Below are 72,089 nucleotides of genomic sequence, written 5' to 3'. Positions count from 1 at the left end.
TTGCCATGAGCAGGGACATTTTCTGCTATCCCAGGGTGCTCCAAGCCCTGTCCAGCCTGGCCTTGGACACTCCAGGGATCCAGGGGCAGTCACAGCTTCCCTAGGCACCCTGTGCCAGGGCCTGCCCATCCTCACAGGGAGGAATTTCATCCTAATATCTGATCTAACCCTACTAATTTTCAGTTGAAAGCATGTTCTCTCTCTTCATGCCCTCATCCAAAGTCCTTTCCCCCTTCTCTTGGAGCACCTTTAGGTACTGGAAGGTTCTTTAAAGTCTCCCCAGAGCCTTCTCTTCTCCAGGATGAATCTCCCCACCTCTCTCACCTTACAGGAGAGGTGCTCCAGCCCATGGACCATCTCCATGGCTTCCTCTGGACTTTCTTCAACACCCTGCTGACATCCAGGGCTCCAGACAGCCTGGAACTCTGCTGCCTGCAACACAGGGAGGTGCAAATCCCTGGTGCAGATATCCCCCACGGGGCTCCTTTCTTGTAAAGCCATTCCTTATGTAAGGGCTGTGATGATTAACATCAAGAGAACATTGAACATCAAAGAAAACACACAATACATTGAGCAGGCTATCACTCACCTTCAGGTAAATCCATAATACAGAACATTAAACAATATTGGCATCATCAGAGGCGAGGCTCAGCTCATCCTGTAATTTCAGCAATAAAAGGGAATGAGCCTATTGGCACCTGGGTTCTCCAGGGGCTGCTCTGCACATCCAAAAGTGTCTGTAAGTGCCTGGAGATTGTTCTCAAACAGAGAATTTTCCATGATTTGAAAGTCAACCTACAGAACCCGAGAATGGGAGTTGAATTTGTGACCCCTACATAGGAGGCTGGTCCTTTTGGATGCAACCATCTGCCTCTTTCTGTCAAAACCATCACATCTGCTCTTCATTCCAGCTCAGCTGTGTCAGCATTTTGTCTACCCAGTTTTTCTAAGGAAGGTGGAAGAAGCTCTATAAACAAGCAGTGATGGAGAAATCTATGATTTGCCAGATTTGGGGACAGGATTACTGCTTTAGAATGAGTTTTGGCATGGAAGGGCATGTCCTGATGAACAGTGCTACTGAACAAGGAGTTCTGCATTAAAGCTAATGATTTGCTGTGGTTTTGGAAGAAGAAAGGCTTTCTTCTCATTAATTACCTTTGGCACATGGACTGGCCTACCCATGGAGGTTACTGAAACAGGGAAGGACAGGGATATGTGTGGGAAGAGCAGCTCTTGGGGCAAAACCCCTGTCCCCAGGCTGCTTGTCCCAAGCAGATATTGAGGATTTGGGACCACTGGTGACTTTGAGACTTTTCATCAGCTTTGCTGAGCATTTCCTCAACTTACTGAATCAGCACAGTGTGTTTACCCCCTGTCACTTTTGGGTTGTGCAGAGAATGATCCCAGGCAAGTACCAAGATTGCAATTAATTATTTGTGTAGTGCACTAATGGATAGTTGGTCTAGGAACTAAACTTCCTGAAGTATTTAATAATAACTACTTTTTTTTAGTGCATCCTCTGTAGAACTAGTCTGAGCCCATCTCCTGTCTGGCATTTCACGTGTAGTTAGTTCCTCAGTGCTGCCTTTGACCTGACACCTGGAGAGGGTCCAGGGGGAGATTTGACCATGAAGGGGAGTATGACATGGAGCCTTCCTGATTCTGATTGAAACCCCTATGCCAGCCATCCCATGAATATGCCCCACTGGCTGTGATTTATTGCTGTGTTATCATGCCTGTCTGCCTCATTGCAGACTTTGAATTTTATCAGGCAGCTTGTCCTCCAGTGTCTGGTAACCAATTACTGTGGTCTGCAAAGAAGCCTGAGGTACTTTGCCAAACACTACTAATAAACTGGGAAAGAGCCTGAGCACAGCTTCAGGTTGCCTTAAGGAAATTCCAGGGAGCACTTTCCACTTTATTGTCTAGTTCACAGTATGAACTGGGAATTATCTTGAGGAGTCATTCTTCACACAGAACTAAACTCCCCTTTAAAGGTTGTGCCACACTGGATTACTGCACGTGGACTTGCCTGCATCTAAAGGCTGCTGAACTCAGTAGGAGTCTTTCAAATGACAACAGTGAGAGCAGGACTCAGCTCACAGTCTGAAACCAGATACTGCAGAAGAAAATGAAAAAAAAAAAAAATCCTTTATTTTTTTTTTCTGATTCTGTAGCACTACAAGGGCAACATGAACCTGTTGCTCCACACTTGTGAAAAAAAAAAAATTAAAAAAATTAAATCTTATGGGTAAAATAATCAATAGTGCTTTTTGCAAGTCCTCTGCAACAAAGTGAATGCCATATGAAACTGTAGCATGTGCTTCGTTTTAAATACATATAGATTTTTTTTTTTTTAACTTTTAATTCAAGGCTGGATTGCCCTAATGATCCAATATGGAATGAGCTGACATCCATCCTGCAGAAGTGACCACCAGCCACTCTTCCATGGACAGGAAAATCCTCTTAGTCCTGCTTATTTCTCCAGCACTCCAAAGGGCTTCACCTGTTTTCTGGCAGCTTCAGATGGCTTGGTGCAAAAGGTGAGCAGACTGGGAGCCCTGCTCTCTGAGAAGGGCTGGGAACTGCAGGGCTGCCCTGCTCACATCCCCATGGACACACACACACACACACACACAGAGCTTCTCTCTCTCATTTTTACTGCAGGGCAGTTTTCTAAAAAGTTTTTTTCCAGGTTGTAAAAGACCAATTCCATAAAGGAATGGCTTAGTGCTACAATGACATGATTTGTGGCTTCCAGGCTACAAAGCTGTAATTTATTCAGACAATTAGCAGCAGCCCTGTATTCTTGACAAATTCTTCACTTGTGTGCAGCTACTACACAACAAGGTGCTTTTAAGAACTGTGCCTTATGGATTAAAAGACTCCCCCCTCCTTTTTCCTCCTTATTTGACGAGTTCTTTTCACAGTCAATGGAAATTAATACAGCAGGTTAGAGAGGTGATATGCAATAATCCAGCCAGCCAAGAAAGCATTGTCTGAAAAGAGCAAGTCGAGAGCCTACAGGAATGTTCAATACACAAAAGGGAGCACTCCAGCATTTGCCTTTTGGTGAAGTTATTTCACTCTTTGCCTCACAAAATCCTCCAGAGTTACTGTACCAGATGTCACCGTGCTGCTGTTAATAAGTGCAAATGGCATTTAAGTGTGGGTTAGCTGTCCAAAAATGCACATCTGAACGCCTGCCCCAGCACTCAGGTGGCTTTGGCTGGCCCATAAAGCAGCCAGAGCATCAGCTGGCTGAGCACAAGGTGCCTGTGCAGAGCCCCCCACACCGTGCTGCCTACACTCACAGAGGAATAACAGAAATCCATCCAGAGCCCTCCCCAAACACAAGCCTGCAGGCAGAGCAGAGTTAGAAAATCCAGCCCTGCTCTAAATCCTGCCCTCCTCCAGCACTGCTGAAGGCCAGCCTGGCTGGATGCAGGGGTTGGGTCAAGGTCCAAATCCTCTTCTAGCTGGGACCTTCCTCTTTCAAGAGCCAAAATCCTGCTGGAATGAGGGCTCTGCTGCCAGGCACAATGTGCATCTTTTCTTTTTTTTTAGGATCTGTTAAAGCTACCACATTCCTGGCAGGATGAGCAGCCTCTCAGAGTCATTTACAGAATCACGAGGCTGGAAGAGACCTCTAAGATCATCGAGTCCAACCTATGCCCTAACACTTCAACCAGACCATAGCACCAAGTGCCATGGCCAGTCTGTTTTAAACACATCCAGAGATGGTGATTTTTCCACCTCCCCATATCATTCTTTCAGTAAAAATTTTTTTCCTGATATGCTCCAGCTCATTCTGACACCAAACTTGTTCAGCAAACTGAGGACAAAATCGAGGTGGACTTGGGCAGAAACTCTTTCTCTTCATTGCAAAAATCCTGAGATGATACTCAGACTGGTTTTGGGGTGATTTTCTCTCGCTCATCTCACTCCAAAAAAGTCAGAGATGCAGTGAGACCTCTGCAGAGGGCTCTTCCCAGCCTCCCTTGTGCTGTGGCACAGATGGGAAATGACATTAATGATCTACACTACCAATTTCACATTATGCTATATAAATGCCAACGACTTAGGAAAAAAATGGGGGTTTGGCCAGACTGAAATTTGTTAGCATGAAATTTTGAGCAAAGTGCAAGACGATAACAGATTTTTTTTCACTGACTGTGGGCAGAGAAAAGGAGGTTTAACAGGCCAAGTATTCATAATAACTGATTCATCTGGAGCTCAGTTGCTGGTGTGAATGGGTATCTTAGAAATACTTGGAAGGTTACAGAGATGTCCATAAAATCTGCAGGACTTGGCCCACTCTTAATTTTGCTGTGAGTTACAGAGCATTCAGTTCAGTAACAGCAGAGCTACAGTCCACAGCACAGGAAAATTCAAAGTATTTGGCCTCATGAGGCAAAACAAAGTGTTTGTTCAGTGGAACTAACCTAAGCAAATTCCTCTTAATTAATAAACAGATGTATTTTCTTTCAACAAAAGCAAGATCGCCATTGAAATATAATGAAGATCTTTTTAAAGATCTTGTCTCGTTTAGGAATAGATTTTTTTTCACTACACTAAAAGGGAAAAAAGATACAATAGAAGAATGATTGAGTCAATAGATCTGTTAATTGTGAATAATTTGGAACAGTGAATAAAAACACATTTTGGAAAATTGCATCAGTAGGTTAAAAGCATGAATAAGGTAAAAAGAGAGAGCTGTGGGAAGAAAAGCACATTGATGCAGTGGGCTCTGGTGCTTGCTCTGGCTTTAATTCCTCCTAGGGCTGTGCCTGCTGCTCCTGGGCCTGGACCTTGTGTAAGTGGGTGTAGTTACACTGATTTTAGGGGAGTTGTGCTGACTGATACCTGCTGGTGATACAACACCTTGGTGTTTAACCCTCAGGTGCAAACAAGGCTCACAAAGGACAAACAAGCCATTTTCCTTACCAAGTTAATTTGTAAAGCCACCAGGATACAGGATTTCAAAGTGTTTGTATTTATTTAGGAACCCACTTGAACCAGCTTCCTTTTTCTTTTCTCTTTTACTTTCTGAAAGAACAAGTTTCCTCTCTCCTGTTTCATTGTCTCCTTTCTCAGCTACCACCTTGTTTTGGGTAAATTTCCCTAAACAGAGACATAAATCCCATATCAGATGTTCTGTTTCTTGGCTGTGAGTCAGGCCTGCTGTGCTGTGAGTGCTTGCTGGAGCTGCAGAACCTGTCTCTGCATCAGCAGCTGCACTTTGCATTTGGAAAAGGAGGCAGGAAAGAAATAATTTTAAAAAATCTTTTACTCCCTCCAACCCTTCATTATTCTTATAACTTAACCAGGAGAAAAAAAAAATTAAAACAAATCAAAAAACCAAACCAAAGGGAAGGGACGGATGGGATGAGCACGTCTCATTTCTTCTAGCATGCAACAGATCTTTATTCTCTCCAGTGAAAAAGCCACCAAAGAGCAGGAATTTATGTTAGAGGGAAAAATCTTAAAAGACAGTTGTGAGAAAAGTCTTCAGAAGATTTATCTACTATCAGTGCAGCTTTTTGGTGGGACTACCAAGGAGTGGAGTACAGGTTTTTGGTTTTTTGCTTTTCAGGCACTGGCAGGACCCTCTGGGCAGCATTTGCCAGGAAATAGGGAAAGGGGATCTCATTCAGGAGTATTTTTGGCATGCATTATTAAAGCAGAGAACATTTCATCCTCTGCTTACCCCTGCTCAGAGCCCCCCAAAAGGCAGTAGAGCTCCTACAGTGAGGACTGTTTATTTTCTGCTCAGTTGGAAAGCAAAGGTCCTATTACAGTTCCAGGGAGTTACAAGTATTCATCAAAGAAAGAAATGACCCATAAAGGCACTTAAGTTAGTTTTATTCCTGCTGCATAAGTCAACTTCTTTTCTATATATAAAATGATGGGGTTAGAAAAGGATATTCATCAGGCAGTTCACTGATTTGATTGGCTGCACTTCCCCAAGTACTTTATAATTTGCAGTTATAAATAAAGATGTTTTTAATAATCAATTGGTATTTAAATAACATACAATAAATGTCTTATTAAATCCCACTTTTTAGAATGAATAAGGAGTTAGACATTAAAGACATGGGTACCAAACAGCCACAGGATTCCAGACCATTTTCTTTTTTACAAACAAACCATAAATATCACCATGGAATTAGCTGGTTAGCCAAGGCCCTGGATGAAGCCAGCAGAAGACCCCACTCTCTGATGTTGCCTTTAAGTGATCATATACTTTTCTGGTAGGATGACTTTTTAAACAAGAACCACATGGTATTTTCTTTGGCCACCTCTTACAGGTCAAAAGGGGCAGCCTGAGACTCCAGAGTTGAAGTAAAGCAACGTGTCCTCAAACCAGAGCCCCAAAAGCAAGAGCATCTAATAGCAGGTTTGGCATGTTTGGGCTCAGCTGGGTCTGCAGCATTTCCAGCAGTCCAGTTCAGGCACTGCCTCAGGAAGGGGGAAAAATTTCCTATTAATTAAAAGGAGTCCTATATACACAAAAGTGTTTTGTCTTTCTTTGAAGAGGACACACATAAATGCAAACATTTAGATTTTAGAAGGAACAACTGTGTGCTGATCTGCATCCAGTCCTGCTGCTCTATCAAGGATTTGTTGAAATGGGGATGCTTTATCCCTGAAATACCCTGGTTTTCCCTGGATGCCTGCTGGAGACAGAACTCATCCTGCACAGTGGTGGGCTGTGGGAATGACATTGGGATCAGCTGCCAGAATCATGCTGGTGGAGCAATCTCTGCGTTCCAGGTTGTCTCAGCCACCCCAGCTCCCAAACATCATCCACCTCCAGCTCCTCACATCCCTTCATGTGCCACAGGAACAGGCTGAGGTGGGGCATGGCCATGGGCTCTGCAGGTGCAAGCTGGGGGGAAATGCAGCATGTCTGAGAAGGAGCAGTTTGTAGCTGGAGCTCTTCTTGGTTAGAGAAAAGCACAGAGTCAGTGCTGGGAATGGGAACAGCTTCCTGCTCCCCTTCCCAAACTGCATTCCCTCTCCCTGCAGTCAGCAGAGCATGGTGCAGGACTTTCAGGGCAAGCTGATGGTAGCACCTAAAAACTTCAGTTTCAAGCTGGACCTGCAGCTGGTTGGGAAGAGAGGAATTTTCTGGTGGTTGTGAAGGGGCAGGTGTGGGTGTGCTGGCTGTGGGTCCTGGGGGGAAATGTCCACCCAGGATGAGCCATCCCAGGAGTGTCCCTGCCTTCCTGCCCCTAACCTGCAGCCAGCCCCTCACACCTCCTGCCTCCAGCAGCTCACCTGGCCATAGCCCTTTTCTTCTTTCCTTTTTTGTTTAGTTTAGTTTTGTTTTTGTTTTGGGTTTTTTTGGGGTTTTATCTTTTCTTTTTAAGCCCCTGCCTGAGCTGAGATTAACTCCTTGGCCCAGAGCCCCTCTAGAATTCATCACCACTTCACTGTACCCAAGGCTCTGGGGCTGTCCCACTGGTGCTCCGTGCTGCACCATGCTCTGCCAGCTCTCATGTCACCTGTGTCCCCAACAGCCCTGCCCAGCAACCCTGCTCAGCCCCCAGCCACCACACCCTCCCTCTGGAGGACACCACCAGACCACAGATAAAGTTTACCTCCATTCTTGCTCCAATAACTTTTCCCATCACACTTTTTTTCCCCAGTTATTATTTTTTCAGCCCCCTCCCATCCCCTCCCCCCCTCCTTATTTTATTTTAGGCGCCTCTGAGAGTTCAACTGTCGCCTGAGGCTTCAAACTAATTTTCTCTTCAGAAATGATTGCAGAAAGCCGCATGCATAATAAATCCCGTTATTGCTCTTGTTATTAAAATAGGTTGTTAGGGATGTGGACTTGGAGGCCTTTTTGTCTGATGACAGCAGTTCTTCTTAGCTTGGTGCTTATGGCTTATTGACTAAGGCTGCCAGGTTCAAAAAAAAAAAAAAAAAAAAGAATAAGAAATGAAAATCAAAAAGAGAAGGAGCTGTAGGTGCTGTTTAATAGTGAGAAAGTTGGGAGGATTTGAGGCAGTTCTTTTAATCGTGTCCATGGGCCCTGTGTGAAAGACTGTGAATTTCCAGCAGCTCCAAGGCTGTACTGTGGGCCCACAGAGAGTGTCTGTGGTGAGCTCTTTTCTGGAGCGATGATTAATTAATATTTCTTTGGCATGATTTATTTGAATGATTAATTAATACCCTGTGACAGCCAGGACTGCAAACCCTTGCCATGCTGGGCAACCAGCAAGTCCCAGTGATGAAGAATCTGGAGGGATGAACAGGCTGAGGGACTGCAAGGGAAAATGAGCAAGGCTGTTCTTCTTTTTCAGGTGAGGAGCAAAGTACATGACCAAGGGCACCCAAAATCTCAGTGTCAGGGCTACTAGTTGAAGAAGAACCTAGAAGTTCCTGTAAGGACAATAATAATATACGTTTTTTAAAAAAACAATGGTTCTCCTGCCAAAAGGAGCAGCATGGAGATATAGAACTGTCCATGGAGCTTCAAACCTCCAAGAAAAAATGACAACAGCTGGCACTGAAGCTGCCCAAGCTTATCCTGTGGTACACCTTCCTACTCAGCAGAAAATGGTATATTGACAATCAGATGGTGTTTCCTCACCTTGCTCCAACAAACCACACATTTAACCAGAAACCTGGGAGCTTTGGCAAACCAGAGCAGAGCCCCTTCAAAAAGAAATCTGGTTAAAGAAGCAAAACTCCTGCGAAAATAGATTCTTAAAACAATAAAAGGTTTTCAAGCAGGTTTCATAAAGGGAACTACACTGCCCAATCATTAAATGGAAACCTTTTCTGGTCACCACATGAAAATATGCTTCATAAATCCCTGTTGCCCTGTGAAACAAAAATCTAATCATAGATGGGGCTGTGTTCATAGCAAGTTCCTTATGCATGGCAGCTATGAAGGAGACCAAAGATGCCACATCCACAGGGGAGCCTGTGCCAGGACTGGCAGAAATCTCACAGGGAAACCTTGCTGGTGGCACAGGGGGATGCACACACTGCCCAGGAGCACAGCATTTCCCAGGCCTGGAAAGCACAGAGCCTTGCTCTGAGACCTGAAATTCAGTGCACTGCCTGGGCTGTGGGCTCTGCAGCAGCTGCTGGCAGGGGGTGAACAGAGGGGACAAATCCAACAGCCTCCCTGACAGCTTGGTGCCATTTCTGACTCTGACATCTCCCTTTCATGGATATATAGATGATGTTATGCAGTGTTTGAAAATTAATTATTATTTTATTGTCAGGGGTATGGGGGTGATTTAATTTTTTTTTTCATGCCCAGGGTCAGGATAGCTTTTATAGCACCCCCAAGGAGAAACCCCTGGAGGTTTTGCTGTCAAAACTGGGATAGCAGGGTACTCCAGGCCTTGCTCCCAGTTTCAGGCACTGGGAGATTTCCATTCAACCAGTGAGCTCAACCTCTGCAGCAGAAAATTCCCCAGCCAGCACAGAGAGCAAGCTCAGGCACAGGACAGGTACCAGCTCACGTGTCAAATTTATCCTTGGAACAACCAGATCAGGTCCTTTGGCTCTGAGATGTGGAACCACTGCAGGCTCAAGGGAATGAGGATGTACCATCTCATTTCTGGTGCCAATGGGCAAAGATTTTACTGAGGACAGCTTCAGTGGAGCTGGGACTTGGCCTGTGCTTTTCATGAACCCTGTCACTGTTTAGGTTCTGCTAAAAATAGGGGCTATAAACTAATTATACAATTGAATGTAACAACACAGAAGAAGGAAAAAAGCTAAATCTAGGAAACTCTATTACCCAGAGAAGAAATATGGTCACTCAAAAGCTGTCAAGACTAGCTAAATTCAAAACTCCTCTAGAAAATATAGAGTCCATTAGAGAAAACACAGACCCAGCTGCATATTTAACAGGTTGAAAGCCCCAGTTTGCAATTCTAGATCAATTAATTTAAGGTATCCATTTGAGTGTGGAGGCTGGCAGTAGATGTGAGTAAATGAAGTTGGACATTAATACTTGAAATGCCCAAATTGAAAACAACATGCTTGGCTTCAGCAAGGAGAAAGAAAATCATGCAGAGTTTCCTTGCCCATGTTCCATTTCTAGGTGGATTTTAAAGAATGCAATTCATGCCCCAGCAATACAGAAGCAATTACAGAAATGGAAAATGACCAAGTCATTCTCAGGTATTCATAGAAAATTGGCATCTCCTGAATATTGAATTGTGCTGGGTTCCAGCTTTCTATAAATACAGAAGATCAATAATTATCAGGGAAATGCTTTGCTAACGTCTCAAAGCTGGCAGGACTGAAATAAGAAATGCCATTTACGTGCTACTGCCTGAAAGAGAGAAATATCCTTCCCCTTCTCTTGATGAATGCTCCACTTGGCCTCGTGATGAGGAATAATTATGGGCTGCTCCATTTGCACGCTCAGAAAAGGAGAGAATGAACAAATGTTGGCTACAGCTGACTCGCTCTCCGTGATGAAGATTGCAGAGCTCCCAGCCTTTAGGGCCTGCAGGGCTCTGCACCACACACCTTCCTGGGGAGATGGTGTGCTGAGAACAGCTGCTCCTGAGAACTGGAGAGCCACTGAATAACAGAAATGTTTATTGCTAACCATCCAAAGGTCTTGGGGCACTTTTCAAAGCAGATAACATCACCAACCTTATTATACAGGGAAAGAACTCACTGAAGCTTTTAGGAACAGGGTAGGATGTGAATTAGTGTTGATGCCTCTGGACTCTGAGCTCCAGACTCTTGCCTGTTTACTTTTTTTGCTTCTGTCCTGAACCGTTCCCTCCTGGGAATACTGCAAAGGCAGCTGTGCAGTCCAAGGACTGCAAGTTTTGCCTTCCCAAACTCCAGCCTCTTAAGAGTTTTCTTCACAGCAGTAGACTTCAGAGTTTGGGAGAATAAAGGCAGAAGGGAATAAATAAGATAGAAAACATATCATCATCATTACAAACATAAAAAGCTACAAATCTGTCACACTGCAGAAACTCTCACTTCATTGTTACTGTGATTTATTGGGGAGCTAATTTTAAACAAGTTTTCTTTTCCAAAACCACAACACAAAAACAAACTGAATAAGCAAGCCAGAGGACAGAAGCTAGTCGCTACCGGACAATTTAAGCAATAATCTCATTTGCTTTGTAGTATAAAAAGCAATAAAGGGCTGTTTACTGAGTGAATAAACACTGAATGAATCACAAAAAGCTCTTTATTGCGATTATACTCTAAGGCAGAGGAGATTATTGTTATTACACAAGAAGGCACAATGTGAAAATTTAACTCAATGCGCCAGATTTTCAGCCCGTTTCAGTGGTACAATTGTGTTGGGGAGTACATTGTGTCTAATCTTAGCAGGCTGTTTTGACAATTCTGCATGCAAATCAGGTGGTGGGGTACAAATGCATTTAATTAACTATTTACAGCCAATTTATGCAAGCCTGGTGGCTGGACACGTGTTTTGCACAAGCAATGGCATGTGAACTGGTTGGAGAATCAGTTGCCCTGTGTGATACATCCAGCCCTGCACAGGACCCACGGATGCTCTGCTGTGAGGAGCCTCCCACGTGTTCAGCCTCAAGGTGCACCATGCATCCTCCTCATGGGGCCAGCCTGCACAGCTCCCTTGTAAAACTAGTTTTAAGGAGGTGGACAAGTGGAGTATAAGCTGTAAGAGCTACACTGATGCATAGAATGTCTTTCTCTTCTTTTCCCACTGCGTGTTTTTAACATATTTCTATTTTTTTTTCTAGTCAGTAGTTTTGACTTGCAGCCCTGATAATGTGGCTGTGCTGAGAAAAGTTAATCCATGCAGGCTTTTTTTTTTCCCACTAATTTTCCCTACTGCAATCTCCTCCTGCTGTCAGGTCAGTAAAAATGGAAAGAGCTCTGAAAATCTGATAAACCCTGGTGCAGTTGAGGTGTGCAGTGCTCAGTGCTGCAGGAGGCAGCAGCCTTTGAATGTGTGTGTGCCAGGTGTGTGTCCACACTGCAGCTCTGCCCCCTGCACAGAGACATTGCTCAGCCTCCCAATGTCTTCTGGGCACTCATCTCCTCTCAGCTGACACAATGGACATCATCTCCTTCAAACAGTTACCTTTGGGTGATGGGGTTTGCTAATTCTCCACTGAGGCCCTTTGAGTCCTCGTCCTACAGAAGGATTTGGTGAAATGTGATCTTTCACTGCCACCTTGTCTTGCAGGGAAACCTGCAGCCTTGGCAAAGGCATTGGCATCTGCGCTGGGAAATGGCAGGAGAAGATGCTCCCAGTCACAGAAGATGCTCTCAGTTAGAGAAGTATTTCCTGCTGGGACTGTTCCAGATTGAAAACTTGTATAGCTCATGCACAGAGCTGGATTAGCAGCACTTGATCACCAAGATGTTGTTGAGTGAGAAAAGTGAGTTAAACCACAATGATATGACAACTTAAAGCTTTATTCTCCTTTTAACATGGAGCTGGGAAGCTGCTGGGGTTCATCTCCAGTGTGGCTTGGCTGGCATGAGAACCAGTTAGGTAAATATTTGAACTGGCCATTTTTTTCCTCTTGGTTTCCATTTTTAAGGTGCTCAGGTGTTTATGACTGACGGTAATCACTTATGGGCATGGAAGAAAACCCAAGTAATGCAGGGACCTTTCTGTTATATATTCATTAAAACAAAAGAGAAAAGGCTCACAGCAAAAATAATACAGTTTGTTAGAGAGGAGACCCAGTTAAAACAGCAGGCTGGAACTCCCTTTCAAAATATGCTTAAAAAAGTCATTATGGATTTTTTGTTTGTTTTTAATTGCTCTTGGTTTTTGTTTCCTCCTCCTCCCTACCTCCCATTTGGAATGCTTCAGCCACACAAGGAAGAAATAGAAACAACATAATGTGATATTGGCAATCAGTCTCATCAGACAATAATAATCCAATCCAACTACTTGGATGCAGCAAAAAAGCTTCACGATCTTTTTCCAGAATTGTAGATCTGCCCTGGATATTTGGTCTGATTTCTGAGATATCCAGTAAGAAAGGAATGAGCTAAACTCACAAGAGTAATTTGTAGCAAATATTTCAGATTTGCTCTGGTGTTTGCCCAGTTTAGGGGGCAATTAAGTAGATCCCAGGAACTTTTATTTATTTTTTAATGAAACTTAAACAGGCTCCTGGTGACACCCTTTGTATGCTCACATTGAACTGTGCTAACAGCACAGGGAACAGGCACTGTAGAAACAGCCTTAGTGCTGATACTTGAAAATATGGCCTTTGGGTCTATTTTAGGCCAAAGCTCCCATGTGGAAAAGAGGCATCAATTGGGACCTCTCAGGTAAGGAGGAGGAGTGTAGGAGATTTTATCATCAGTATTTCCTCACCTCACCTATCTTATTACCAGTATAAGGAAAAAGCAGGGGTTGTAATTGCCAGCGAGAGCAAATGATGGTTAAAGTAAAATAACGAAAGGAAAAAGAAAACATGGAATATTATGGAAAGTGTACATGGAAAAATAACACCACAGACCTTAAAAATATCAATTACCTGAGCTCAAAGCAATGGATTTATTTTTTAAATTGTTAAATAAACATGGGACAGGAATGGAGGGGGCTGTCATGGATGAGAATAGAAAGTATTTTGTTGCTGATAGTCCTAAATCTCCTTTGAAGGTTTATTTTGTGAAGGCCAAAGCTTTCAAGATCCTGAATTCAATTCCATTGGGCTCCTGGCCTCTGTAAACACTTTCATGGACTACCAGTGCAGGGAGAGGAGCTCTGGCCCTGGGGAACAAAGCCTTCATGTTCAAGACACGATTTCTGTGAGCAAGATGTGGTTTTGGCTGTTCTGTTGAAACCACTTACACCTGGTTTACTTCAGCAGTGCTGGGCAGGATATGGTAAAAGACTTGGAGTGTTAGGACCAAGCATACCAGATCTTCCTGCACATACATTCCCTGTCACAGGGAAACTCCCAGCAACAGCCCCGTCCCTTTTTTCATTCCCTTGACCACAATTCAACAGTCTAAAAATCTCAATCTAAAGAAACATTAAATCTAAAAATCTAAAATCTAAAAAATAAATCTAAAAAGCTCCATTATTTTTGAAGTATACATATTTTTCTTCTTCCCCCTCTGATTCCCATCACCCTTCTGACCATGTCCAACTTTAATTCTCCCTAGCAGCAGAGCTCCTGTGTTAGAATTTGCTACACTGGATAACTCCTGGAATATTTTTTCCATTCAGGCCAAGAGTTCTCTTCTGCCAAAAGTCAGGGATGATCACTGCCCACCCTGTTTTCCAGTGGGGATATGAAGGTGTGGCAGCCCCTCTGGGAAGTTCTTCACAAGCAGGGCCTTGCCTGTGTGAGGGTGGAGAAGGCTGATGAGCAGGGGAGGAAGGATTTGCAATTCTGAACAAAACCTTGTCAGGTTAAGTAGGGGAAAAGCTGACATTCCCAGTGGATCTGTTTCAGGTTTCATGCTAGTACCTCCTGAGACAGGACTCTGTGAATATCAGGCTTCCAAATCCTCAAGCTGTTCAATAAACCTCCTTTAGTAGGTACAAGCCAGTCTGTTTTGAAGACATGAGGAGATGTAAGACCTCCAGGCCTGACTTAAGTTTTCTTCTAGATCAAGAAAAACTGATAAGCCATAGAAACAGATTTAAAAATCCATTAAAACATCAGAGACCCTTGTCAGAGCCAGTGTGGCAGCAGCACCTTCAAACTGCCTTTTCCCCAGACCAGCAGAGAAGCTGCTTCAGCTTTCAAAGTGTTGTGACCCAAACTATCCCAGCTGCACAGGGACAGCAACAACTCATGGAGGAGTGATTGTGGTTGGGAGAGAGGAGATCTGACCTGCAGGACAGTGATGGTTCTCTGCCAAAAGGAGCAGATCTGTCCAGGCAGCTTCAAACCTCCAAGAAAAAATGACAACAGCTGGCACTGAAGCTGCCCAAGCTAATTCTGTGTTACTCCTTCCCACTCAGCAGAACATGAGTGGATTGTTACTGCACCTGGGCATTTCAAGATTTTTGTCTTTATAAGATTTCTTAAATCTCTTTCCCTGGTACCAACTTCTACATCATCTTAAATTCTGATTAATCTCAGGTAGCTGAAACTGGTTGAAGTATTATTTAAATGGAGAAAGAGATGAGCTGAAATAGTGCCAATATTTCCTGCTCTTCCCTTTTTCTGACTTGTCCATCTCTTCAGTGCACACCAGCCCCTCCAGGTCAGGATTGTGTGACATCTGACATTTCCCCATTGGTCTGCAGATGCTCCACCAAGCAATACAAGCAATACCTGACAGTTTAAATGCTGACATCTGAAGTTCACTTGCTGAGAATTTTATGAGGAGAAAAAAAAAAAAAAGAGCTCACTTCACATGTAATTTTACATGTCACAGCTTTGTTTTTCATTCCCAAATATCATCCCTTTCCCTCAATTACTCAGCCTTCCATTGCATGAAATGACTGTCATCTTGTGAATGTTTTAATTGCCTTTTGCAAGATCAAAACCAGGTATAGGACTAAAAAAAACCCCAAAGCCCAACCACCTAATGGGGCAAATGCTGCAAATTTAGCGTTTGTTTCACTTCAGAGGTGGTGGGAGTGGACTGGCTTGAAAGGAACAGCCTCTGCTCCTTAGCAAACTGTTATTGTAGAAAAATATTTAGGCCCTGCTTTGTGATTTAAATATAAAATCCTTACATCTCCAGAGCTTTATCACAAGTGATTTCCAAGACCTTCACAACACAAGTAGAAACTCTCCTGCTCCATCCTGAACAGCAGCCAGCCCTGGGGTGAAGCAGCAGGGCTATTTAAAAGTGATTTACAACATGAGGTTAAGAGGAGCATTCGATGCAAATGAACTCACTGGATGGTTTCTGATGGCTAACATGTCATTAGCCTTCCTTAGATCAAGCCAACATCTCAGGCTTCTGTGAAAACCACCATGATTTTCCTAATAAAAGAAAAATATAAAAGCTCAAAGGGCTTATCCAGGTGGAGCTGGGAGGGTAGAACTGAATTTTCTTCATGAGGTGCTCTCCAGGTGAAATTTCACTTACAAAAGAAAGCAGTTTAAAAAAAAAAAATAAAATAATCTGTCTGGGTGGAACCTGGCAGAAGTGCCTAGACAGGGGACTTTCCCTGCTGCCCTGCACTGACTTGTTCCATTAATCCTTCTAATTTTGTGCATTCATTTTTACACAGCTTCGCTTGTTCGCTGCATGCCGGTGCAAATCATGTTTTGCTCCCTCTCCTCTCCACATGCTCCTGTGTCTGACAGGGCCTGGCTGCTGCTGCAGTAACTCATGAGCTCTGGCAGCTGGGCCACGGGGATGCAAATCTCTTCTTGTCCCCTTGGGGTGCCATCGATACTTTATTAAGAGTTTGCATCCCTCTTTATCCACTGAAGTGATGGACTAACTGCATTTTCCTTCCTCTCTAGTGGTCTCAGAGGACAATAAATAAATAGATATTCTCTAAAAACGTCTAGTAAAGAATGGCTGAAGGAGAATCAGCCCATAATTTATCTAGGTTTTCTTAAAACTGAAGTTTGTTGTAAAAAATTGTATGTTTCAAGTGTCGTTTCCCCCCTCATATTCCTGAAGCCATGTCATAAAATAAGTTAGTGATACATAACTGAGATTTGTTTGCACTGAGTATCGAAAACTGTCTCAAAACCCAGTGCATCCACACACCAGATTTTGCAAATGTAATCTCTAAATTATATTCAACTGGAGACCTGATCTGGATGTGATAAGTCCTCCCTTCTGTGGGGGATTCTTGGAGCTGTGATTTAATTGAGTGCCAAGTTCTAACAAACAAACACCTGAAGTTTCACCAAAGCTTCAAAGCCAATAACTGAAGTTCACCCAAACCAGTGCTGAGTCCCTTAGGCTGGCAATGATCAGTTTGTGCTTCACCTGCAGTGAATGGCAGTGAAATCCTCAGAGAAGCTGCTCACTATATGCAAAGCTAAGCACACACTTTGCCATTCTTCTGAAAACACAGGAAAACATTTCCCTGAAGCCACAGCAGCACCCTGAGTCACTTGGGCACACGTGCTGCATCACAGCTGGTCACCCACTGGCTTTCTCCAAAGCCCTCTCGGTGTTTTGAGGATAAAGGTCAGGTGCTCTCTCTGAAAGAGCAGCTCCTCCATATTCTATGTTTCCCCTGCCTAAACACAGGGCCTCATGCACTATATATGGCACATCTTTCAAACCCTTCATCAAGTACAGAATTATTCATTTCCTCATGGGCTTTTCAATAGGCTCATCAGGACAGCATCCAAATGCTTCTCAAATACCCACGGATGTTTCCTCAGAGCAAGCTGATGAGGATAGGAAAAGATGAGGCCCTGAGGGAGGAAAACCAGGACAAGTCACTGAGGTCCTGAAGGGTGAAGACCAGGAGAAGTCATTGTGAGTTTGATGTGTCCAAGGTGAGATAAAGGAGAAGCTGTTTTCAGAGCTGAAGTTTCTTAGCTCAAGGCCCTACTCCAACACCTCCAGGGGAGTGCCCAGCAGCCCAGTGACCTCTCAGACCTTCCCAAAATGAGCTCCATGGCAGGGGCTGGTCCAGGACTGCACCCTGGGAGAGCTGCTTCCCACCTGTACTGTTCACAGCCTTGCTCACTCAGAGCTTTGTGACCTGCTCCAGGAGAGGAGCCTGGGGTCCCATGCCTTTGTCCTCCCAGTTCTTGGTAATGCTCTTGGCTGCAGCCCACTCACTGGGTACTAATGGGGTGTGACTTTGTCCACTCTGGACTTCTCTACTGTTGGTTCTCTTTATTCTGATGGAAGAAACTCTTTCCCAGACTTGGCTGTAACCATTCTCTATGTCCTAGCTTCCCCAAAAATATTCCTGGGTCAATATTCCTGGGTCCATATTCCTGGGTTCATATTCCTGGGTCCATATTTCTGGGTCCATATTCCTTGAGAAGCTGCTATTTCCATAAAAAGAGTCACTGTCTTCAGCAAAGAGCTCACCCTGTTTGTCAGTCTCACCTTGTTTCACTCCCTCTCCATCTTCAAGACTTATGAATAAGAAAGGTTTGTTTAGCAAGTTAAACTCCAACAGAAGGCTATGAATAAACAGAAGACAGAGCTCAGGCATTTAGCACGGATCACTCTCTAATTGCCTTGTCTTTGTCTAGAATTCAGCAGGTCTTGCCCTGCACACCAGAGTGCACATGGCAGCCTTTGGGAGATAGATGCAAATACTCAGCTTGAAACCTGGTGTTTCGTGATCCCCTGCCACATGCCCATGGGGGTGAAGGCTGTCCCATTTCCTCACATCATATTTTAAGCAAATGTTTCCTTCTCATCTGCAATTTTCTGGCTTTGTAGATCTTGTTTTCAGCACCCCATTACACAGACACCCAAAGTTGCACACACCATGTTTCACAGTCCAATTAGACTCATTTAATTTCCTACTGAATTTCATGAGTACAGTGACCACAGACTTGTGCTCCACACTGCTCAGGGCTCCAGTGCTGTGCCCATCAGGGTCTCTTGTCCCAGCTTTTCCAGCTGCTAAGGAGCAGAGTTGCCAGGAGTTCAGGGCTTCTTCCACACCTGCAGGCTGCACATGCTGCACCTGCCAGCACCTTTCCCCTGGGCTGGATTCTGGCACTTCACAGTCTCCTGACCTTTGTTCCTTTTGTAGATGGAGCCTGGAGCAGGAATATTTGCTGTGCATCTTTTCCACTTCCTCCAGAATCCCTTTTGAAGATTGCAAGTGAACCCCCCCTACACCATCTCTTTTATTTGTACATGAGCACACATCAGACACAACACCTTAAGATTCTTGATTAGCCTCCTCCTAATTGCCTTTACCACAGCACTCATGGACCAGCAAAGTATTTACAGTGGATGTAAATATACCACAGAAGGTTCAACTCTTGCCCTTGTAACTCTTATCTCAGTTTCTCCAGGCAATATTCTCTTTGAAGAGTAAAATGCTCTCTTCTCAGTCTCACTTCTGATACTCTTATTTAAAACAGAGGAGTCTCACTTTTCTTTTAATCACCAGTAGTTTCCTCAATCCCTTCCCATCTTCATAATAAGATGCAGAGCTTTAGTTCTGGACAGGTTTTTTGCAAGCTCCCTAGGATCTCAAAAAACCACTGTTCTTCTGGAAAAAAATCAGGAGAACTTGAGACAGTAAAGAACAAGTTTGACAACAGTTTGATGATGGAGCCAATTCTGCCTTGAATCACAGAGACATCTTAAAGCCTCTTCTACACCATTGTATTGTAAATTTTTATTTTATCCAAATGAAAGATGATCACAGAACATATTTTCCATCGGCATTTCCCAGCTTTTTGAGCATTTGTAATCTTAAGAATGTTCTTTTAAGGGGAGATTCTTGCACATATGGGCACCCTTAATGCAATAAAGAGAAGATGAAGTTGTTTGAACACTGTCCTACAATCATTCCATCTGTCACAGGTTTGTATGAGATGCTGTCAAACACTGCTTGGAACAGGAGAATCACTCAGTCTCTGCACACTGAGGAGCCCCACGGGCCAGCAACTACACCCAGCTACCCACACCGTGTGCCTCGGCAGTGAGGCAGTTAACAAAACATTTTTGTGCATGTGAAAATACAAAGCAGCTGCTTGGTTCTACACTTGGCAGAAGCCAGCAGCCCCCTCTGCACTCCTTGTCTTCTGCTGCTCTTGGATCATTGCAGACCTAACCAGCTGTTGCATTCCACATGCCAGTTACACCAGTTTGGGAAAGCAAGGGCAGGGAAAGCTGTATGGCTGCACAAAAAGGAATGAGAATAATACACTGCTGAACCAGAAAGGACAATATTTATATAATAAACATTTTCAGGAGCATAATGATTCCTTTGTCACCAGAATTTTGGAATGGTTAATTGTGCAGATGAGAAGTGCACCTAATCCACACGCTCAGAGGCAGTTAGTGTGCTCCCAAAGTGGCTGTGCACTGCAGATCTGGCCATCTGCACAAGTCCTCACAAAACAGGGTGGGCACATGCACAAACACTCCTGAAAATAAGGTTGTGTGCATGAAATGCCTCATTTTTCATGTCTGTGAATGTGCAACTCGGGGGATTTTGTTTCCAAGTTTAAAAATAGAGCGTTAAACCGAGCACTGAGGGTTTATTGCTAAAAAGTTTGTGGTGGTGCCGTGCTGGTGGGTGCTCAGCTATGAGCTGCAGTTTGGTCTTGAGATATGGTGGACACAGTCACAAGTATCAGCTGCAGACTGGGATTCTGAGTCAGAAGCTGTCTGCTCCCTCAGATGGGACTGAGTTCTGTTTCTGACTCAAATTTAGAGCAAAAATCTATGCGAGTCAAAACAGGCTTAGTGTGAAAACTTTCCTGAAACTCAGTCTCTAGGAGCTGATTTCTTATGTTTGATTTCTTGGATCTCCAGCTTGTAGCAATGTTTGCCAGTAGGGCAAGTCCTCAGTGGCCACCACATGGATTCCCAAGCTTTTTTTTTTTAAATGCAAACTAAAAATCTTTAGAACAGGGGAAATACAGCCAAATGTAAAACCAACATTAAATGGCATCCAAGCAAATGGTACTTGAAAGAGGAGGGAAAAGATTTTTTTATGTTCGAGACTTTTTGAAATTTCTGAATCACTTCTCTCAACAGATTTTTGTTTTAGAAGGGATTATCTGAAACCTTTTCCTTTTTGCCATAATAAATTTAAATTATACATACCATAATGATATCATTAGGTCAATAGAGACACCTAAAGATTTAGAGCATTGCTATTTCATAATTGGACTATTTCCTATCTAAAGAAAAACTATTCCATCTTCAAATTATAAAGTCACTTTCAAATGAGAAACACAGCTTTCTTTATGAAAATGTTGAAAAGTCCTTGTTCAATAATTTCTTTCAAAATTCCTGAGTGTTTATAAAATCCAGCATTTCTCAGAGAATTAGGTAGATTTTGCTGAAGTAACAATCATGTATTAAACCAAAGTCCTTGAGCAACAGCAAAAAGCTTTATTAAAATAATGAAAAAAGCCTTTTCTTTCCTGTACAGCTCAGGAGGTGAGCTCAGTGCACATAATGAAGTATGGTGCATGGTTGTCTACTCTGGTTAATTTGTTATATCCTCTAATGCACAGAGGTTAGAAACTTGACTTGCCTTCCAAACATCTTTCTAGCACCTTCCTTCCCCATCCAGCCCAGGGCACAGAGAGACCTCAACAGAAATATTCCTCCAGGATGGCTGCAGCTGACTGGGATGCTGGGGTTGCTGCTGGGGGTGCCTCACTGGGGCAGGAGGAGATAACTGCAGTGAGTGCTGGGTGCAGGGTGATGCTCACCTGGGAGCTGTTCTTTAGGACTGTAGGATAATGGCTTGTTGGGTCAGGCATCCCATGTCCAAAAGAACCCTTTTGTTCTTCATGGTGGAGTGAAATGTTGTTTTAAGCCAGTGGTGTGTGGGATTTGTGTTAATGGCATTAATAACTGAGTTAACAATGCAATGATAGTGCCAGGCTGCTCATTAATCACTCGTAAGGTGCTTTTGGTATTCAGGTCTGCTGTGACTGCAGAGATTTGGGTCTCCCCCTAACAAATTGTGCCAGGGAAGATTTAGATTGGATTTTAAGGTTGTCAAGCACTGGAAAAGGCTGCCCAAGGCAGTAACTACCCCTGAAGGATTTAAAAGACATCTGGAAGTGGCACTTGGGAACATGGTTTAGTGCTGGCCTTGGCAGAGCTGGGGGAAGTGTTGGACTTGATGATCTTAGAGTTCTTCTGCAACCTAAATGATTCTACTGTTCTGTGAATGGCCCTGCACTCACCAGCAGTGGGGTCACTTCAGCAAGAGCTCATCTGAAGGTTATCCCTCCTGCACAGCTTTTCAGTAGTACATTTAAAGAAATGTTCTCAGGTTTGAGAGCTACATATCCAGTCCTTAAATTTGGTTGTGCTTCCTGAAACAGAGGAAATAACCAAGACTCTCTGCTTAGCCAGGGCAGATCTCTTTGAAACCCTTGCTTTACAGTTTGTATGAATACCAGGAGAGCACAGAATCCTTCACTGTTATTTTACAGTGCTGGTTTCTCTGTGTAAGTAACCTGCACTTTTAATGGGACTTGGGCTGGAACATAGCTCTCCTTTACCCAGGGCCAGTGGTTATTCCAGAATTTATTCCTCTTTGACACTAGAAACCTCCCCCTTTATTCCAAAAATTATTTTCAAAGAACTGACATTTTCTAACCAAAAGACTTTTAATGACAAAATTCCTGAACAGCTGTAATTATACCCTATGGCTCAGTCTGAGGGATAATATTGTTATCCTCTGTAAAACAGTGCTCCAGCATCCCATTATGTGTCCCTAATCCCCAGGAGCCTGCAGGGAGGAGCATTGGTGAGAAGCACAGAAATTTGGGGGGCTGTTAGTTGAGTCCATGCTGCTTCTTTGGATGAATTAAACTTTGGATAAGTTAAACCCTGGATAAATTAAACCCTACGCAACTGCTGCGGGAACAAAGCTGGGCGGGAAATTTTTACAAAAGCTGATGTGCACACAGTGGGAAAAGAGACAGACAAAGGATTTCCCCACCTCACCTGTCCAGCCCCAGCTGAAGGCAGGTGAACATCAGCCTCCTGCTGAAGGCAGCAGCTCCTGAGGCTCAAGCTCCAAGGGCTCCCCAACACCAGGGTGATGTCAGGGGCCGTGCATGGGCAGCGATTCCTCGGCACATCCTCCAGCTCTCCCTCTGATTTCTAAAGCACATCACCAAGCTCTGGAGCTAACATCCTAATGAGGATAATTATTATTATTACATCCACATATATATACATAAAACCCCCAGATCCCCGTGAGGTTTCTGCAGATTGTCCCAGAAAGAAAACATTTTCATTGTGTGGGCTGTGATTGGGAACACATGGACCCGCCGCTCCCCACTCTGGTACCAATTACAAGGGGAGCAGAGCCCAGGGCAGAGGTTTCTTTAATTCCTCGGGTTTGGAGCCTCAGCACTGGAATTACCTGAGCAGGCTGGAGGATCTCTGGGGTGCAATCAGTCATGCAGCCTTTGGGTTAGGCCAGGGTGGGTAATATATACAGGCTGGCAGCATTGTGCAGCCACCCAGCTGGGGAAAGAGGAATTTCTCTTAATTAATGGCATGATGTATGACACGTTAGCAGCACCAACTCTGTAATAAACCCCGATGCCTCCTTTTACAGTTCACACAAGATGAAAGCTTGCTGGGATACCTGCAGGAGTGGGGCATTCAGAAATGCTGGCAGAGCAGCTTGTGGTGGGGGAGCTTTAATAGCTGCACATGGAGCTTTTGATTCCAGAGTTGATTTTAGACAAAGCTGCCTTGGAGCAAAGGAAGCAAGTTTCACTTTCAACCTTGCCCAAGGCTGCTACCCAGAGATGAAGATACCAGTGAAGACGACTGAAATCTTAATTTAATTAACTACAATTCCCAGTAGGGCAAGCTTGGGAGGTTTGGTTCAGAGCATATTTACCTGAATCTGAGCTAAAGTATTGGCTTTCCAAATTCCAGTTCCAGTTTTTGTTTGGCACAGGGCTGAGACACAGGCTAAATGTAAAGCTCAGATTCACTCAGATTTGCCCAAAGTATGAGGGTACTCAGATTTTTAAAATACATGTTTACATTTAGAATAAATTTGGCCTTTTTCCCACACTAAAAGCTGTTTATTCAAACCTCTAATTTTGGTCATGTCTTTTCCATCTTATATTTCTTAGACTGCTAGGTCAAAAAGTGAGTAAATAGGTCAAGTGTTTAATAGAAAATGGAATACAGAGGCGATGTGGCTAGGACTTGGACTCCAGAGCTCTAAATTGAGCACATTAGCAAAGACTGCTATGAATTACTATTTATTCTCATGCTCTTTGATGGTCTTTGCCTCCTTGAAGACCAGTTTTTGGTTTCAACCAAGAAAGGGTAGGAAATGAAAATGTCCCAGTTCTTGGCAACTGTGGAGATTCCTCAGCTGAGATCCTGGAAGCACAAAAACCTCAGAAAGAGAGAGATGGGGACAATAAAAACAAAATATGAAGAAAGATATAAAATCAGGGCCCACCAAATTCTGCAGAAAAGCCAGGTATGACCCCTATGGCTCAGAGAAGAGACACAGACCCCAGGCTGCAGATGTGACAGGAAATTTCAAACTTGCCTAATCATAAAAACAATTTTAAATAGCATTTCAAGGTTCTTGTGTAAGAAACTTACAGCATCTTGTGTCGCTACATTTAAAAGGGGATGACAGATGTGTTTGACCTAAGAGCAGGACCAGGGTGCTGTGTGACACTGTCCAGCTCCAGATCCATGAGATCCATACAGGGCAGCCTGCAAGGAGAGACCCCCCAGAGCAGACACAGAGCATTGGCCTTATCTCTGCATCACTCACCACAATCCCTCTGCCTTTCTCCCTCTTCACAAAGGTGAGAAACTCATATGGCTCTTCATAAAGGTGAGAAACAACAAAAACTCTCCATGAGTAAAAAAATTGCATTCCTCAAAAAGGAAAGGAAAGAAAAAAGATCTTGCTCCAAACCTGCTGCTTCATTCCAGTACAAAACTTTCTTATTTTCCTTTTTTTTTTTTTTTTTTTTTTGAGAGAGAGTAATTTACTGTGGCAAATAAAAGCCCAGCTAATTTTTAAATCAGCATGTAGCCAACTCAGCCACCCAGTAGCTCTGTCCTTGGGCAATATTATTGAAGCACACACAATCTATACTAAAGTGATCAGCTTCCCTCAGGCCTGCCAAGGGGATGCGTTAGGTGAGCCCAAAATATGACAGAAGGAAATTTATGTGCAACTTTTACACATAATATCTCATTATGACTCTCCCCAATCTTTCAATTTTAAAAATAAACGGCCTTTGTAATGATTTTACCAGGAGCATGTTGGAAAAGAGATTGAAAAAGAGAAAGGAAAGTGGCTTTGGCCACAGTTATTTCTTTTGCTCTTCTTCTCTCGGGTTTTTCTTTAATTTTCCTGAAGAGGTTTCCACTCAATTTAGGAAGAAATGGAATTTCCCCCTCCCTGCCATCACTCTTTTTCTGTTTTGCCCACGTTTTCAAAGAATGGAATGGCTGACATAATGAAGCCTATGTCAATAGCAAAGTCATTTTGACCAGTTGGTAAATAATGAAAGTTTCCACTTAACGTGCAAGCCAGCTCACCCAGGGGACGAGGGCTTGGTCCCCTCCAAGGCCAGCAAACTGTCATCCCCTGCACAGCACACACAGCTGAGAGCTGTGCCTTGCAGCAAGGAGAAACCAGAGCCCAGCTGAGCCCAGGGCCAGATGCTGCTTTGCCACGAAGAACATGCACTTTTGGACACTGCAGTGCTGATTGCACAACCTCTGGCAGGACCAAGCCCAGGAGGGAAGGGAAAATGAAGAGCTGGAATAAACAAGAATGCACAAATAAGAGGGGGGAAAGCCCCAGTGGTGATGGATCTGCCATATACAATTGCCAGAGCTGAGCTCCAGGACTCAGTTTGATAAGGAAAGGGTAATTCTGCTGCTTCTCCCCTGAGATGCCAATCCTGGCACGATTTTCTACTGTTCCATTGTGGGCACCAGCAGGAATGGTGCTGCTCCCACTCCACAGACCACAGCTGGAGAGCCCAGGGGAGGAGCAGATACCTGAAGTGAGAATCAGTCACAAGCACTTTCGGGAACAACCTCCTCTGAGCGGGGCTAAGAAAAACAACCCAAGCCAAACTCTCACAGCTTCTGCTGGGGGCAGAGTGGGATGTTCTCAGAGTGGGAAGCAGAATCACTGCCAATGTACACTGACTGGTGGGGAGAGAGTTCCCACTGCGGGCAGATGGGCAAGGGACCATTGTCAGGCAGAGAGAACTGGAGCAAATGTAAAAAATATCCCAATCCTTACAGAAAAAGCTTTCACTGCTGCACAGTACTGTACTGTTTCCTTTGCATCCCAAATATCTTCTGAGGAGACAGCAGTCCTGATGGCTGATCCCTCTCTTCCCCTCTCTGAAGGTCCTGCTTTTAACCATATTTCCTTCATTCATTCATACATGCCTGCTCACTTTTCTGTATGACTGCACACTGCTTGCTTCTCATTTTTGATCCACTTGGGAGACCAGCAGTAAAGTTATTGGAACCAAAGATCTGTAAATATCTTCTGGAGGACTCATTATTCTCCTCATCAATCCCATACCCCTCTGGTGTGTCCAGCACTGACAGCTCATCAATATCTGCCCTCCTGGAGTCTGTGGGTGATCCCTTCCCTCAGGTGGCTTCAGCCACATCTTTGCTCTCAGGGATGAGTTATGAATTATTTGTGTAGTTCTGGGCAAACCACAAGAAATATTGAGACTGGATACTGAAGTAAATAAGAAGAATGTGTGTACATGTATATATATAAATATATATATATGTATATGTATATATATATATATATATATATATGTATATATATAGTCAGTAAATTGACATGACAAAAATAACATCAGGAAACACAGACAGTGGAAGAAAAGATATCTATTTTGACAAGAAGTCTGTGTATTTTCATTGTATTTATGATGTATTAGTTCTCCATTTGAAGAGATCATTCGGTTTAGGCAGGAAAATTTTGCTTTGTTTACTCCCTTCAAGACAAAAAAAGACAGAAGTCAAAAGGCTGATCCTCAGTAGCTTATTCCATATTACCTAGTACAAAACACCTGGAGATAAGGACTGAACCAAGATCTCCCTTGGGTGATTTTACAGACTAATGCAGCTTTTTTAACCATCCCACCCCAGCCTGGAAAAAAATGTAATTAATACCAGAATCTCCCAGCAGAGGGATGAAACTGGACATGCTGAATTCAGAAATATTTAAAAGCAATTTACCAGTTCATGGTGGTCAAAAGCAGCATCACTGCAGTATTTGTTTTGTGAGGGAACAGCTACATGAAATTTGGTACCATCAGTATTAGTGGCATAAAATGTCTTCAGGTGAATAGAATTTAGGAGAGTGGCAGAAGATCATAAATCTGGGAGTTTCTGTGGGCACAATGCAGTCAGTAAATTCTCTGGACTTCATTTTTCCCCACTGTAGAACAGGTTGGTGAGAACTCATTTTTTCTTAGATGCTTCTTTGAACTTGGCATCTGCCATGGACACAAAATGTGTGTGAAGAATGGAAGAATCATAGAATGGTTTGGGTTGGAAGGAACCTTAAAAACCTTTTCATTCCACCCCCCAGCAGGGACACCTTCCACCACACCTGGGTGCTCCAGGCTCCATCCAGCCTGGCCTGGAAACCTTCAGGGGTGGGGACTTCAGACTGAGCTCCTCTTGGACACCCCTGACACAGGCTGCACATTAAATATCTGGCAGTAAAACACCTGAACACTGAGCATCCAGAGGAGAATGCTGCAAGGCCACTGAGAGCAGTAGAAATGTGGAATCATGGAGTGGTGCAGGTTGGAAAAGACCTGTAAGATCAGCGAGTTTGTGTTATACCATAATTGCTCAGCTTGCAAATCAAACAGCAGAACAATTAGCATGGGAGTGTACTTCACACACCTGAACATCCCCCACTTCACTGAATCCTTTATATGGAAAAATTGGCCTCTTGCTTTAAACAGATTTAAAGCAAATTTGCCTCAGATCTTTCCACGCTTGCCACATTGCCAGGTAATACCTGGCAGTGCTACTGCTCTCCCTGAGCAATCTGAGGCTGAAACCCTTGAAGTGAAGGCACCTTTGTTCCACCACTGGATTCCTTGGAAGTACAAGGCATTGGACACATCCCAAACCCATTTTTCCATTTGTAGAATGAAGAGTCTTTTCTACTGAGCTGTTATAACTGGACCCACCACTACAGAAGTTGGGAGTATCTTTGCCATATTTTCTTCATGGGGTATGAACACATATTTCTTTCCAAACACGTTCATTTCCAAAAGAACAGACTGACTAGAAATCTCAGAATTTAAGAATATGAAGAATGACAAGAGGCTGGGAATGAGGAGAGCAGAGTACACTGCAGTGGGGTTATTTCAGCCTCATGTCCTTTTTTGGAGACCTCCTGTCCCAGGCCAATGTCACACATTTGCTCCCAGGACGGTGACCACAGAGGAGAGGACCTGGTCTGGCCACTTGGTCACAGCTACCTAAGGCAGCCAAAAAGTTCAGTGCCTGCCTGTGGTTTCAAATCCCAGAACCCATAAAGCACAAACACAGGTTTCAAATGCGAGGCTGTGACCTCTCCACTCACCAATAAAACATGCTCAAAGTCATAATAAACAAAACATTACAATTCAGGGTGGCAAGGCATAAACCAGTCATATGTATTTTCTTTCTGGCCACTTAAGCAAATCTTAGGCTTTACCAAAAACTACCTCGGTGAACTAAGTTAGCAAAACAATCCTGATTACAACATAGGTTAGAAAAAATAAGTCAAATAAACTTAACCTAGAGTTTCTCATGGGATGTTTTATGTTCTTGTTGTTGCAGAGTGGAATGTGGGCCAGGGTAAACACGGAAGGGACACAAGTGTGATAATATAATGACACCTTTTATTAGCTCAAAGACCAAAAAAAAAGAATAACAGAACTTTAGATAAATCAAAGGGGTTTTTTTCTTCACTTTCAAGATGCAGAAAGGAAAAACCACAGCTTGTATATTCCTGACAGGGCTCATCTTGTCAGGAGCATGAACCCACGTTGTTGGTTTTTCATGTCTCTGGATAGCCAGCGAGGGAGGGGGAAGGGGAGAAAAAGAGTGGCTTTGTAGGAATTGAGGGAACTGACATCTGGTTATGCAAGGATACAAATTTCCAGGTCATACTTAAGAGCATGAAGAACAAACTGCAAGGAGTAGCTGGCTACTTTCAGAGTGACACCGTGGTAACCTTGCTAAGCTGCTTTCCCTGGGCTACCGACAGAGCCCCAGCCCGTCAGAGCCAGGGCAGCAGCAGAGACAGAATTTTAGGAAATACTTTTGCAGGAGATAAAGATGGGCACTCCTGTGTATCTGGGGATCTTCACAGGGGGGACAAGATTTGATGGACAAGAACTCAAAGCAAACAAACACACAAAAACACCCCCAAATAAAACAAACAGTGCCCAAGAGGAGATAAACCCACAGATAAAAGAGATGTGCTGGCAGTCTGGTATCTGCTGGCTATTATCAGAGTTGGTGCTGTGGATTAATGATTTCTTTTCTGTCCTCTTACATCTTTTTCAGCCCCTGCCATCATTTATTATAGCATCCTTACTTTGCTGCTCAGATTGACAAAAGGGAAATAAACTTTACCCTGCAGGTGTTTTCAGGAGCAAATACCTTTTCCCCAGGAACTGGATACTAGATTTAGTGAGCAATAGCTATTCTTCCCAACAGTTCAAGACACTGTAGTAGCAGACACTTTTTGTCTGGGTATTTCAGATATGCCCACCTATGTCCTAAACAATACTGGTCTCCTGTGAATACACATTTTAAAATGTAGGAATTATTTTAGAGCAATAGGCTAGAAAGTGTATTAAAGGATCTATCACGTTGATTTTAAAGGATTATATTTTGACATCTTTGATGCAGACACACCAAGAAGCTTAAAATGTATTTATCATACAAGAACCAGATTAAATCCATTTTACTCTTTCTAAGTAGATCTCAAACTTCCTTAGCAATAATGGCATTTTTTTCAATTGACTAAAATAAAAAGAGGGATTAATAGGATTTAGGATGACTGGAAAAAAAGAAGCAGTCTCTAAAGGAAATTTCAGAATACAGACAAGGGAGATGGAAAGAGGGGGCTTTCCTAACATGCTTTTTATTAATACCCTCCTACCTTCATTTAGTGCAAAACTACAAATCACTTATTTCCCTAAATGTTAGTACACAAATACAAAATACATACGTAGTGATTATTTATTACATATGTTTATGGCTGCAGAGATGCAAAGAGGGAAAGCAGGAGGAGCCTTATGCAGGGAGATCCTTAGATGGCAACCAGAGAAAGGCTGAAGGAACAGGAGAGAAGTCATCAGCTGATCAGCTCTATCAGGAGCCAAGGATGGGCTCAGCAAGTGTTTGAGAAAGGCTCAGGGAGAGAGGCTGGTCCCATGCAGGGATTGCAGCAGCTGATGGAGCAGCCACAGGCCTTGGTTTGGGCTGCACACCGGCTTTTGACCCCATGCCTCTGCCAAGCAGCTTTTCATGGAATAAACCATTCCATTTTTAAATATTTGCTCCAACAGCATAACTCTGAAACACAGAGGCACAGCAAAAGAAGAAGAACAAAAATCTGTATTTATACCAGGAGCAGTTTCTGCATTTTCCATAGAAGAAGGAACCTCTGGACAAAGTGGAAGGGCTGGGCATGTCCCCATGGAGCAGCCCTGGGAGTGTGTGCCCCTGGACTGCAACCCAGGGCTCAGCTGCCCTGCTGAGCTCCAGCACTCCAGGAAAAACCTTGATGGATTTTGGAGACGGCTGGAGAGGACAAGCTCCATCTCCAGGGATGGAAGCCTGGAGCGTGGCACAGGAGTTCCCCCATTTCCAAGGACTGCAGGGAGGATAATTTAGCTGGTGCTGGGTGTGCCCTGGCTGACTGAGAGATACTCAGTACCTGGAGAGTGCCCAGAGATTGGGAGATAGAGGCCACAGTGAGCTGTGAGCTGCAAGCACTGGGGAAAGAAACACTGCTGGCCATCAGCTCACTCCCACTAGCTCCCTAAAACTCAGAGAGGGAACCAAATGGCAAAAAAACATGCTTTTATACCCCTTAAAATTGATTTTCTGCATTTCTCTTGGTCTCCTGCCAACCAAGCTATTGTTTGCTGCAGTAGTAAGCTGACTAAAAATGAAATCTCTTTAGGGTTATTTTTATGGATTATACAGCTTTTAGTTAACAATTACTCTGCCACTAAGGCTAACGTGATTTAGATGTTCTCTTTTTTGGGAAGAGAAGAAACTGGCACATGGACACATTGACAATGCCAGGTTGCCAAGCCCCTCTGATGTCCAGTTAACATCTGGGCAATTTCACAGGACGTGGTCCATTGGCTTTTTTGTATTTCCTTGCCACAGGAAACTTTGGAGGGGGAATATCTTTGGAGACAAGGCCTACAGAGGAGTCCAAAAAACATGATGTAAACACATCAGCTTTACCTAAGTGCACTGCACCTTTATCCAGGCCTAAATTGAAATGCTACTCTTTGCAATAAGTATAATGAAAAGAGAGGGAAGCTCATTTTTTGCCAGTTTTGGAAGGGCAAGGGGGATTTCTACTGTACCTGTCTATACATGGCTGCTTAGACAACAGCTGAAATTGGCCTTGATACAGCAAATGCAAAAGAAAGCAAAATGCATGAGTGATCTATAACATTATTTATTGTGGCAGCTTTGGGTCATTCCACAGGTCACATATTTGCTTTATTGGATTACAAGTGAACACATGTGTGCATTACACACAGAGCAAATTCTTGTCTCTTTTGGTCTGAATTTTTGGCTAGGTGGCAAGAAAATACCATTTTTCCTTTACCATAGTGAAACACTGACAGAAAGCTTTACCCCAGCCCCTGCCAGCCTCACCCCAAACCTCTGCCCAGCTCTCCTTCAGCCATGCACAGGTGTCCCCTTCTTGTCCCAATATGGTCCCCTTAACCTGAGCCCCTGCTCCAGCCTCCCCTCCAAGCCATTCAGGCCTGTGGAGTGGGCAGCTGGCTGCCAGTCACAACCCTGGTTTTGTGGAAATCAGACAAATCTCCCATTTCTGGAAGAAGCAGCTGCCCTAAATCTCCATCACTGGTGCAGCTCTTTAAGAGCACAGTAATTCTCCACCAAATTGAATCTTCCCTGACAATTGGCAGCACATCAGAGACAATTCACAGGCATATTTTTTCCCCTTTCCTAACAGGAAATAGGGCTTGTGTTACATTTACAGTGACCTGGAGCTCCGGGGGCAGACTAATATCTCACCTAAACAAACAGACAGTATTTCTTCCCCAGTGCAGGCAGATGGGCTGAAAGGGAAAGATGACTTGGCTCTGGCCTTCCCAGCTCCCAGCAGCAGTGTGGGAGGCACCAACAAAGTGCAAACCTGTGAACACCAACACAGGGATCCCCAACGCAGCACAGGATGATGGCTCACAAAGTTTGGAGCTGCAGGTCAGCCCTTGCACTTGGTCTTTGTTTTTGTTTTTATGAAATTACCATTGTCTCATCTCCTGTGGACCTCAGGGGGGTCCCTTTGACAGTGTGGACTGGGGGGTTCATTGCTCAACCCATAGTAAGGCAGAGAGGACCCAAACAGCCTCCTCTGCTAAACCTCTCCACCTCCTCGCAGTCTGCAGCATTTCCCCAGGAGGTTCCCACTTGCCTTTGTGGGGACAGAGAGATAATGCTGGGCTTTATTTGTGGTGGATTTGAAAAAGCAAACTCCAAACTGTGTAAAACGACTCTGGGGGACAGTAACTTACAACAGATGTCACGATTGTTCAGTGTCTGACTGACGAGAGAGCTCTCAGAAATAATAAACGCCTACATGTGCTTGCAACACAAATAGTATTCAGATACTATTTTTCTTGGATTTCCCTGCCCTGATGTGCTACATGTCTGCTTTGCCCTGAAGTGATAGCCTGTTCATCCCTTGTAAAAATCAGAGAAACAAACCCAAACTTGATGGGGAAATCTCCTGATTGCAAAACTCCACACCAGAAGTGCATCGCACCAAGCATGCACATGAAAAGCAGAAGTGAAAAGTTTCACACCCATTAACTCAAAAAGCCAAAGGCAGCAGAAAATCCTGCATGTTTCAACAGCTCACCTATCCCAGAAATGGGATTCACCTCTCTGCTGCCCACAGCCCCACTCAGCTTAGCAGGAGCAGCTGCTCTGGAATAAAAAGGCATTGCTTGAGATCCTCATCTTCCCCCAGTGTGCACAGGATCAGACCTCACGGAGTTCCTATGCCTGTAGGATAACCAAGAAAAGCCCAGTTTAGAGATGAAGGCAACATGTCTCCCATATCTCAAATATTTTTTGCTTTTCAAAATCCCATGGAGAACTAAAAACTCTGCAGCCCCTCCCCTGCGTGTCTGTCTATTCCCTGTGGCAAAGAGGGAGTCACAGCAAAGTGGAGGCACTCCCCAACAGCTCAGGGTGAGCACCCATGTGAGGGAGCCCCCTCTGTGCAACACCTTCTTGAGCCTTGGCCATCCAACAGCATTCCTGTCTGAATCCAGTACAGGAAAAAATACACTCCAGGCTGTTGAGAGCCAGACAAAATCTGCCTTTCTAGACAAAACCAGAATAGCGGCAGGAGGAGTGAAATCCAAAGTGGGATAAATGTCTGCAGCAGAAAATATTCTCTGAGGGAGCAGCAGAGAGACAGTGTCAGGGGAAGGAGGGATGCTGCTGGAATGACTGGCTTTGAGCTGTTGTGTTGGCTTTTCAGTGAAACCACAAGTCTGTTCATGAGAGGCACAGAGCTCTCTCTCCCTGGTTGTTTCCAGGAATCGGCCATCGGCAGTTGACAATTAGAGGAGCAGTGTGAGAGCTGTGGCTGGCTGCTCTCCGCAGGTCTGAGGTTCTTGGTTCACTTGTTTTGCAAGAGAAACAGCTGCTGACCTTTGGTTTTCTGCGTCACTCATGGCCATGGTGTTGGATAGAGGTGTTTTAGGATGATCTCTGTTTACACCGACAGTTACAGCAGAGCCCCTACAAATCTCACCTTGTTAGGTGGACAAGCCATGTGCCAGCCAGCTATCACTCCTTCTGGTGTGGATACTCTCTGATCATCCCCTTCCCTACTTCTGCTAGGCCAGGGCTGAATTTGGGAAAGCAACTGAATTTTAACTCCCTTAATCTATTTTGGGGCCCCCAAAACCTCCTGCTAAAGCTTGGTGAAACCCTATGCCAGCCTCAAATGAGTGAGAATTTTCTGTGACTGCATCCTGTGGTTGCAGCTGGTTTTGCAATTAAGTTTGTGTCCTAGTTTCATTCTGAATTTCAGCTGATGCCATGCTGAATTCAGATAAATCAGAACTTTAAAATGAAGCTCAGCCCTGTGTGAGCCTCTTCTCTGAACTAACTGCTGCCCAACACTTTCCTGTTTTGTTGCTGTTATTCTCTTTCCCACCTCATTCCCAGTCAAGTCAAACTCTCCCCTGGTCACTTCTCTTTCCTTTATGGCATAAGGAGTCTCTCAGGGTGTTTGGAGGTGGCTACCGGGCCTTTCTTGCAAATTCACATTAATCACAGGCTTTGCTTTCAGCCTTCATGCATTGCTGAAAATATAAATGCAAGCAGCTCTGATCTCCATGGGTGAGCTTGTGCTGATGGGCTTTGAATACTGGGCTCAGTGTCCCCCAAAAACCCATCTGGGGTGCACACATGTGTGATTGCTGCCTGTGCATCAGGAGAGCTCAGCACATATGACAATGTTGTGACCTGAGAAGTACTTTCTTGCTTTGGGGTGGAGAGCCAGGGCAGGGGAGGAGGAAGGAGATAACTTGCACTTTCCTAAGACCAGGCTGCTGCCTTTTCACACAGGTATTTTGTTGAGAGGAGCTGGGAAATGACTTCTCTGGGCAAGCCTGCACTCCCTAAAATGAAGAGGAACACCTGCTACCATCCATGAACTTTGATTCCATTTTAAAGCAAAGTTCTTTTTGATATTTACTATTCAATATCAACAGCACTTGTTATTTTCTGCTTCAGAATTGTCAGGCAATGAGTCACGGAGTGGGAAAAAAAAAGGGATGTGATTTCTATGATCCATTTTGTACAGGGAGTAATATAAAAGGTGTAAACAATGTATTATTGCTGTCATTCCTACTGGCATGTTATTAAGAGCATTTAGGAATCCACTGGACTCCTCTATCACATTCCAGTACAACATCTTTGTAGAATATACATAAATTGTGAAAGTACTTTATATCTGCTTCAGGTCTCCTTTCTCCTGTCTTTTTCTGTGTATCCAAAAAATTCGAACAATCAAACAAACAAAAAAAAAGTCAACGAAAAAAAGAAAAAAAAAAAACAACAACAAAAAAAACCACCCCAACAGATTCAATGAAAATGCAAAGGCAGCTTTTGGAAAATCAGAAGTCAAAATGAGATGAAATGTTTCACTCCACACAATTCATGAGATTTGTCCTGCCAGCCTAATTACATGAGGAGCCAGCCCTGTGCCCTTTTTATCCCTCTTAGCTGTGTAAACTACTCAAAACTGGAGGGCACATGTCACTTAAACTGACATGCAAATCATTACTGCTTTGTCTGCCAGGAAATTTGTGTAAACCAATGCTGAGTTCAGGTTCATTATATTGACATTTTTACCAACAAGTAAATTGAAAGGTTACATTGTTGACATACCAGATGTTATGCAAACTGCTTTTCAAACCATGGTTTCCATACATCTCTATAAATAAATAAATTAGACACTTACAAATGGTGTGTGAATCAATATATGGTAAATCACCAATTTATAAACACATAGCAAAAACTACTGTGTGTAAACCCCATATTTCACACAATGTCAAAACCTCCTTTTCCACCCAGTACTTTTCATTTCCCTGAAAATAGCTGTCATCTATGTAAATGTTTTGCCTCAAGACCAACTGTTCTTGGTAAGAACAGTGCATGGAAACCTGGGTGCCTGAATTAGCACATGGTGTTATCAATGAGAGTCAAGAATCCAAGTGAGACTTGGGCTACAACGCAGCTTTAAGGTTTTGAGTTTGTGTAGCTAAAAGAGTAGATTTGCATGTGCTAATTTCAGGAACATTCATTTTTTTTAAAATATGGATTTGCTCCAGTTTGGATTTAGCCTCGGGGTATTTTGACCCCCTCCTTCTGCATTCTTTTGTCCCTTGACTCGAATAACAAAAATGAGCAAAATGCTGTTTGTCCAATGAGATACTCATTTCCAGTTTGAGACTGTTCTCCCTTCTTGGTGATGCAAATCAGCACTGACCTTGGAAATTCAGGCTCTATGAAGCACATGAGGTTCACCACAAAATCTCAAGGGGTGATATTGTGATTTTAAAATGGTGCTTCATTCCCTCTGTTTCAGGACTAAAACTAAGAGGGGCTGCCCCAGCTTAGCTTACAAAGGACCTCAGGTACCTCAGGCTGTACCACTGCAGCACAGAAAATGGAGAGTGGTCCTTGTTTGGTCTCCCACTGCAATCACTACTTCTCTAGAAGTCCCCTGCAGTGCCCAAGATTTCTTGTCATGCCCAGTTTCCAACTTATGAATTTATTTTGGTGTAAATCAGGGCAAAACAGAGAGATATCCTAAATCTCCAGCTGCAGAAAAACGAGATTTCTTGGAATGATGGGGCTGCCTTCTGCCAGTTGCCTCATCTCCTGAGAAAGAAATGTCACAACAAATCAGCTTTTATGTAGGGCCTTATATACATTCAACATACAGACACAGAATGGTCTCAGTACACTCCAAAAGGCTCCTCCAAGCTGGGAGAAGCCTTGATCAGTGCAGACCCTTCTCAAGCAGCTGTGACACAGGACTGTGTCTTTCCCACTTTATAATTCTTTGCTGAGTGCTCATACTGAAATTGTTTCATAACCACATGAATTTGGAGTTTTCATTTCGCCCTTGGAAGAAATGTAGAGCCTGGCACACTGACAAGTATAACAGTGTGTAAAAGCACAATTAACTTATGCTCCCACCCCATTTTTTTACATTTCTAAGGAAGCCCTGAGATTTCAGAGTGATTGTTTTCACTTCAGAGCCAGCAGCACACGATCACTTCATCAGCAGTGCCGTGCGGAACCAGCACGTTTGGCCACTGGCACGAGGAGAGCTCCCAGCACATCCTGCTCCTTCCCCCAGCAACACGCTCCCCAAACCAGGCACAGGGTAATTAAAAAGGCCAAGCACCAATTAAATACAGTGCTAACAGACTTAGGCACCATAATCCCCAGGTTTTGTCTTAGTACAACCAACTTTTTAATTTCAAAATGTGGAATTGTCTATGCATAAACAAGTAGCGCCTTAGAGACTAAAGATCAAACACAGTTTTTCAGAATATTTAAGGCAGTTTATGCCCAAAGATGCTGAAGTTATCTGCTTTCCAAGTACTTTGAGATTCTGAGTTCTCAACTCACCTTGATGAAACACAGACAGCTAAAAAGAAAATGGTTTCAGTCACTCCGTGCCAAGATCCCAACACTACCAATGTTTATGAACTTTGGTATTTACCTGCTTTCCAAAGACAGCTTGGAGGAGCAGAGTAATTGCAAATGTTTGCAGAATGCTGTGTGACTGAGACAGAGCAGTCTGTGAAACTGGAGCTTACTGAGGCAAGAAACTTTTTAATTATTTTGAAGCTGTTGAATGAGCAAGGCTGAAGTTCCCTGTGCTGAACGTGGGTGCTGTTTCAAACCATTGCTCTGAATTTGGTTCCCTGATGAATTCAGCTTCTGCCACTTGCTTCCCTGAGGTCTCAAGGACACCATGTAGATCATCTCACTTGCATTTCATCTTCTTCCTGAGCGCAGGCTCCCAAAACTCTTAAATTCTTTGCTGGTCTTACAACAGATCTTAGCAATTGTCTATTTTCCTTTTAGTCACCCTGGTATTGACCTATCTTTGGCAGCTGCATGTAGATATCTCACTAGTAAGAGGTGATAACACAGATCAGAGCAGCTTTCAGATTTAATCACCCTCATAATCACCTTAAAAACCTCAAGTGAAAAAACCCCAAACCAAACTTCTAGAGGTCATCTGTCTTAAATTCTCTTAGAGTTTGCTTTAGATACCCACCAGACCTGTCACTTCTAAGAGAAAACACTTCAAACGCACTATCAAGCTGGCTATCACTTCAGAACCAGCATCCCTTGGACCATAAATGGCACGAGGCTCCAGCCAGCTCTCCAATTTCAGCACATTTGATAGATCTGCACATGCTCTGCCTTTACCACCCAGCCCATGCAGACACTCTGCCAGACACAACCATCTCTGGCCAGCCTGGCAACCTGCAAGCCCTCCCAGGCCCATGGGCTGGAGAGCCTGGCTGCTACAGGAGGAACAGCCAGCTGCAGAAATGGATAAAATTGCACCTAAAAGCAGAACAGAACAAAACACCACGAGGCCTCTGTGATTTCTATCTCACAAGCCTGTGCCCAGATCTGTGCAGTGCTTTAAAACTCTGTTTAAATACATGGATAAATCAATTAAAGTACTCTGCCACTCCCAAAAGTTGCAAGGGTCACAAATTAAGAGCAAAACACACATAAAACCACCCAAAAGGCTAAGGGGACTGCTTAGTTTTATATTGTGATGCTTTGCTCTGTGGATTCTGATTCTTTTTTTTCAACTGATTGTTCATTTTTAATGGAGTTCTAATGAAACACCCTTAAGCTCTGCAGTGGTTTGCATCCATGGTTAGCAAGCCAAATACCAGTGTGTTTTGTTTCACAAGTAGCATTAGAGATAAGAGAGGGTAAGATGGTGCCCTGGTTTTACAAGGCTCTAAGAGGCACTTAGGGGCCATGCAGTCTCCTGCTTGGCTGCCTAAAGCCTCCTCTGGTCATTAAATAATGTGAAAGGCTTATAATAACAGCTGGTGACTAATCTATTCCCTTTGTACAAATGTTTTACATTTGTCACTATAACCATTGTAGAGAGACAGCTCTGCTCTCCTGAAAGCTGAATCTTGCCCAGGATTTTTTTATTTTATTTTATTTACTTAAAAGTGCACCATTACAAGTCACCACTTGCCAAATATTATCCCAGCATGATGAGAGCTTACATTCTGTAGTAGGTATAATCAAAAGATTGTAGTCACAGGATCTTTATGATACCAAGGTAAGATAAAATATTAAGCAGGAAAAAGGAGTGGGAAAGGTGTTAAATAAACTCTTTGTTTAAGCTAATTGATACCACACTTTCCAAGAGAAGTTTTCCTCAATCTGCAAATGGAAAAGAACCCTTTGGTTTTGTATGAAGTGGAAAAAAAAAAAAATCTAGAAAACCCAGTAGAGCACTGGGAGGTGAGATGCACCACAGATGCACCACAGCTAAAGCTCTCTATTGTGCCAGTCACAACTGAGGTCTGCAGGCACTGGCTCTCTGCTTTCCAGACACACAGGTTCATTTTCCCCCTTATTTCATGGTTTTAACAGATCACATGTGAATTGCACATGAGAATCACACACACCAAACATGCCTGCCTCTCTGCTGGTTCAGTGCCTCTTCTCTCTTATTAAAGAAATAATATGGCATTCTTGGACATCCCATGTCATCTGTGGGTCATCCTAGGTGAATGGCAAATTATTTCCCTGGATGGCTTCTCCAGATGAGTTTGTGACTTACACAGTGAGGTACAGCCTGACAGTGAGAATGAACCTGGACTTGACCCTGATTTCCTGGAGAAGGACCAGCAGCCTCCTTGTTCTAAAGAAATTTTAATTGTTCACCTTCCACTCTGTGTGCTCATTTATATCTTTTCTACTGGCCTGCTTCCAAGTGAAGGTCCAAGTATTAACCTGGCTTCCAATTCAACTGCACTTCTCAGGAATATCAGCCACACACTGTCCCATGTAATTCAGAGCAAACACATTCCCTTTTTTCCTCAGACCCTTTGCCTTCCTGGCAATAGTGTGGAACTTTCATATTAAAACCCCTTAAAAAGGTAAAAATTCCAAGTAACAGAGATGATGACACTTTTCTTCTATTTTTATAGGTCAGCTTAAGACCAAAGAATTTTACAGCCCTTGTCTTGAGTGAAGCCATGTCCTGTCTTTGGTATATTCAGGTAGGTAGAAGAGACAAGAGTGATGCCTAGATCTGCTCAAAGTATTAAAGCAAAGATTTCACCAAAATCTCATTTCTTATCAACCAAAATGTTCCTCAGCTCTGTGTAAGCTGCTGCAAAATCTAGATGTTTAAAATACCCTTCTCAAACTATAAAACATTTAAATGTTTAGTTTTCAGATGGAAATACCTGCATTTTTCATTAATAGTTTAAAGCACTGATTTTTTTTTTACTTTCAAGCTTAAAAATTAAATTGACAAATTCAATTAAATTTTAAAAAATTAAATTCAATTTCCCATTCAACCCCAGAAGGGGCTGAGAGCTTTTCAGTTGACACACTTGGAGTTTTTTTGAATGCACTCGAAAGTTCTTCACAAATATTTTGCTGCATGTTTTCAGAATTGTCAGAATATAGAAACAGCCGTGGCTGCACCAGTAAGCTCCATGACTGTGAAGGACCCAGACTCACGTGGCCTCCAACAGCTGTATTCCATCTAATTCTCCTACTGCAGCTTTAGTTTCCTAATGGTTTGGCAACTCTGAAGGTCCAGAATATCTTGTGGCTAACATTAGGCATGAGAAAATAGGTAAAATTTACTCTGCCTGGAAACAGCAGTGAATTCATGGACATTTTCCATCCCCTGCTGGTCTTCCAGGAATGGTGCCACTGTAGCCTACCTCCTCCTCCTGTGTAGGACTGTGCAGGACTCTGTTCCAATGGCACATTTGTGCTCTGCAAATGCATAAATGCACCACAGTGGTGCCAAGGAATAAAGAAGGGCTGGCTTCAGGTGAAGGGAAGGAGAATCTTGCCAATGGAAAAGAACCTGGGAGTGATGAGTCAACCAAATGCTCAGAAAGTGAGCACTGGGATGGGATGGGATGGGATGGGATGGGATGGGATGGGATGGGATGGGATGGGATGGGATGGGATGGGATGGGATGGTGACAAAAAGAGATGTTCCTCACAGAGAAGTCACATGAAACATAAACATGTTGCCCAATGCTCCCTGCCATGTCTGGGGCTGGCTAAGTCCTCACAGAGGTATCACCAGGAGGAAACTCTGCTGTTGTGTGTGGCCACCTCTTCCCTGAAATCCAGACTCAGAGAATGAAAGAGGAACTAAACAAGATTCTGCAAAATTTGTGCTCTTTCATAAACCTTTCCAAATGCTGCACTCTTTGCATCCAGCTCAGCTGTGGAGCTTTCTTTTGTGACCTACACTCAATATCTATTATCATCATCAAATGGTCCCAAATCGAGAGCTCCTCTGCAATAAATCTGTGACTGTTGGAACAATGAAAGCCAAATCATGCTCTGTCCAAGAAGCTTAATATCTAAATGCAGGACAAGAGAGAGACAGAGACCAAAAAACAAGAAATGAAAGAGTTCTGAAAGAGAACAACTGTGATAAGCAGGAGTCCCAGCACATCTTGTTCCCTGGCATTGCCAGCTCCCTTTGTAGGCATCATGGCAGGGGAAAAATTTATTCTCTTGGTCCAAAAAATAACCTATATTTTGAATGTTTTGTTATAAATCTGGTTTGATCAGATATGAGATCTCTGGAGTGAGAATAAACACAGGCTATCTTGCCAGGCAACTCATTGGGTGGATATCTTTGGGCTGTTTTTCCCAAACAGTTTTATAATCTACACACACGTATATTTAATTGTATGCTTTACATGAAATGCTGTGCCTTAGCCTCATCATGAAAACACATTTTCTGGATAATTGAGATATTTTAATTAAAAAAAATATTTTATGACTTGTAATGAACATGATCTTTTAGCAGTTTCTGGTTTGTGAGGTTACAGGGATCAGGCCTGTGCTGCACCTCCTGTGTTAGGAAGCAAAGATCTTTCTTACATGAAAATAGGCTGAATTAAGAAAATCAGCAAAGAACCATAAATGATTCCATCAAAAATTATTTCTAAGATAACCCAGCCCAAACTAAAATTGGTGGAAATACTTCAAGTAACATCAGCAGAGGCAAGTCCTAAGTATAGCCTAGACAATTTTATAAACTAGAAGTGTTGGCATGTTGTATTTACACAGAATTTTTAAATTCTTTGAGATATTCATGTGCAAGGTCCAATGAAAGAGAAGGCTCTGTCTCTACCTGAATCACCCCAGAACTCAATGTGACTTGCTCTGTTCCCACACACAGGAAGCACAGATAGTCCAGCCACAGAGGAAGAGGCAAATTTAATCTATTCAGTGCCTTTCTCATCCAAGTAAAGAGTGGAATTACAGGGGAGGAAATGAGGCAAGCCTCAGCTCAGCATGCTGGCAAGAGCATCTCAGGCTGTGTGGGGTGGGAGACGGGAAGGCAAAAAGGCTCCTGAGGTTAAAGAGCCACCAGCAAATTCCTGGCCTCCCTCAAACTGGAGGAAGCAGCAAGGAGAGGGATTTGAAGGGACACCGAAATTCCTGCCCAAATTGGCAAAAGGATGATGCAGTTTAGATGTTACCTATTGCAAAACCTGTGCAGAACCTGGGCACAACCAGTGGGCACAGCATACAACACTCTCAGGGACAGGGGGGGATTTCTGGGCTGTCCTGTGCAGGGCCAGGAGCTGGACAAGGATGATCCTTGTGTGTCCCTTCCAACTCAGGGTACTTTATGATTCTATGAGTTATGATAACCTAGTGCAGAGAAATCCAAGGACATCTCAAGCTTTTTAATTTAGGTCTGCAGATAAATACAGGTCTGAGAATCTCCACCTGCCACTGCAGTGAACAAAGGCTATTTTCAAATAGGACAGTGGCTCCCACCCACAATGCAGCCTCTAGCACCAAAACCATTTTTGGGTTTTTAGTTTAAATCTCTATAATCTGTAGCTCAAGACACTAAACTGTTTCCCTCCACGTAGCTTGTCAAAATCAGTGAAAAAATTCGCTGCTGAAAAGCAGTGAATTACCATCAAATAATAAGAGTTTAGTGGCTGAAATAAGCTGCCAGTAGCATTGATGAAGCCTCAATTAGGCAGAATTTAGCTGTACCACCAGCATTGCCCAAAGCAGGATGGAAAAGGACTGTCTGACCACTGCTTCCCTGGGGACCTGCAGGGAAATGAGATGTATCTCATGAGCTTCTCAATCAGCAGAAATTGGAAGAAAAACAAATAAAACAGTTGGTGGTCTCAACTGTGCTTCTTGTGGGCAGTCACCCATGTTGCAAAAGCTTTCCCTGTGATGGGCACTAATTGCTCTCCCGTGTGAGAGAGCTCAGTCAAGAAGTCAGAAGTGAAATTACAACAGAGTTAAGGTCAGGGTGACACAAGCCTTTAGGTGCCTTGCCCCAAATAAGGAGCCAGTGGGAATGCTGGTCCATGTGAAGGAAAAGCCACCTGGACTCACCTGATCCACACTTAATCCAATGTAGGTAATCAGTAAGTTGCTGTTTCAGAGTTTTTCTACAAAGTAGGAGGAAAGGCACCTCCAAAATCAGATCAGAGCTTCTGTGGGACACACAGCAGAAAGAAAGTACTAAAACCTCAGAAAACTTCCCAATCTGAGGTGTTCTGAACCTTGGCCTGTGTATCCACAGCACTCTGCAGACCAGCCCTGATTGTAGGATCTCTCTCACCTCTCATCCTATTGCCTAAAAGTGTCCAGTTTAAGCTGGTCTTCCTCTTTCTGCCTGTTGGGAAACACTTCTCCACTGACCCACATGGACCTTTCACCAAAATTTGAGGCTTGGAGCGTCTTCAAACAGAGCTTCCTCTTTTCTCTCCTCTGCAGGGCCTGTGAGTGAACCTCGGAGCTGTTGCCAGGTTGGAGAGGAAGATCTTGAGTTTTGGATTTGTGGTCTTGATTTCTGAATCATTAGTGAGTTATCACAGTTATCAGAAGTTATCAGAGAGGGACACACCCTCTCTGCCATGAAATCCATGGAGAAGTGAACAAAGTGTGAAAAAGCAGTTCTGAAACTGCACATTTCCAAAGAAACCAGATGAAACAGGCAGGCAGTGATTCTCAAACCCAAATGTTATTTCTCTAATCAGAAAGCAGATTGAGATCACTGAGTGTTTCCCACGAACAATAAATTTGTGGTTATACAAACTGTACAGGCACAGTTCCTCATACAAATAGAGTACTGGCATTGCTAGCAAGCTCAGTATATACATGTGTTTTGTTCAGTTAAAAATATGTTTTTAATTGCATATCTAATCTTATTTTCAATAATTAGTATATAGGCTTGTTTATAGAATTGAGATTTTTAGAAAAAAATTGTAGAAAATACAATTTCTTCATGTTTACCCACACGTACCTAAGAACAGACCCTGAATATTCTTCTCATTACAGAGATACCCTCAAAGCCCTTGTTTTAAGGAGTTCTCAATCACAGCCTTGATCTTGAGGGATCATGGGGAGCTGTCAGAATGTTCTCATGAAAGACACTGTGAAATGGTACATACCTGGTGGCCAGAAAGGGGCATTTGGTGTGATGTGGAGGCATGGTCCTAGGTCTTTTTCTTCTGTGTGGTCCCTGCAGGAACAATGTAGAGTGGCAAATCTTCAGGCAAGAAAATTTACAGGTAAACTATGTCAGAGGATGCATTCTGGAGGGTACAAAGAAACAGAAAACAGAATCAAATGAAATATTAACACTCAGGTTATATGTGGCAAAACTGGAAATATGGAATTTTATTGAAATAGGTTTAATATTTCTGAAAAGGTATCTGGTTGGTATCTGGTGGGAATGATTTTCTAATGTGATATTTCAGCGCTCAGAAATGCCAAATGTTTTACAAAGTCACCAATGGTGGTGTTTCAGTGGAAAATGTTGACATTTTTTCACTTGAACATCACTGATTCTTGGGGAATATTTTATTCCACAAAAGCTTTCCAAGACACAGCCAACTCTACATACATACTCTCAAAAGGAGAGTAGAAGGCTAAGGGGGACATTCCTAGCAGAGCAAATGGAGTTTAGGATAACAGGAGCACTTGATGCTGGGTGGGAAGGTGAGTGTGTGCAGGAACTGCCCTGATCTGAAATGTAATGTCCAACCCTGTCTCCTTTTCAGCTTCAGCTCAGAGCGAGTGTCAGATCCCAGTGTAAACTTTCCCATCTGTGTTATTCTATTAACTGAAAGGGAAAGGGATTAGCATGTGTACTTGTCACATCTTTTGACCTGCTGCACACTGAGACCCAAGGTAATGTTGAAGCAAACAGCATTCTTCTCCCTCTGCCAGGATAAGCAGGGCACGGGGGTGGCGTTTTGTGAGGAGAGAAGAAAGCCAGACCACGTAAAACAAAGAATGTACCCTGTGCAAAAATAAATCCTGGACGGTGAAGATTTCCAAAGGGTATACCTTAAACAGGGTGAGAGAGAGAGAGAAAACATTTGAGAGGAAAGTTCCCTTCCCTGCCAAGCAGCAGGGCCTTCCCACGGAAATAGCTGCAGAAGACAGATCACTGACAGGAACCTCTGCCAAGAGAAGGGGGTCCCACTGCTGTGCTGGTAAAAGCTCAGTGCACCAGAACAGAATCCTCTGATTTAAACTCCTTCTCCAGAGAAAAGGGGTTGGAGTGTGGCACAGAGCTCTTTAACAGTGTGGCCCACCCCAAAAAGGAGCAGGTTTTGGAAGGATTACATGGTTTGGGGTTTCATTCCTTCTTTTCATACAGATCCTGGTTTTGCCCTCACCGTGAGTTTATAGAGCACGTGTGCACACACACAGACATGCCTAATGGCAACACTAATCTGCTTTGCCTCTCCCTTCCTCTTTTATTTCCACAAGGCCTTTGCAGTGATTGGGACAAGATGAAGTGTTGGATGCTGACACTGATAGAGAATCCATTTGGGGATAGAGGGTTTAATGAAGCTGGGCACCAAAAATCTCTTTTTCAAACGTTTCAGTTAACTTGGCACTAAATTATTCATAGAAGAAGAAATTGAGGGCTTTCTGCTCCTTCTGCTTTTTTTCCTGGGTGCTTCTGATTCCTTTGTAAAAGTCCCTAGGAGTGCATGCACTCTGTAGAGGAAGAAAACAAACTCAGCATCTCCAGGACAAACCAGACAGTTCAGCAGTGAGATAAAGGCAATTAACTGTATTGCTAGAACAGAGAGCCAAAGGAATGGGACAGGATGACCTGGGCACAGTGTGTTAGGAGAGAGCCTCTTCCAAGCAGGCCTAGCAGGTACTCCCTGATATTCCCAACATTTGAGCCAGAGCCATTTTATTACTGTTATGGCCAAGGCTTGAGCATCTGATGTCAACAGAGTAGACAATTAATGCAAAAAATTAGCCACAACTGAGGCCCAGTTCCACTTTTGGATGGTTTTCTTTGCTTACCCTGCAAGAACAAAATCAACAAATTAAATTGAGTCCAGCAGTAGACTCTCAAGATAGCAAAACACATGAGGAAAGGATGAGGGAGGTGAACTTGTTCAGCCTGAAAAATCTAAAAGTTAAAGAAGGGACTTTAACTGGTGCCTGCTACTACTGATAGATGGCTACACAGGAGATTGAGTCCAACTTTTCTCAGATACAGTGAAAGGATGAAAGGCAATGATAACAAGTTGCAAAAAGACAAATTCCTACTTCATTAAAAAATAAATTGAAAGGAGGACAGTTAAGTTCTGGAACAGGTTGCACAAAAAGATGGTAAAACACCTAACCTTGCAGATTTTTAAAACTTGACAGAACATGGCCCTGAGAAACCTTAGCTACCTTTGAAGCTGGCCCTCTTTTAAGCAGGGGCAAGTTGATCTACAAATGCCAGTTTCAATCTGAACTAGTCCATGATTCTGAGAGTACCAATTATAATTTCTGCATTGATATAGACAATCACCTTCTGAAATCCCCAACTCTTACCTCAACCCTAATGTCCTCCTCTAAATGAAAACTTTTTCTTTCACTCCTACAAACCAGAAAAGCTTTGCTGGAAATAGAGCCTGCACCACCTGCTCTTTGTGCCTTCATGGCAGGGTTTTTTAATTCTCTGTGACCATCATCATCATCATCACCATCTATGACAAAGAGGTCTCCAGAACAGAGCAGCAATATTGGCAAAAAATTCCCCTGAACCTCGTTGAATTTCTTCTCACTGGCAGAGCCATACTGGCAGGAGTTTGGGGAAAAGACCACTAAGGGTGACACACAACCTCCCTGCAGTGACAATGAGGGGTATCAAAATTAATGTATCAGGGAGAGACAAAGAGGAATATCCTGATTTTCTCTTGATCATTTTAAGAGGAAATATTTCCCTGTATTTTGCCAAATATTGGGCAAGCTGGGTTAAAGCTGTAGAGGAACTCAAGGGAGATGGAGCATGGAGTGCAGGGAGCACCACTGAGCTTGTCCTGTGTTGTGGGGGACCAAATGAGACCCCAGACTCTGCTGCTGGGACCCCTCACCATGGCTCCTGGTGTTCCCAGAGCAGGTGTGAGCCCCCCTCTGAACAGACTCCTGAACCACAGTCTGTGGCAGGCTGTGATAATAACTGCAACCATTTCCGTGCTGGGACTGGAAATGCTTTCAGGGTGTAATTTTTGTCTAAAAAAATAAAGCATTTTCTGGAGGCCTGGTGCCTGGGTCATTGTTTTTCTCCAAGAAAAAAGAGGTAAGAGCCTCACACTTCACCAGAGTTAGTCTTATCCCTTCTCATGACTGGAAGGACCCAGGCTGGCAGTACAGAGCAGTGTTATCCCAAATTTCCTCATACAACAACATTACCTCCTCCTTTTCTTCTCAGTTCCTGAATCATCTTTATGGACTTGTCTCAGAGCAGTACATAAACTGCTCCTTCCCCAGGCTAAGGCTCCACATGCTGTGCAAGCACAGGATGCAACCTTGACACCACTTCCAGGGTGCCATCCTTCCAGAAGAGATGTGCACAGTGGTATTTGGACAAATTTATAGCCTGATGCCCCTAAAATGACATTTTCTAAGTTCGTTGTAAATGCACTGGATGACAGAATAATTCCAAGCACAGAGTCTTGACAACATCTGTGCAGAAGTTTATGGATTTATTAATCTCTAATATTAGATATCAAGAGGTCAAATTACCCAAAGTCAGATGTGAAGGTGCCTGGGTTCTAAGTTGGATATTCACACAAACAGACTGTTCTTTTTAATCAAGTAGTCACCTTTTTTATAGCTGTGTCTAACAATGTACATGTAAATATGCATGCACATAAATACAGAAACACCCACATGTTTTTGTACTGCACACTCCAGATAAAGAGGAGCAGGGAAAAGCACATCAGGGCCCCGTTTCACATCACAAATTTCCAGTCTCCTGAAACAGACAGACAATACATGTTTTCTCTAGGATTATTCAATCTGTGCACCTAGTCAGGGGCTTTAAAAGGAATCCCAGAATTTCAGCAGATTCCCACTCTAGTTCTAGAGTTCTAGGATCCTAGAAAAATGACCTGCATAATGCATTTTAAGTGTTAATTCATTTTTTCTTGATTTATTAATTTCATTTTTAATTCTGTCTGAAGAGAGTTCAAGTGTTTGCAGCCCATTTGGTGCTGTTCTGACCCCAGAGTGCCAACATTCCCACCCCAGGGGCTGAAAGGCAGGAGGGTGCACACACCTGTGTGCACACACAGACAGGCACACACCCCCCAACCCCTGCCATGCTCTGGGGGCAAGAGACACCTGGTGATGTGTCCTGGTTTAGTAGCAGCAAAGTAAAAGGAAAACATGGGGTGGGATGTTCTAATGCCTTAAGGATTTCTATTTACTTGTTTAAATAATGTTTGAGTTTTATAAATCAGGATTGTTCAATACCTACTTTTTTCATTGTCTATTTAATTTAACCATAATCCATGTCTTCAAATTCTCACTAACAATTCTTATCATCTGCTTTATGTCAGAGCTGCTGGGGTTTGAGGTCTGTACAGGGTGGTGACATTTCTGATAAGAATGTCTTCAACTTTTTATTCCTTAGAACGGGTGAAAACAAGGATCACCAAAGCATTTCTCAAAGCTGGTGCAAAGATACAGAGCATTCTTTACAGGGAGGAATCCAGAGCAAGTCTCTCTCTAAAATAATTGGTGATAGTGAATGGCACTGGTCAAATAGCTTAGAAAAAATAAGGTTTTTTACCTAAAAAAAAAGGGGCAGCAAACTGCAAATCACCCACTGGCTTCAGTGGAGTTGGGGTTCTACACTGAGTGTTCTGAAGAGCAAAATATATTCTCTGGTTGTATAAGTGAGAGCAGTATTTGGTTTGCACTTGATCTTCCCTGATGTCCCTCATCACCCCCAGCCTTTGTGTACCTCTCAACTCAGTGTTTTTACTGTTTTTACCTGTTCTGTCACTATCCTCCCTGCAATCAGTGCTGTCCACACACTTGGTATAAATGGTAAATAAAAAGCAACTGTACCAGTGAAAAATAATTTTGGATTTGTCTGTCTACCTTATGTGGAGATGGGTGTGAATAACACAAAATAAAAGTAGAGTTCATTCAGAACCAGTTTGGAACCATGGTGCATCATGGTCTAGAAGCAAATTGCTGTCACTTTGCTTATTCCTTGCCACTAACAAAGTCTATCTACACCAACACAAAGTCCACAGAGAAGTCTCTAAAAGGAAAAAAAAAAAAAATAAAGCTAAATCAACTCTCAAATTCCCATGTAAACTGAGTTTAAGAGTGGAAAATTTCTTTTACCTATTCTTTGGGTGGTACAAAAATCTAAAATTCCTATAGCCCTGCTTCCCTGGGCCAAGTCAAACAAGGATATTGTCCTTTTAATGTCTTAAAGGCTCTGTTTTCTTGTAATGCCAAATGCAATATTTTTTTGAAAACACTACACCAGAAGTTTCCCAGCTGAGAAAACAGGCTGGTGAAAAATGGTTTCAGAAAATGAAATAAACCATGCAAAAGCTGTTCAGGGTGTGTGTATGAAATGAACATCTGGATTTGGCTTGTTAAACTGCCTCTTTTTTTTACCTCTCTGCCCCCACCCTTTCTGTTTCTCACAGCTGTTCGAAAGAGTCCTAAGGGCAGAGAGACAGGTCAGTGGACTGGGTTACACCTTTTTTCTTTTCCTTTTTTTTCCTGAACCTCTTTGCACCTACGCAAGGAATCCAGGCCACATGTGTGTTTAATAAGTAGGCACAAACACAAGAGAGAAGAAAAAAAAAAATCTCAATTCCTGTTGGTTCTTAAGAGAGACACTGAAGGAAAAATAAACTCCGGATTTCAAATTTTCTCTCTCAAAAAAAAAGAAACCTTATGGTTCCAATAAAATATTTCTTTAAAAACCCAATGGGTTTTATTTTTTTTTAATCATGGTCTTTGCAGAATATATCTTTTTCTGTCTTCCTTTGAAAAGGAATAACAATGGGTTAATCCCTTACCTGCTACAGCAAGGAAAAATTATGAAATGCCAATGGCCTGGGTTCACTGAACTGAGTCTTCCTAAGGACGAAATAAATACATACATTTATATTGGGTGGGTTCTTATTATTTAATTTCAGGCTGCAACTTCCCCAGTCCAGAAATGAAACAGAGAACAAAAGGAACTGAGAAATGATCTGGAGGTGAGGTTTTCTGAGTAGCAGAGGACTCACTTCCTCCTGCCAGCATGTCCCTGACACTGCCACATGGCCAAGAGCAAGCAACTTCCAGCTGTGCCAGGGCTGGAGAAGCTGCCTCACCTGGCTCTTTTATCCAAGGTCTGAGGGATCTGTTAGGTCTAGCCTTGGGTCCACTGCCTTCACCACACATCTCAACCATCAGGCAGTGCTGCTAAGAAAGCTCCAGCCCACTGCCAATGGCCTGCTTGGAAATTCCCTGTTCCACTGAGCCACTGGAGCCTCATGGGGACACCCATGGACCGAGGCCATCTGACCTGAGCAGGCACTGACAGCAAACCCACCCCTCCATCCCTGCCCAGCCAGGAACAGTTTCTGTGCTCCCTGAGCACACATCCACACTTAGCACAGAATGATGGAATAGTTGGAAGGGACCCCTCAGGACCATCGAGTCCAACTCCTGCCTGTGGCAGTCCCAGCTGTTGGGTTTTTCTGGGTCTGGACTGAAGGCACTTGAGACAGCAGTTCATGTTCAGACTCAGGTGTTTATTGTTTCTTATCAGTGAAACAGTCTCACTGCTGTGAGTTGGGCAGCTTTGCATTAGAAGGCACAAAATGGCCAACAATCTCTTGGAACAAGGTCTTTTAATGGTAAGCTATCCAATTAGGAACTGACACCTGGATTATTTTCCCTTTTAAGCCAGTAACTGATCCCACAGAGCCCACAGTGGGGACTTTTCTGCCCAATTACAGAATGCCACCCAAACCCATGGAGAAGGAGGAAGAAGAAGCATGAAGAAGAAGCCCAGGATGACACCCTGTGCCCTCCAACTTGCTTTCATCCACAACATCCTTAAAATCCCAAAACCTAAATTTCTCACCAAGCAACACAGCTACACTGCTCTCTATAATCTATTTCACACTTTTGTGGATTCCAGTTTATCCTGAAGTCTGGGAAACTTTCTCCATGAGTGAGAGTCAGAGTCAGAGCTCCCCTGGGGGTCAGAGCACCACAGAGCAAACAGAGAAATATTCCCAGTGCCCTGGGTTTGCACACCTGGCCTTGCACAGGACACTCCAACAATCCCACCCTGTGCCTGAGAGTGGTGTCCAAACACTTCTAGAGCTCAGACAGGCTCAGGGCTGTGACCACTGCCCTGGGGAGCCCCTTCCTGTGCTCACCCTCTGCATGAAAACTTCTCTCCTGATATCCAACCTAAACCTGCCCTGACTCAGCTGTTCAGCTGAGACAGAAGTATTGCACTTGTGGGTTGATCTGTATAAATGCCCACCTCCTGCTGCTCAGAGGGTTTGCACACACAGGTGGAAGAGTTTATGACCCTTGTAGCAAACCTGAACCATGAATATTTACTCTACATCCTTTTGCTGCTGCTCCTCTGAATTCTGCTTGGGGTTGGTTACAACACTGCAGTCCAGTAAGCACAAAAGTCCCCAGATCCTTGAGTTTGTTTGAGGAATCTTACTTTGGATAGAAAATTGATGCTGAAAATTAAATACCTGAGTAAAAACCCTTTGCAAAACACAAGTGCTGGTGCCAGGAAAGAAGCTGTATTGCTTAATGCTAATGCTCTAACTGAGACAAGGCAGTGATATTTCCTGGAAAATACCTTTGCACAGTAGCTTACATGGAAAAGCCAGTGCTTGGCAATGAAGGCTGCAAGCACAGAGCAGATGAAGCACACAGTGACAGTGCTGAGCTCTGGGAGGTCCCTCCACACAGGAGAGAGCAGTGCCTTTTGTTGGTGTGGTGACCCTGGATTTGAACTACATAAATACAAGCCAAAAAAGTGAACAACAAACAAACAGTGCATAGAAAAGGGATCCCACTCCAGCCCCAGTGCTGGCTGCTTGTCAGTCCTAGGTCTGCATGGGTCCATGGCAAGGCAAATCTAAATCTGAAACAGAAACCTACCAGCGGGTCATTTTACGAGGGGGAATGGCTTCAGACTGAAAGGGAATAGGTTTAGATTAGTTATAAGGAAGAAATTGTTCCCTGTGAGGGTGCTGAGGCCCTGGCACAGGGTGCCCAGAGAAGCTTTGGCTGCCCCTGGAAGTGTCCTAAGCCAGGCTGGATGGGGTTGGGAGCAACCTGGGATAGTGGAAGGTGTCCCTGCCCATGGCTGGGGTGGAACAAGAAGAGTTTTAAGGTCTCTCCCAACCCAAAGCATTCTGTGATTCTATGATTGTTTCTATGATTCTTGCATTAAGCTGGTCCAATGATTGTTGTAGGCCACAATGTTTGGTCAGCAGAAACTAATTTGCTCATATATTCCAAGTTCATATCTGCTCCAGTAGGACTCAAAGACAGAATTACCTGAAAAATCCAGCTGAAAGTAAAGTGAATTCCCCTTCTTTTCTCTCCTACTGTATTTTTTTTTTTTTAACAAAAGACCGTGAGAATAGCATGGAAGTGAATATTATTTATGGAGCACCTAATAAAAATGCTGTGGGGAAATAATTACTGGAAACATCTGACTGTGTGACTGTAAATGCCTGGGCCCCAGCACACTGATTTAATGGACCACTGCTCTACTCTGTTATGCCTTGTGCTACTGACTGCAAGCCCCCTGCCCTCCTATTAAACCCCTCACAGTGCTGGTAGATCAGGACTGGATTCTGCAGGGTTTGTGGCAATTTTCCAGAGAAGGATAATGTGAGCAGGGGTGACTCTGTGTTCACAGAGAGGCCTGGAGCCAGCCCTCGGAGAGAAAAAGTGCTTCGTGAAGAAATCACAGTGAAAACCTGGAGAGTTTGTGGTTCTGGGAGTGAATAATGTTTCATAATCCAGACACCAGGTGCTTTAGGTATTTCTGAAAGACACTGGTTAGATGTTAACTCTTCCCCCCCCCCTTTTTTTTTCTTTCAACCCATTTGTCATTCACAAGCCACTAAAGATTTTCATTTTTGGCTGTTATTTTCTCTTCAATATGCCTTTAGGACCTCCTGAACCCAGTGGTTCGAAGCCATGCAGCCTCCCTGCACAAAGGGCACTTACTCAGAAATACCTCCATCCCCTCCACTGTTTCACAGATAGATTCAAAAATGTTAAAATTCACAAAACACCTTGTAAGTGATATGGAAAACACAAGGATTTGAAGCTCCTGCTTTCATTTGCAAAAACAGTCCTGAAGAAAGACCGGAGGGCTATCATTTAACTGCTGCTGCTGACTTGCTAAATGAAGAGGAGAAAGTAAAAGGCAGCTCACTGCCACACTGACAACAAGAACAAAATCACATCCACTCCTCCTGAACCCAGCAGTTAGCACGTTTTTGGGTTTTTTTTTTTCCCTTTCCTTTTTTTCTTTATTGATGGTTTTAATGTAATATTTAAGTTGGAGCTAAAACAGACCATGGAACATTAAATCACTACCAAATGCAAATTTACCTATATATCTGAACTCCATTTTCTCCTACATTTACAAAGCAAAATTCTACCATTTGAACTGCAAGCTCCTATTGCATTTAATGGGAGGCAGCAAACTCCAGACATTACTTGGAATATACATGCACTTATCTTGTTGTTACAGGTCTCCCTCGCAGAACTAAAAGAGAGCTTTAGTACCAGACAGTATCTCTCTGGGGTCATACCCAATGAATAGTGTTTTTTGAAAGGATTATTTCAAAGGAACTCTGAAAAAGAACCTAATGACTTGCAAGCTACAGGATTGCAGCATGGGAGGAAGTAGATAATGGAATATGACAGCAATGCATTTTTCATAAACCCAGTGATTTCTATCATAACGAGAAGCCCATCTATAATTCGGAGAACTCCCCCCCCAGAAGGAGACCTGCGCTGTTGCAGAAAGTGCACTGGAGTACGAAATGAAACAATAATGATGATGATGTTACTGATGAGTCCCACAGCTCTGTCTTCCCTTCTGTCTCGCTCAGGTTCAGGCAAGAGGAGCCGATGCAATCCCCCTCTGCCTCGGCATCACTAAGCAGGGAAGCTCAGAGCACACATCAGAGACCTCCTGATAGAGGCGAAGCCCCAGAGAAGAGGCTGCTCTTTATCTGCCGAAAGTTAAGGCCTGCATCTGCTCTCAATTAGCAGGCAATTAGGGGAGTTGAAAACAAACCTGTTTACATTGGCTATGAAGTCTAAAATAATTTGTGAGATGTCAGGGCAGGATATTAAGATGTTAATGATCTTGTTTCTGTACTTTGTTGCGTGCTCTGTAGGATCGCACCTTCCTTCCGCGGCTCCGCGCACAGCGCCGGGTTGGTTGGCTTCTGGGAGGGAGAGAAACCCTCAGAGGCTGCTTTGGATGGGAGGAGAAGTTCTGTTTGCAAATAATATGTATGGGAGAGCTGAGGACAAGTGCTTCTTTGAAAAAAATTAAAGGGAGATGGTAATTTGTAATTGTGAAATAATATCATGTCATGGATTGCAGTCTTCGGAGGTTTCAACGATTCCCATCGTAAAAGCCCAGGCTGTAACCTCATGTCAGTGTCAGAAATGGTGACTGCAAAAACCCAAAAAGGCTGTTTGCAACCCTTTGCTGGACTTATTGCCCCTGCTCTCCCTCCACAAAAGCCCACTCAGGCAGGTGATGGAGGCACAGGGAGGTTGTTTGCCCCACTGAGACATCTAAGGACATCTGTGACCTCTGACCTTCAACCTAACATTTGAGATTGGGTCCTGCTTATTTCTCTGTCACTTCCTTTCAAATATCTATTTACACCATCAACTCTTCCAGAAGAAAGTTTTCACCACTGACCTCTCATTTCAGCAGCATCACCAGGGGGAGGTTGCCCAATGTTCAGCTTCTTGGCTTCACTTGGGTCATTTCTGGGCAGCCACATGACAAAAGGTTTGCACAAACATTTATTCTCCTTAGGCAGAAGGATGAAAAGCAGCATCAGCGTCCTTTGTTTCTGAAATCACAGAATTCCTTTCCATCAGCACAATACAAGAACAGTGGAATTGATGAGGAAAGTGCAGAAACACCTGCCTGGAATGTGCATTTTGTACCTTATTTAATACAATCAGTACATTCTTACTGGCTGCCCACATTAATTCTGTCAAACTTGCAGTGGGGCTCATTGCCATATTGACCTTATATGACACAGTCATCACATCTATCTTTCAGCCACCAAAAAAAATAAAAATTCTAGTAAATAATCCACTCCAAGTTGACAAAATTAAATTTTTACTGTTCCCACTAATGAACCCTGTTACCGTAATTATTTATGTCATGTAAACAGAGCTCTGAGCTCAACCTGCCCTCAACAATTCAAAAAGCCAGAGAACAAAAAGTGCACCACAGGTGCCACTGTGCCCTCTTGTGTTCTCCTTTGGGCCATCTCCTCTCTTGTCCTCTTGGCTTTTTTCACCATACAATCTGGATCCAGCTCTAATAAGAGCCAGGTGTTCAATCCCCCAGGCTACAAAATAGCTTTAATTACAGTATTAATAGCATTCTGCTAAATCAGAAAAAAAATCCCAAATAGGTCAGTATTTGTGGTTATATTTTTCAGTGTCCTGGTCCTTGTTTTCTTTCCAGTTTTTTGTTTCTTACTGGCATTTATAATGCCTAAGAGACATTCCAGAGGCCAAAATAGAGGTGATCTGATCTTCACATGATATTCCTAACTTTCCACAAGAAGAAATAACAGGAGGAGATCAGATCTACTTTACACCAGCCCCAGAGGTACACTCTTAAGTCTTGTCCTCCTTAGATGAAAAGCAGAAGAGCTCAGTATTATTAGTATTTATTGTTATTATCTTAATTGCTCCTATTATTAAGCAGCCCATGAAATATATAATAATATAAATAACACAAACACAGACATTTGAAACATGAATTCAAGCACAAAGAAAAGACACCAAATATTAAACTACATTTCTTTAATACTTTCCATTAACAACTCTTGCAGATGCATACTGCATGAGTCAGTCAATACTGAAGGTTAGGATGAATGTGGACAGTTTAGGAATGCCAGCTGAGCTCTTTGGTGGATACTTATTGAAAAGATTAAAGAAAGGGGGGCTTTGTTAAAGAAAAAAATATTATATTAATGTAGATTCTGTCATTAACATTCAGATCAAGCAGCTCACTTCAAAAGTTGAGAAAATCAAACTGTTGCTGGTTTATTTGCAACAGGTCAGGAGGGAGCCTCTCCTGCAGCAGGGGGAGAGGGAGCCATAAGCTGACAATTCTGTTCCATGAAGCTTGGAAAGACTCTTCTGTTCTTCAGGGTGCTGGAAAGAAAACTTTTCCAGGAGAATCATGGCCATGGGCATCATGGCTCTCCTGAGTGTGCTCCCCTCAGGCAGCCCCACCATGGGGTGCCAGGCACTGATCCCTCCTCCACGGCTTCTTCATCGCAGACAAGCAAACCCACACCTCAACATCCACTGGCCAAACTGTGTCCCTTCTGCTGCTTCCACCCCTCTCACCACCAGCAGAACCTGGGCAGGCACCAGACCCAGTGTAAGGAACCTGGCCTGGTGGAAGGTGTCAATGGAGGGTGGCAAGAGATGGCCTTCAAGATCCCTTCCAGCCCAAAGCTTTCCATGATTCTGTGATTCAGCTGGTGACCATGCAACGAGCTCAACCCTTTCACTCCCAGCTCTGCTGACTGCTCAGTACCCAGAGTAGTAAAACATGTTTTTGTCAGTAAACTTCAGTGCTGTGACTCAGCCCCTGACACACAGGGTGCAGTCACTGTGTGTACAGTAACATGGTGCCATATTTAGAGTTTCTGACCATAACCACACTTGCAAAAAACTACATTAGATCAGCAGCCAGTTTCCCGGACTCCCACTCCTTGTTTCTGACTTCAGGAATTCAGATTATTTGTCTTGTACCAAATAAAGTTGCTTAGGAGATAAAACAGTAAGAAGGAAAAACAGAGGGGCCTAACAATTAGCTTTAATCTGTTCTGTCTTGAATAGATAATGCTTATAGAGGAAAACAGCAGATAGTAAAGACACAAAAACTGTAGCAAATTGAAACCTAACATGAAAATAAACCTTTCCCCTTGATTTTTTATTTTTAAACTTTGAATGTTATCCTTAGCAGCACTTAAGTAATTTGCAGAAATATTGTCCAATCCTTATTAGCTATATTTGTCCTCCTTAAGGCTGCCTGTAAATATCAGCACAGGCAGAGCAGAAGACCCCCAAAGGAAGGTGCCTGAGTTTGAACTGTGGCTACTGCAGCTTTCTGCACTCAGCTCTCAGGGGGGAATGCTGCAGCTGGCTGTGTTCAAGATTTTTTTCCCATAAAGAACAGGTTTGTTGCAGTGTAAAGACTCTCTAACTTAGTTTTGTTTTTGTTGGCTTTTTTCTTTTTTTTTTCTTTTTTTTTTTTGTTTTGTTTTGTTTTGGGTATTTTTGTTTGTTTGGGGCTCTTTTTAATAACTTCAGGTATTGCTTGTAGGATGAAGAAAGTCGAGAGACTCAGTCACACAGGATGTTTTGGGATTAGAAAGGATCAGAAGCTCAAGCTTTGAGCTCATTGCAAGAGAGAGTGTTTAACAGTGAGACCAGATGAGATCAAAGATACCTGTCCTGGGAAAAGAAAGGCAGATAAACATTGTCACTTAGAGAAGGTGATGAGTGCTGGGAGAGGGGATCCGGGACATATCAGATAACTCTGACCTGGCTCCCAAAACATCCCCTGTCTGCAAGGAAAGGGAGGCCTATACAGGTGTATTTATTATTTTGTCTACACTTGTTTCTTTCCCATGCTGTTTCAGAGAGAATCACCTGCACACAGTTGCTCCAGGGAATTGCAGGGATAACACCTGCGGGCTTGGGAGTCGAAGAAAAAAATCATGGACTTCAAGTGCAAAAGGTCACAGCTGGTCCTGTGGTTTTAGGGCACCACAGAGCTTCACTGCCAGGCACTGAAGGAGAGAGTGTCCCAGCAGCTGGGAGCTGGCACAGAGGCCAGGGGAAGTCCAGAGTCTGGAGAGCTGCCCTGGGGAGCAGGAACTGAAGCCTTTCCAGTATCCACTCACTTCTCCATTGTCCTGGGCAGAGGGCACAACACTGGCACACCCCAGAGGTCACCCTGGAGTGACCTCTGCATAGCAGAAACTAAGTCAATCCACTGGAAGGCAAAACTGGGCTGGAAAACTGCTCAGCATATTCTTTATTTTTCACTCATTCTTTCAATGAATATACACAGCCTCTGTGATGATGGGGTTTTGTTCTGGGTTGGGTTTTTTTATTTTTATTTTTATAGAAATAATCACAGAATGGTTTGTGTTGGAAGGGACCTTAAAGCTTGGCTTGTTCCCCCCAGGAATGTCACCCTACAGATCAGCCTGCTCCTAGCCCCATCCATCCTGGCACTGGACATTTCCAGGGATGGGGAAGCCACAGCTTCTCTGGGCACCCTGTGCCAGGGCCTGAGCACTCTGACAGGGGAGAACTGTTTTCTAACATTTGATCTAAATCTCTCCTTCTCAGTTCAAACCATTGCCCCTTGAAAACAAAAGATTATGGTAAAAATGGTCATAAAGGAAATTGGCTTTTGACCTGTTTGGTTTTGTTTAAGTGCTGGGTTTTGAAAAATCCTCTTCTATCAATAGCACTAATAGATCCTACTGACCTGATTCCTTTGGGTCCATTTCCAGGGCAGGGAAACAGATGTGTCCTTATATCCAACTGACACTGAAACAAGAAAAACATCAGAACTGTGACAATTAAGACACTCAGCAGTATTGCTATTGTACAGCAGACCCTGGAAATCCTTTAGGTGGGCTCTCTCTCTTCTCCACTACAAAAGCCCAGAACAGCTCTGGGTGACCTGCCAGCTCTCTGGAGGCTGGCAGCTCCAGGAGAGGGGGCTGGATCTGCTCTCTGTTTATCTTCTGGGAAGTCAGGCCTGGTCAAGTGGAATGAATCTTGTGCTCATTTTAAGAAAGTTTATATTTGACTTTGGTAGGGCTGGGGAGGAGAAGGTGGATGATAGGAAGAGGAGGGAAGGACCAGAGACTTTGTGGGGCTGCCCCCACAACACCACAGGCAGCCCCATGGCCAAGGCAGCAAGAAAATGAAGCAAAGCACCAAAATCAAACATGCCTGTTGTTGTTTTTTCTTTCTTCAAAGCTGAGAGATGACTCTAAAGCTAAATCTAGCTCTCACTCCACAACTGACCTTGCAGCTCATGAAAAAATGTAAACTAAATCCCCTACTTTTAAAAATCATCTTCTAAACTGTGGGAAAAAAAACCCCAAATACTTCCTAACATTGCAGCACAACCTGACTCATCCTACAGCAACAATCTCTTTTTGCTACCCACACCTTGTGGAACTCAAAGTCTCATCTGCCACTGCTGCCTGCAAGACAAAGCAAGGGGATGCTTTTTCATGCAGTTCTTGGAGCAATTCTGCTGGGACAAGGCACAGAGTGGAAGTGGAGGAAGGAGCTGCACCAGCCTGGACCTTCACACAAGCTTTGCACAGTTGCATGAAGCGCTTTTAAAGGTTTTTAGGCTGTATCCTCAAAACAGGATAACAGAAAGAGATGATGCAAATCTGTGGCTTTTCATCTTTTGCAGGGCATCATTCCCTGCCCAGGAACTGTGTGGAGGGAGTGTCAGCAATCCTGCCTTGGCTGCTTGCAGAGGAAGCAGTAAATGGAGATGCTCTGTGCAGACTCTGAGTTCCCCATGCGGTGTAAACCAAAACCAGTTCCTGCAATTCTCTGCAATAATATAGAAGGTTTGCTGGCTACTTCTCCCATCTGTCTCTTGTGGGTATAGGCTCCTGGCCTCTAAGGAAACCAAGAATGACATCCTACTAGATTTATAATCACAGGGATTTATAAAATACGGAGTTGTTGTTATGTGCCTTGAAATGAAAGGGGAAAATAAATAAATAAACTACATGGGCGTCGCCACTGGAAAAAATAAATAAAAATCTGATCTCAATCAACCAACCACATTTACTACTCTGTATCCATGGCCAGGCTCGCTGCATAAACCACCCCTGTCAGCCCTTCATTCTTTCCAATACTTCTTAGGAGCATCCATCTTCTTCAACACAACATCCCTGATTTCAAAAGCCAGACACAAATTAATTCCGGGAATCCTACGGCGGGCAGACATTAAAACCCATTTAGAGGTTTCTGTGGAAGGCTCTCTCCGTGCCTATTTCAGGCAGCTCAGCCCCGGCGTGGCTCGCTGGAGCCAGCCTGGAGGAGCAGGAGGTCACAGGTCTGCGGTGGATGCTGGGACACGCCAGCCTGGGATCAGCAGCAGCCAGGGGAATGTCTCTGTGGAAGGCTGGGAGAAGGACACTGGGCAGATCATGGTTGCAGGGAATTAAATTGAATATTTCTTTTCCTTTTTCCTTTTCCTTTTCCTTTTCCTTTTCACTTTCCTTTTCACTTTCCTTTTCCCTTTCCTTTCCATTTCCTTTCCTTTCCTTTCCTTTCCTTTCCTTTCCTTTCCGTTCTTTCCTGTCCTTTCCTTTCCGTTCCTTCCTTTCCTTTCCTTTCCTTTCCTTTCCTTTCCTTTCCTTTCCTTCCTTTCCTTTCCTTTCCTTTCCTTTCCTTTCCTTTCCTTTCCTTCTTTCCTTCCTTCCCCTTCCCTTCCCCTTCCCCTTCCCCTTCCCCTTCCCCTTCCCTTCCCCTTTTCCATTCCCTTTCCCTTTTTCCATTCCCTTTTCCCTTTTCCATTCCCTTTTCCCTTCCCTTTTCCCTTCTCCTCCATTCTAAGGCAAGGCATTGAATCTCACAGGTTTCATTTGCAGGGACCAGCTGCCTTCAAGATTTCTGCTACAGCTCTCCCTGGTTAGGATAAAGAAATTGGTTAAAAAGGGACGGGGAGTTGAGCCTCTGTGTTCAGAAGAAATTTGTCTGACACATCTCCTGAGGTCTGAAGAAAGAAAGAGGCTTCCTGTAGATTTGGAGGGTTAAATTACCCCTCAGGGTTAGGTGTTAAGAAGCATGGCTCCTTCCAGTGTTACTATTCAGTATCTCACGGGTTCTCCTTTGAAAGGGCTGTGATAAGCTGTGCAAATGGCCCATCTGGGAGGACAAGGACAGGGACCTGTCCCCTGGCTCACCTGGCTCACCCTGGGTCACACATCAGCTGCACCGCCGCCGCCCGGGTGCACTTTGGCTGCTGGCACAGAGATTGCAGCACATTTTCTTCTCTCTAGCTCATAAAAATCCTGCATTTTGTCAATAACCCCACCTATTTTTATATTAATTTTATGGGGACTTTTTTTTTTTCCGGGTATTGTCAAACCTTGCTTCAGACAATCCATGGGTAAAATAAACATTTCCTGAAGATACATTTCCTTCCTTTGTGCTTCAGAAGAGGAAGAACACCTTGTCCTAAGCGGATGTGGTGAAAGGTTTGGGCTGTTTCAGGGAATTGACCATCATTAGGAGCTAAGCTCATGCTTTCATTTGTGACTTACCTGGTATTTTCAAGAGCAGACAGGAGCACTCAGTGTCATGTCCACCTTTTAGTACTGGTGTGGTCAATAATCAACAATTGCCTCAAAACTCCCTGGATCCACATCTGCAGGGGATGTTGGTGAACATCCCCCATCTGCAGCAGGCCCAACCCAAAACCTCAGCCCTGCTGACTCCCCAGCACTGCCTATGTTTGATTATATTGGTTCACATCCCTTGAAGAACTACCAGCTGAAGCCAAAGTGGTCAATTGGTACTCAGGGGAAAGAGCTGGTGAGAAAAAGAGTGAGTTGCTGTGTTACCACTGACATCCTCCTCAGACCAACAGCCAGGATTTGGGATGAAGGTGGCAAAACTCCCCAGATGTCCAGGTGTTGTGATAAACAAGAAACAAAACCTTTTACAGCCTTCTGGGGCAGCCAGTCCAACCAGAAAGATGCAAAGGAAAATCTGAAAAAGGACATAAAAATTTGTTTTCAGAGGAGACTACTTCTTACCAATATTTATCCCCCCAACTACCTATATGATATTGTAGTTTATATGATATTGTAGTTTATATGATATTTGTAGTGACAGGACAAAAGAGAATGATTTTTACACCAAAAGAGAGTAGGTTTAGATTAGATATAAGGAAGAAATTGTTCCCTGTGAGGGTGCTGAGGCCCTGGCACAAGGTGCCCACAGAAGCTGTGGCTGCCCCTGGATCCCTGGAAGTGTCCAAGGCCAGGTTGGATGGGGCTTGGAGCAACCTGGGACAGTGGAAGGTGTCCCTGCCCCAGGTAGTGGAACGAGATGATCTTTAAGGTCCCTTCCAGCCCAAACTTTCTGTGGTTCTATGATATTTCTGCACTGTGGGAGTCAGCAAAGTGAGACTGCAAAGCCAGTGCAACACACTGATATTTTCAGTCCAAACAACAACAGAATAGACATTTTTTTTGTAGAGATGGATAAATAAAAGTATTATTTAGAACCCCTGTAGGCCTAAGATTCAAACAGCTCATTTTAGTAGTTTTTAGAGCTCTATTACTGTTTTTCTTTGTGATAGTCAAAGGACAAGACTTGTCCTTGCTGATTATAGAGACCTATAGCTTGCCTTTGGCAATCCCACTCTGGCTGGTTGCACCTCAGTTTCCAAACTAGCCCAGGAGAACAAAGAGAGCTATCTGCCTCCTTACACACCTGGGGCCAAATGTTTTCTGACCAAAACAGACAGGAACTGCTATTAGAAACCTGCCTTAGACACAGACCATGACTACAAATGCTTGAGAAGACAGGCTCAAAAGCAACATTTCAGGGAACAGAAACTAAATGCAAAGGAACAGAAACTAAATTCCTTGAAAGATCTATAAGGAAAAAAACACAACAGACACATTAATTATTTAGCAAAACTCAGATGTCCATTAATGGCCACTTAGGCAGCGTTTTGGCAGGATATCCTATTTACTGTGCCACTCTTGTATCCCTGTAGCTGCCCAATTTCTTTGGTGTGTTTGTGAGTCATTTCTGCTCCTGTCAATGAGCTGAGGCTCTGCAGCTCCCCAGCTTGTTTTGGCCACTCCTTATCACCATACCAGCTCCAAAAGGCAGCACCCAAAAGCCTTCCATGGACCAGTGAACAACAAAATCAACTCATCAGCCCTGGCATGAAAGAAATTGAGGTGGATATCATTTTTTTTTTTCAGCTGCAAATCAGTGAAGCCTCATTTTACTAAAATGTGGGATCAGATCCTTGTCACTGATCCCCAGCAAAGTTTTGTAAGGTGACAGAGACCAGAATCTGGCCAAGGAACACAGAAAGCTTGGAGAAGTCATATTCCATGCTCTTGGGTGCCGCCTGCAGGCTTTGGAACTTCACCTTCCAAACCCACACTGAATGTAGTCACTCGTGGAATAAAAAGGGGACTCATAGCATTGAAGTTCTAGAGAAATCAAAGATTGAAAATACGAGGTTTTTTGAATCAGTTTTGAGTAAGCAGAAGCTGAGATGGGCATTTTCTTCTCACCATGAGTCTTCAAAATAGTTTGAACCCCAAAAATAAAATTTAATAAACAAGCCAGAGAGCCATAAACTCAAGATAAGCCTGGGAGGAAACACATCCAGGAAAACCCCCAGATGCTGCTCTCTCTAACACGACACTGTGCTTTGATGAGGCCTCACCGACTTTCAGCCACATAAGTGCCTTGCAGGCTACTCATCCCAGCCCCAAAAGGCAGAGCACATACAGAGACTCAGAGAGTTGCTGCTATTTTCAAGCTCCTTTTTCCTTTTTTTTCCCATTTATTTTTGTAATGCTTCACGCTTTGGGGACTCCAGAAGTCCAGAGGCTGTGGCCTCAGTGTCCACAGACAGCCTCATCAGAGCTGTGCTAGCAGAGCAGGACAGCAATGTGCCAGCTGGAATCACAGATTGGAGCTACCTGCCCAAGGCCAAGGGCTCTCCTGGAGGTCTGGCATCACTGGTGCCTTCCTGCACCTCTTTGTTCTCTGGCTTTCCCACCAGACCTCAGAACAGTTTCCCAAAAGGCTCAGCATTTGTTCTGGCAGCCATCCATATTTTGCTTCCTCACAGTCCTCTGGGTCTGAGGCTGCTGCTGTCTCCCCTCCTGCTCCTGTCCCACCACTTCCTCCCCACCTCCCGTGCCTGAGGTAGGACTCAGCTCATAATGACCCAGTTAAAAAAACACAGGTTATTTGTTTACAGAGCACATTGAGTCCAAAACAGCCCAGAGGGGATGTGGGGGCCCCTCCTCGGGTAAGGAAAAGTAGTTTCTGATCCTCAGCAGCCTGAGCAGTGCTGGGGATGTGGGATTTGCCCTGGCAGAACCTCCTGCCCCCCAGGAGTGCCACAGGGGATCCATCAGGGACACACAGGGTGTGGGGAGGGAGGCTGAGTCCCTTGCTTGGCCCTTTGTCTGTTCTGAAACAGGTGGTGAGTGGAAGGTAAAACAAAAGGGGAAGGAGTCAAAACAATTTCAGCAGGGGAAAAAGTAATTTGCCTTTTCTGATGATCTCAGACCCAACCAGTGTTGGATCCTGGCTGTTTTGACCTGTGATATCAATGGCCATTACAACTTAGCTTTCAAATTCCTATTTTCTTATAAAAACTGAGAATTGCTCTACCAGCCTTCCCCTAGAAATACATCCCTATTTCTATAAGGAACAGTAGATTTTTTCAAACTAGATCCATAATGGCTTTCATGGTTTTGCCATTTTGATTGAAACTGAAAATACTGATTTGGTTTTAAAATTTATACAATCATAATAAAGTCTGAAAGTTACTGGTTTACTGGTTGGTTGAGTTTTTTAAACTTTATAACTGGGAGTTATATGTCTTGTATAAATATAAAAGAAAAATGAAAAGAATAACAAGAGGGTATAGGAAAAATCAACAAGACATACAGAAATGGTAGGTCTGTAAAAAGACTATATTAATTTTAAATATTTTTTCCCCAGAAAAATGAAACCTTTTGCTACTCTAAGAATTTTTCATGGAAATTGCTGCATTGTCCACCCGACTATACTCAGCTTAAAAAAAAAATTGTATTTCGAGAATACATTTTAACCATCACTCATAAAATACAGTCTTTTCTCCTTTTCAGTGCTCTCTCTCATATGTCAAATCTCTGCCAGAAGTTCAAGGCCCTTCTCACTGAAGAAGAAAAAAAGGGAATGAGGCAGAAGCGAGAGTGAGTGAGATTGAAAAAGGAGGAGAGAGAACAGCCCTGACACAGCAGAACTGGGAACAGTTCTGTGTCCTGCTGAAAATCTCCTGCAGGAGCCACTGAAATCCATCAGTGTCCCACGTGCCTGGCCAGCTGGGGGTTAGGGGCACACGGACAGACACACGGACAGCAGCACAGCAGAGCTCCCAGGGGTGCTGGGCCCAGCATTGGGAAGGTGCAGGGAACAAAACCAGCAGCAGGCACCCCATGGGTGCAGCCCTGAGAGGGGCCAGCTGCACCTATGGATTTATCAATCCCAGGGCTGGGCAGGGGAAAAGGGGAGGAGATGTCCAGCTGGCAATTGCCAGTTAGCTGTTAGATTTTAATGGGGGTCTGACTGATATGTTGCTGCTGGTTTGGGCTGAAGCTTCTCTCTTGCTGCTTCTTCTTCTAGAAAAATAAAAAAACCCCTAACCAAAACTCTCTAAAATATGGCTATTCTTCTTGTGAGATTTTTCTTCTGAAGGAGGAGGAACAATATCTAGAAGGGTTTAGGGAAAGCACCATTATTTCTTTTCTCCTCTTACAGAAATCCAGAAACCTGAGTGTGAACATCCATGTGAGAATGTGTGGGAGCAAAGCACATGGATTAAATATCTATCTTGATAGATTTTTCATCCAGAGGATCCCAGTGGCACCTCCTCCACCACTAACACTAATATTCCTGGAGGGCTCTGAGCCCACAGTGAGTAAATAGGCAAGACACTGAAAAACAAGGTCCAAGGAACCAAACAGTGCCAAGAACTCCAGTGGAGGGGATCTCAGTGGGTACATGCAGACCACCTGTGCTGGCTCCAGCAGCATTCCAACCAGTGCCCAGCCCTGCAGCTGTATCAGCTCAGCACCTTCCCTGAGCTGTGAAGCTCAGAGCCCCCAGAAAGGGGCAGTGCCATGGCACAGCCTGGGCAGCCCCTGGCCCACGGCTGACCTGCCCCAAAGCTCCCAGTTCCCAGCAGAACCCAGAGGCTACACAGCCCCACACACCTGGGGGGGCCCAAAAAGGACACTTTGCTTTCCTTCTGAACCCACAGCTCTGACAGAAGGGCTCATGGGCTGAGTCCTACAGAGGTGCAGCCCCCAACCTTCTGCAGACTCCAGTGATGGGCTCACTCTGTGCCCTGACCTGCTCCTTTAGTGACAAAAGTCTCCCTTCCACCTCAACTTGTTCTGGATCTGGCCAAGCCTGGTCTTCTGTTTCTTTTGAAATGAGCAGGAAAAATCTGGTGTGGGAGAGGATCAAATCTATTTCTCTGTCTCCAGCCTCTCCTGACTATCCTCATGCAATGCAACCTGGAGGCTTCCACTCTGACCAGTCCTGCTCCTTCAGCCACTTGGCTTGTTCTCTGGTGTTTGTATTCTGGAGTCCCAGCAGCAGCAAAACCAGCTGCCAACATCCTGGGAATATCTGCCTTGGAATCTCAACTACTGTGTGAAGCTGCTGCTCTTCAGTTTGAGATTTGTGTTTGCAAAGGAAATCTGTCCAACAACAACATCGAGAGAGGAAAAAAGGAGGAAAAAGGGCTTTATATAACAGAATTAACAGAGCTGTTGCAATAGTAGCGTGAAGTTAACAGGCAACTTTTCCTCCTCCTCCTCTGCCCCCACCCCAATCTCCTCCTCTAACAGCAGTTTAATTTGTTTTTGTTTCCAAGCTTCTTTTACTGGCCACTCACACAGCCCCGCACCCTTTGTCTAATTTGGATCTCGAACTTCCATGCAACAGACTCTTGCTGTAACTGTAAATCTTTTTATGGCCCTTCTGCCTCTGAACTGTAAAAGCAATGCCACTGTAAGCTGCCTAAATGGGTCGTAAATCCACTTAGTGCACGAATGAGGGGAAAAAAAAAGATTTTAAGGGAAAGAAGGAAAAAAAAAGAGATGAGCTAAGGTGGCTGGAGGGACACGGGAAAAAGAACCCAAGAGTGAACTTGCTAAATGGAACCAAAATAACAGGAGTCAAAGGGAAAATATGAACATTGAGGTGGGGGAAGGATGAAATAATGCATCTTGGTGGTAAAAACAAAGGGCTTTGCAGGGCTGTGCAGTTCATTAACACCCAGGATTTACGGGACGATGTTGGTTGCCCTCTCCACTCCTGTTGGATCCACTGGGATCTGGGAGCACCAGGAGGCTCTGCCAGCCTGCTGGCAGCTCATAGACTCTTTTTCCACTGGGTGGTCCAGGGACTGGTATCTGGGTCTAATTCCAGCTCTTTTGCACTGCCTTACTTCCAGGTTTATCCGTGGCTCTGCGACTCAGTTTATTCCATTCTGTAAATGGGAGATAAAGATATTCCCCTTGTTTGCAAACTGTTTTGAGAGCTGCTTGAATGCCACCAAGGAAGGGGCAGAACCAATTCCTGTGGCAGTCAATAGCAACAGTTTAATTGGTTTCTGTCGAAGCAGAGCCAGCCCAAAATGGGTCACCTTTTTCTGTGTAATTTATTGCATTTATCACCATGGTATCTGAGCTCCAAGAGTATTATCCAAATTCCACTGAATTCACTGAGTGTCTTTCCACTGCTTTCAATAAGTTTTGGATTTGACCCCAAAGTCACAAAAAAACCCAAACCTGAGGAATATGTCAAAAGAATGTAAGTGGGTGTGAGTTGAAATTGAGGAGTTTGGAGACAGGAATATGCAGAACAGTAGCTATTTAAAGACCCAGCTCGCTACTGAGTGTTCCCTTTTAATAGGGTTATATAAATACATTCCCGTCTCAATACATGTGGAAAAACAGGCAGTGAGGTGAGACTCTGCTGCTTTATTTCTTATGGGAAATATTGTGCATAGCTAAACTCCCACTTCCCCTTTCCTCACCCACCACCCAGAGTCCCTGGAAGCCTTCAGCAGCTGTGTGCAGCCTGAGCAGGCACATCCAGCAGCCCCGAGAGAGTTAAAAACTTCACAGCTCTGCCCTTAAAATAAAGGCCCTGTTTTCACTGCATTCTCACCTTGCCTTACAGACTTGATCTGAGTTTTGGCACTCAACATGTCAGGATGGGAGGGGAGACTGGTTATGCCTTTTATTGTTATTATTATTTTATTGGTCTGCTTCTTTGCAAGGAGAAGAGGAGGAGGAAAAAATGTTCTTGCTTGGCTCTCTGTGAAGAGAAAGGAATTTCAGTACAGCTCCCCAGGCCTGGTGTGTCCCCCACTGAAAGCAGCTGCCCAGGTGGGCACCAGTTGGCATCTCAATTCCCATTCTCAGGACAAAAAGCCAGGGATAAAAGAGAACTGAGAGGTGAAGCCTCTCTTTTTTCCCCACTGACTGGTAGCTCAGGTCAGGAGATGCTGATACTATAACTTAAAAGAATACTATTAAAAAGATGGAAATATTTGGCTATGAAAGGTGGAGACTGCACCTGGATAGTAATTACGTTTCAAAGGAAATCTATCTGGTATTTTATTACTTATTTTCTCCATGCATTCTGTGTACAAGAAATATACAAGGGCTGGAATATTTCATGTTGGGATTTCCAAAAGCTATTTGCTCTGTCAGGCCAATAAGCTACAGAGACTTTTACAATATTATGTCAATTAAAGGTAACAATTGGAATATACTCTTTTTTAAAACCCCTCCTATCAACACTAGCACAGCTCCCTGGAGCAGGCAAACTCCATCAAACTCTGAGGACTTCACATACAGGAAAAGTGGTGAAGTCTTCAGTGTCTGGACAGTTTTACAACTACAGCTGGAGTCGAGGGGATTTAATCTTTGCCACCACCAGGGCAGGAGGAATGTGCAGCACTGAGGACTGAACCCTGCCTGCATGGGGGCAGTGGGACACAGATGTCCCAGGCTGCAGCCCTGGGCAGCTGGGGGAATCCTCTGGCCAGGTGAGAACCAGCTCCAAGATGAAGATTGTTCATGTTTTAATATCACCAACCTAGAGCTGGATTGGGCTGGTCTGCTTGCAAGCCCTGCCTGTATGGTACAAAGAGCATATTTAAAAAGAAAATCTATATAAAGTCTATTGGTCTTTAATCACCCTGAGAATGCAGCAACAGTCCTAAAATAAAATCACATACAGGCAGAACGAGCTGATGACAAGACAAACTCTCCTTCACTGCCAGCTCAAGTGATTTTGTTAATTCCTGTGAATATATTACAGGTCTCAAGATGACTGATGCTTTCATTACCACCTTGGCCTCAGCCATTAGGTGATTGTCATGAATCTCAACTTTCATTTTCAAAGTTTAAGCTGTCACTATTTGAATAAATAATGAAAACAAAACTTAGAGGGGGAAATGTAAGGTAAACCCTACAGAAAAGCAAAAGACAATTAAAATTATGATTGTATTAAATCTTTCTTACCTATCTTAAACTTTTAATGATGATGTTTGATGGCTAGAATAGAGGTTACTGGCTAGCTGACAAAAGCAATGTTACTGTAAATGAAACCCATGCAACAGAATTTGGCTATAACTCACACTTGCTTTAAATTTGTGCAACCTCTAGTACAGAACTAGGAAACAGTCACAGATTTAATTTACTTTTCACTTCTGATGCACTCTGCAAATTGTGGGGGATATGGTTTTGGCAAGGAGTTTGCATTTATTAGCACGTATAAATATACCAAGAATGTTTGGTCTTGCTGTTAAAGCTCAGATCTAGAAGACAGGAATATGTCAGAAGCTGAGTGTCATTTTTAAAAGCAAGCTTCAAACCCATGTATTTCTGTTTAAATACTTCACAAGTAAACCAACTGCACTCAAAAGAGTTGAGAAGGCAGAAATTAGACATAACCTGAAATATTCTTTTTTAAAAAATGTCATTATTTCTAAGATTTGGAAAACTGATTCATGATTTCAAAATAGTTGGAATTGCAAATACTGCTGTTAACTGCTTGTCATTGTTTCACATAGCACCCAGGTGCAAGGACAGGTTTCTGTCTCCCTAAATTGGAGAGAGAAGATTTATTGAAATAAGGTGCAGAGGCACACTCCAGCAGGTTCAAGATCAGATGCTGACACTGGGTGTCCCTGCCCATTCCTGTGTGACATCCCTGCAGGCACCACAAGGCTGAGCATCCCAGGGCACTGCCAAGTGTTGGGAGGATTCAGCAGAGAGATTTTGCAGTGAACCATCCTGTGTGACCCTGGCACAGAGCAGCCCAGGAGAAGGGTAACATCACACTGGAGACAGCAACATGGCAAGAGATACTAAAATATTCTTATTTCTGAAGTTATCAAAAAGCTGTTTAGAAGTGTTATAGTTCAGAGAAGACCTTTTATTCTTCCTTAAGCAGGTTAAAAAAAAACCAAAGAGATTTAGATGAAGATTTGTGCCTAGCTCTGAACTGCCTCTATTTCTGCTTACTTTGTTTTACTTCTCTTGTCAATGTTTAGGATGAGAACAATTTATTTTGGGGTCAGTCTCAGCTTTCTTGTTCATGTCAGTTTATTTTGGATCAGATTCCTAAATCCATTTACATCCACACAGAGCCTACTCACAGTATTAAAGGGAAGAAGCTTCCTCTCAGCTTGAGGAGAACCTGCTGCTGACGAGCTCCTTCTCCCCTGGACCATAACCTTTGACTCCTCCTGTGGGGGAGAAGGGAGAAATGCAATCAGGTGCAGAATTCAATAGGTCCCTCCAGGGTGCCAGACATCCAATTTCCAAGCAACCACTGGGAAGTCTGTGTGGAATTTCAATTTTTAATACGAAGCAACAAGGAACAGGAAAAGCCAGGGGCGAGCACATGCCATGTGTTACTCCTGCCTGGGGCTTGGGACGGGCTCTGAGCCTTTCCAGGTGCTCTCCTCTGCACAGAGCAGGAGATGTGGGCAGCTTCAGCACACTCGGGGTGCTCTCACATTTTATTTTTATTATTTTAACTAAGAAACTAGTTCTTGGTCCATTTGAGAAGGGTATGGCTTTGAGACAGATGTGGAAATAAACTGAAAACACGAGGGTCAGGCAGTGGAACACTTCCAGGATTATATGAAACATTAAGCAAGTGAATGGAGAACATTTCTTTTCCCACCCCAATACTGGATTTCTCAGGCTTATCTTTATATCTGCATTATAACTGACCACTAATTATCTTTCCCTCTGTATTTTTTTCTGTAGATCAAAAAAGTTCCAACTTAGACCCTCCCCTTTCATACCAAAGAGTTGTTTTTTTCCACCTCTGGCACCAGCTGAGCAGCCAGGGGCTGGCTGCAGTGCCAGAGACACTGATGGACTGCAGGGACATGCTGCAGCCCATGGACCTCTGGAAATGAAGATGAAATGAGGCTCCATTGTGTGCAGCACATCGATAAGATTTTGGCCCCCATTTCAGTGTGACCCAATAGGTTTAAATTGCTTCATTTCTCAGCCAGCCAAGAGCAAATGGGTGGTAGATGTGATATGGCTGTTCACTGGAAATCACCCTTGATTGATTTACCTTCTCCTCCTCGGCAGGGTATGGGCTCAGTGTGTGGCTGGGGCACATAAATTACACAGAAAAAACCTTCTGTGGTTGTGTATAGTCTATATATGTTGTCACCCCATCAGAGGAGAAGCTTTTATGAAGTATTAGCTCTAAGTGTATACAGAATAGAAATGTTAATTTTTATTTGCTTGTCAGAAGCTAAGTCACACTTCAAAGGAATATCTGTGTGTTAAAAACAAGTAGAACCCAGTAAATTTGATTTTTTGATTTTTTTTTTTTAGTTAAAGAAGCAACCAGAAAATGCTGCTGCTGGTTATAAAAAATAAGAGAATTTTTAGGAGATTTTTGGTTGTTTTTCTGAAAACTAATAA

At 43.6% G+C, this 72,089-nt stretch overlaps 1 long non-coding RNA gene across 1 annotated transcript; it reads right to left on the bottom strand.

Annotated features, from left to right (window-relative positions):
* Window positions 1-31,035: 31,035 nt before the first annotated feature.
* LOC127060299 (uncharacterized) lies at window positions 31,036-58,947 on the bottom strand. The gene is made up of 4 exons (XR_007779187.1): window positions 58,796-58,947; window positions 54,950-55,106; window positions 44,121-44,264; window positions 31,036-32,886 (listed from the first exon to the last, which is right to left on the bottom strand). It is a non-coding gene; the product is annotated as an uncharacterized LOC127060299 (long non-coding RNA).
* Window positions 58,948-72,089: the final 13,142 nt, after the last annotated feature.

This window comes from Serinus canaria, chromosome 20 (genome assembly GCF_022539315.1).
Source record: "Serinus canaria isolate serCan28SL12 chromosome 20, serCan2020, whole genome shotgun sequence".
NCBI classification, from domain to species: domain Eukaryota; kingdom Metazoa; phylum Chordata; class Aves; order Passeriformes; family Fringillidae; genus Serinus; species Serinus canaria.
Note: the sequence above shows the minus strand (reverse complement) of the source record. Positions and strands in the feature narration are given on the sequence as shown.